Source organism: Babylonia areolata, chromosome 1 (genome assembly GCF_041734735.1).
Source record: "Babylonia areolata isolate BAREFJ2019XMU chromosome 1, ASM4173473v1, whole genome shotgun sequence".
NCBI lineage: Eukaryota > Metazoa > Mollusca > Gastropoda > Neogastropoda > Buccinidae > Babylonia > Babylonia areolata.
In genome coordinates this window covers 58,946,753-59,018,841 of record NC_134876.1, presented here as the reverse complement: position 1 = coordinate 59,018,841, position 72,089 = coordinate 58,946,753, and the positions used below count along the sequence as shown (strand labels likewise).

Genomic DNA, 72,089 nt, shown 5'->3' with positions numbered 1-72,089 from the left:
TGATATGCCAGTGACTCGGTGAATTGTTGCTGCCACGTTATGTATGATATGCCATTGACTCGGTGAAATGTTGCTGCCACGTTATGTATGATATGCCAGTGACTCGGTGAAATGTTGCTGCCACGTTATGTATGATATGCCAGTGACTCGGTGAAATGTTGCCGCCACGTTATGTATGATATTCCAGTGACTCGGTGAAATGTTGCGCCACGTTATGTATGATATGCCAGTGACTCGGTGAAATGTTGCCGCCACGTTATGTATGATATGCCAGTGACTCGGTGAAATGTTGCCGCCACGTTATGTATGATATGCCAGTGACTCGGTGAAATGTTGCCGCCATGCTATGTATGATATGCCAGTGACTCGGTGAAATGTTGCCGCCATGCTATGTATGATATGCCAGTGACTCGGTGAATTGTTGCCGCCATGCCATGTTTTGCCAGTGACTCGGTGAACTGTGACTTACCAATGACTTTTCCTCCGTACAACCATGCTCGTAGACGCCACATGTACAGTACATCAAGGAAAAATTAGACATTTCGTCACAATCGTCAGCATCAAAACGTGCATTATTATGTACCACAACAAAGCTCTCATGCAGACATTGTAATGTAAAATGTAATTATATTTTCTGAATTACTTTTTTTTTATGTGTTGCTGCCACGCAGCAAATTCAACCTGAACGAACCTTTGGTAATTTCATAGTCGGACAAAGAATGATACAACATTGCTAAAGCTAGCAAAATCAAGATTGAAAGATGACTTCTCTGCACGGCTAAATTCCCATGCATATTGCTTCAGTTAATGTGTATGTAGGGTGCGCCGTTTTGAAATTGCTTCTACGTTCAGATAATAACATATAAATGTGCATAATTTCATTTACACCTAAGTTAATTATATACTGCGTGCGCCTGCCATTGTAACTGTTGCCATGTTCTGTTTTGTTCTCTTCATTTCGTTTTTGGGGCAAGAGTTCTACACATTGCTTTAGTTAATGTTAATGCAGTTTGTATCATTTGAAAATAGATGCTTTTCTGTTCTGTTAATAACTCAAACTCAGCATTATTTCATTTACTTATGTGCTCGTTATGTACTTTGTAACCTCACCACTGACATTGTCGCCTTGTGTTGTTTGCCATTTGTCCCTTTTTCAGAATATATTTCTTAAAAATGGGGTCTTTTTGGACATGACGTGTTTTCAATGTTCCCGCATGGGGTGTTTTCTTGAAACGATCCTGACCTTGACCTGGACAGGTGCGTGACCTGATGGCGCAGTGGGAAAAGAAGCAGAGCCCTGTGGCGGCCATCGTGTCGGAGCCCGTACAGTGTGAAGGGGGCGACAACTACGCCAGTCCTGCCTTCTTCCAGGGCCTGCAGGACATCGCCAGAGAGGTCAGTCAGTGTGTTGGAAGTAGGGAGAAGAACAGGACAGAATAGGGTAGAATAGAATAGCATATGTCTTTTTACCAAGTGTGCTGGGGCCACAAGGGATACTGTGGGGGCTGGGCAGGGATAGTACTTCAAGGTAAGGATCTCACGTTGGAGAGAAACATACTCGGTAGTGAAGGTCGTAAACCTAAATGTGCCCACCTTGCTTTCCGTGTTTCCTCAGACTTTTTTTTTTTTTCTTTTTTTTTTGCTGCAGTTTGTTGACTGGACGGTGTTTCTGGCGGACGATTTCAGATAAGAAGGAAAAGTGATTTGAAGTGAGATCTCAGCGCACTTGACTCACCTGGGTATTCCCACAGCGCGCCGCGGCAACGCATCTCAGTCATACTGCAGGATTGCGTCTGTTTCCCAAACATGTCATGACATGCCAGTGACGCGGTGAACACAACGTTAAACACAATAATAATAATAATACTTCATAGTTTTCTATGGCGCGATATCCAGCACCAGTGCTGCTCAAAGTGCCTTACATCATCCAGTTGACTATAAACATGCCTTAAAAACACATCAACCGCTATCTGACAATGGAAAACATCCAGTGTGTTCAAGAGATGAATCAGATGATAAAAGCTATGAAGTAAATAAGGCTTAGATTAAAACAAAATACATTTCATAGAACACACACACACACACACACACACACACACACACACACACACACACACACACTGAGTGTACAAAGTGAACAAGATAGGCCCTAAGACTGATCCCTGAGGGACACCAAACACAAGAGGAATGACTTCAGAGGTGCTATGTTTTACTTTAACCTTGAGTTGACGATTTGAAAGATATGAAGAAAACCATTTTAAAGCAGTAGATTTAATGTAAAACGTAGTGCTAAGACGATTGATAAGAATTTGGTGGTCAATTGTATCAAATGCCGCTGACAGATCTAAAAATGCCACTACAGATGTAAGTCATTTGTCTGTGTTTGAGAGGAGACTATCTGTGACCGAAAGAAGGGCTGTTTCTGTGCTATGGTTTTTCCGATTAGCTGACTAACATGTTTCAAGCAGGCCGTTTTCATCAAGATGTTCCTGGAGCTGACGTAACACAACTTTTTCAATGATTTTAGGAATTAAAGAAAGATTAGAGGCAGGTCTATAGTTCTTGAGCTGATTTGTGTCCAAATTGTGCTTTTTCAAAAGAGTGGTGACAATGGCCAGTTTAAGACAATCATCAACAATGCCTGACTCTAGAGAATGATTCAGAGAGAGAATGATATCCAGGACAGCTATTCCCCGTGTCGCCATAGTGAATCAGCAGATAAATTGATTCTGTCTACAAACAAGTCAGTTTTTTTTTTCCAGCACTGGAGGAATTTGGAGAAAAGGTTAAGTGTGAAGTCTGCATCGTTGACATGATGCACACTGATGCTGTTGTTGCTGTTCACTACAGAAAGCAGCATACTGATGCTGTTGTTGCTGTTTACTACAGAAAGCAGCACATTGATACTGTGGTTGCTGTTCACTACAGAAAGCAGCACACTGATGCTGTTGTTGCTGTTTACTACATGAAGCAGCACATTGATACTGTGGTTACTGTTTACTACATAAAGCAGCACATTGATACTGTTGTTGCTGTTCACTACAGAAAGCAGCACATTGATGCTGTTGTTGCTGTTTACTACAGAAAGCAGCACATTGATACTGTGGTTGCTGTTCACTACAGAAAGCAGCACACTGATGCTGTTGTTGCTGTTTACTACAGAAAGCAGCACATTGATACTGTTGTTGCTGTTTACTACAGAAAGCAGCACATTGATGCTGTTGTTGCTGTTTACTACAGAAAGCAGCACACTGATGCTGTTGTTGCTGTTTACTACAGAAAGCAGCATACTGATGCTGTTGTTGCTGTTCACTACAGAAAGCAGCATACTGACGCTGTTGTTGCTGTTCGCTACAGAAAGCAGCACATTGATACTGTGGTTGCTGTTCACTACAGAAAGCAGCACATTGATGCCGTTGTTGCTGTTCACTACAGAAAGCAGCACACTGATGCTGTTGTTGCTGTTCACTACAGAAAGCAGCACATTGATGCTGTTGTTGCTGTTTACTACAGAAAGCAGCATACTGATGCTGTTGTTGCTGTTTACTACAGAAAGCAGCATACTGATGCTGTTGTTGCTGTTCACTACAGAAAGCAGCATACTGACGCTGTTGTTGCTGTTTACTACAGAAAGCAGCACATTGATACTGTGGTTGCTGTTCACACAGAAAGCAGCACACTGATACTGTTGTTGCTGTTCACTACAGAAAGCAGCACATTGATGCTGTTGTTGCTGTTCACTACAGAAAGCAGCACACTGATGCTGTTGTTGCTGTTTACTACAGAAAGCAGCACATTGATACTGTGGTTGCTGTTCACTACAGAAAGCAGCACATTGATGCTGTTGTTGCTGTTTCTTGCAGGAAACTGCATTTTTATTTTGGGAGGGACAGTTTGCAGGCCCGTTTTCGTGGTGGACCTTTCGTCGCTTGCAAAGCGAGAAGTAGGTCATATGACGTCATGGGCAACCCACCACCGTAACAAGCTTTTCCCTTTGTTTGGACAACTTTTCGGCAGAGTTTATAAATTGATCAATTCGAATACGAAATGGCAGAGATATGACCAGACCCACACTCAAAGTGAACATAGAAGACTAAAGCAAATAATGGGTGTAATCATAAAACCAAATATATCTTGTAAACTTGCAAGTATAGTCACAGAAAATGTTCAAAATTCTTTCGTCGGAACAGAGATTTCCACGACGAAATGTTAACCTTTCGGTGACTAGGGAAAAAACAACAGGAAATGGAGACGCGCATGCGCACGCGGTTCTCGCTAAAAAAAACAACAAAACCCTGCCGGGTAACCTCCACGAAAATCAGACAAAAGTGGGTCTGCAATCCCTACCCTGTTGACGCTGTGGTTGCTGTTTCCTGCAGCACGGAGCCTCCCTGATGCTGGACGAGGTGCAGACAGGCTGTGGCATCACGGGAAAGTTCTGGGCGCACGAGCACTTCGACCTCCGTGAGCCCCCCGACGTGGTGCCGTTCGCCAAGAAGATGCTCACCGGGGGCTTCTACCACAAGGACGAGCAGAGACCCACGGAGGTATGTAGCATTAACATAGGCCCAGCGGAGGTATGTAGCATTAACTTTCGTCCCACAGATGTATGTAGCATTAACATAGGCCCAGCGGAGGTATGTAGCATTAACATAGGCCCACGGAGGTATGTAGCATTAACATGCGCCCATAGAGGTATGTAGTATTAACATTGGCTCCACAGATGTATGTAGCATTAACATGGCCCACGGATGTTTGTAGCATTAACATAGGTCCCAAAGAAGTATGTAGCTTTAACAAAGGCCCACAGAAGTATGAAGCATTAATATAGGCCCAGCAGAGGTATGTAGCATTAACATAGGCCCAGCGGAGGTATGTAGCATTAACATAGGCCCACGGATGTTTGTAGCATTAGCATAGGTCCCAAAGAGGTATGTAGCTTTAACAAAGGCCCACAGAGGTATGAAGCATTAATATAGGCCCTCAGAGGTATGTAGCATTAAGATAGGCCCACAGAGGTATGTAGCATTAAGATAGGTCCCAAAGAGGTATGTAGCATTAACATAGGCCTATGGGGGTATGTAGCATTAAGATAGAGGTACTCAGCATTAACATAGGCCCACAGAGGTACTCAGCATTAACATAGATCCACGGAGGCATGTAGCATTAACATATGTCCCAAAGAGGTATGTAGCATTAACATAGGCCCACGGAGGTATGTAACATTAACAAAGGCCCACGGAGGTATGTAGCATTAACATAGGCCCATAGAGGTATGTAGCACACACACACACACACACACACACACACACACTGGCACCTGTTTCAGCCGTATCGTATCTTCAACACCTGGGTTGGAGACCCGTCCAGACTGGCCCTGCTGGAGGCTGTACTTGATGTGATACGGACTGAACGTCTGACGGACAGTGTGAGGGACGTTGGCGATTACCTCATGGAGGGACTGTTGGACATACAGGTATGTGTGTGTGTGTGTGTGTGTGTGTGTGTGTGTTTCGTTTTATTCAGTGTTAACACTCAGTGTTAGATGCAAAAATAGACGAATAAATCGATGAATAAATAAACAAATCACACACACACACACACACACACACACACACACACACACACACACACACACACACACACACTAACAAAGAATCTGTAAAAAAAAACAACAACCCACGCACACATAAAATTCGCGATGGTTGTTACGCTATTAACGTATACAAGGCACACAAACACACACTCTCTCTCTCTCTCTCTCTCTCTCTCTCTCTCTCACACACACACACACACACACACCACACACACACACATACACACACACACACACACACGTATATTCACACACACACACTATTCCACCAGTGCTCCCATTCTCTCATCATCATCTTTATCATCATCATCATAATCGTTCCTGACGTGCAGGGCACGTTCCCGGGACTGCTGTCCCGTGCCCGAGGTCTGGGCATCATGGTGGCAGTGGACTGTCCCGACCCCGCCACCAGAGAGACCATCGCCGCCAGGGTCAGGGACAAAGGTCAGGGGGTGAGGGACAAAGGTCAGGGGTTTGGAACGAAGGTCAGAGGGGCCATAAACAAAGGTCAGGGGGTCATGGACAAAGGTCAGAGGTTTGGAACAAAGGTCAGAAGGGCCTGGAACAAAGGTCAGGGGTTCAGGTACAAAGGTCATGTTGTCAGGCGCAAAGTGAGAGGTGTCAGGAAAAAGATCAGGGCGTCAGGTGGAAAAGTCGGGGGTTAGATGACCACACACACACACACACACACACACACACACACACACACCTACACACACACACACACACACACACACACACACACACACACACACACACACACACACACACACACACACACACACACACACACACAACCCGTCATGCACGCTCTGCCCGCATTCTTCCTCCTCGGCCCCGCTACACCCGTCAATTCTCCCATCCAACACTCTCTTGTTACACACACATACAACACCGCTGTTTTCTTATCCCATCCTAACAAGAAGATAATCCATCCAACTACTCATCCTGACACATATATATTCCTTCGTTCCTTTGTGAAAAAAAAGAAAGAAAAAAAGGCAGTTGTTGCTTATTCAGTTTGCCATCATGAAATGAAACCTTGACTTGACTTTGTCACATTATCTCATTACCAGCTTTGAAGCGTTTCACTGTCACTGGGGGTTTAAGACAGCACATCATCTTCTCTTGCAAACCCACCTCTGCATATTAGAAATGTTTATCAAAAGAAAATCTGCCCCTTTCTATCTCTGTGACTGCCTTTACCTCTAAACCCCATTTCGTTCTCTCTGATCAGCTTCATGTCCACTTTGTTTTCGGCCGCGTTCCCAAATACTCCACAGTCGGCCGCCGCTTTTTCTCTGTCTCTAGACCATAGAGTTGGAATGATCTTCCTGTTTTCACTTCGTCAGATCTCTGAAACTTAGCTCCGTTTCAAGTCTGGCCATAAAACCTACCTCTTTCTAAACTAGCGCCCTCTCCTCTCTCTTCCATTTTCTCCAGCTTTCTGTTTACATGTATTAATACGTTTTATCGTTATGGCTGTGAATCACAGCTGTACATGGGTATGAATGACTGGTGTGTTAGAGCTTTGATTTCACTCACCAACAGCCCCCCACAACACCCCACCCCCACCCCCCGCCTCCACTCACGCACCAAGATTATTTCTGGAATAATGACAGTCCAGCCAACTTCCTTGAGACACATGCAGGGAAGTCTGCTACAGACACAACCATCCCCGTCTTGCCTTCTCCAGGGATTGAACCAAACTTCTGTGTGTGTGTGTGTGTGTGTGTGTGTGTGTGTGTGTGCGTGCGTGCGTGCGTGCGTGCGTGCGTGTGTGTGTGTGTGTGTGTGTGTGTGTGTTACACAGCATCAGAAGACACAGTGAGGTCTGCCACAGACAGATCAATCCCCATCTTGCCCCTCTCCGGGGACCCAGCCAAACCTTCGTGGATGTCCAGCCCTGCGACAGTACCTAAACATACACACATTAATTAAGACCAGACAAAATTATATTTTTTCGGAGATGATAGATAACAGACGTGTTTTGTTTCCATCCAGTCACCTCCCTTAATAGGGTCTGCATTACACAATACACTAGTATAAAGGCATTGACGTAATGGTAATAGCATGAAAGGAGAAAAAAAAGAGGAAAAAAAGTAATGCAGATAGGTACATTTGAATATTAGAAAAATATTGTTGGTTTGGGAAGGAACGAGAAAAGAAGGGGGTTTAAATAGTTGTGAGTGGGAGAGAGAGAGAGAGAGAGAGAGAGAGAAATAGATGGATGGGGCACGAATTCATTGGCTATTAACATGCATATCTGTAGCCTATATTGTATGAAGCGGGTATGGTGTATATATTGTTAAACAACAGGTTGCTGCGAATACAGATACACAAACATACTGATAGAGATGCACATAGCAGTAGTGGGAGACATTGTACATTACGGAGAGAGAGAGAGAGAGAGAGAGAGAGAGAGAGATGGATCAATATACAGAGAGAGAGAGAGAGATCAATATACCGCCCGTGCCCAAAGCGACTCTCGGTGTAGACACACGCACACACATACAGAGCAAATAAGGCACGACCCACACACTGAGTTGCTTGGGAAAATGGACTCGTCACTTGAAGCCCCCCCGGCCCCCCCCCCCCTCCGGACCCCCCTCCCTCCCGCCTACGGTCACTCATTTATATATCGATCCGTTGAAGTGGATCGTTTGTTGGTTTGGGAAGAAGAGGAGATAGATCGGTACAAGATCATTGCCTCACTGAGGAGGAGCAGTGTTGCACGGGTTTTAGCGCCGTTTCCTTTCTTGACAAATGTACGCCAACACTTTAACTGATGTGCACTTTTAGTATGTTACGTCTTTGATACCATACTGTGTATGTTGTCGTCTCCCATTTTGTGTTCATTCCTTTGTTTAATTTTGCTTCAAGATCCCTTGGGCTGGGGCATTGTTAACATCTTGTGAGTTATTGTTGATGCTACATGGTTTGACATAGTTTTGGGTGTCGTCTTTGTGGTGGTGGTTATTCAGTTGTTGAGGTCTTGTGTGAGTGTGAACATGCGTGTTCCTCAGTCATCCTCATCACCATCATCACCCCTGTTATTGTTATATCTCGTCGTCATCAACGTTGCCACATGAGTGTTTTCATTTATTTACTTTTTATTTATCAATTGATTGATAAATTGATTTATTTTTAACCGTACAAAATTACTATTGCACTTTGCGATACCTGCCTAGCTGTTTATAACCTACAAGAATAATCTATTATCTTACTCTGTTATCTCTAAGAGAGATATTGTTGGCGCGTGTACCGACGAAAAGGCGACATTAGAAATAATAGATGAATCCGCATAGCAACACGAAGTTTGACTGAACGCCCATGTTTCAGTGTGGACATTGATTTTAAAACGCTTAACTCGTTGCAAGCTTATATAACATGTTAAGTTGCGAAAATACCCATTTAAAAGTAAATGAACAGAAAAATCAATACACCTCCGAAAGCGGAGAATTGCTGCCTAAACGGTGGGGGTAAAAACGATCATACACGTTAAAGCCCTCTCGTACAAAAACGAGTGAACGTGGGAGTTGCAGCCCACGAACGCAGAAGAAGAAGACAAATCAATACACATATAATAGTGCAATAAAATAAATGAAGGAAAGTAAAGAAATTATATATAGAGAAGGTTAAATTATCACATATGCCTAAGGCATGAAACGAATTGACGGTCTTAGGACAAGCCCGGAGCTTCCTTTTAGGTGGAAGTGTCTGGGTTTGTTCCTAATGTACCTTTTATTTACCCATGTACTAAATGAATCGGTAGAATAATCAGCTTGACTTCAAGATGTGTACGTTGTAAATGAAGAAAGTTACCACTTATTCTTGTTCTCAAACTAGGAGGCAAAATTGCACTGGCTCTTAGTGCTGCAGCCTTGGGGGCCATTTGGCTTTTGGGAAACCATCCCAACGCCGACTGTCGTAAAACCCTCTTGGCCGAGAGAGTGGGGATGTAACTTGGGCAAGACACTCTGCACTATAATCAAATTCTAGCCCAGATAGTCGGACAGCAGCTGCCTCCTCTGCTGTTCTGACGGTCATAGTCGAACACGACTGACTATCGTACACATATTTATATACCTGACATGCATTTGTGTGCTATTATTAACATGTACGTACCAAGATGCAAACGGCGCGAGACGGTCAGTGTGATGATGTTGGTGTGTGACGGGTACAGGGGTGAACCTGGGCAGTTCCGGCACCAGCACCCTCCGCCTGAGGCCCACCCTCACCCTGCAGCGCCACCATGTCGACGTGTTTCTGGACATCTTAAGGGGCGTGCTCCGGGACGTCGCGCACTGACCATCTGACCTCGGATCTGGGGTCAGCCCTCGTGATCGTCGTCCCCCTCCTCACCAACACCACACTGTACCACGAAAAACCAATCCACACCACCCCACACCACCCTACACCACACGCCACCATACCACAATGCACCACACCACACCACACCACCCCACACCCCACAACACGCCACCATACTCCAGCGCACTACATCACATCTCACCACTCCACACCACACTACACGCTATCATACCGCAACGCGCATCACACCACTCCACACCACACCACTCCACTCCACACCACACCACACCACTCCACACCCCTCAACACGCCACCATACTCCAGCGCACTACATCACATCTCACCACTCCACACCACACTACACGCTATCATACCGCAACGCGCATCACACCACACCACACCGCTCCACTCCACACCACACCAAACCACACCAATCCTCACCTCACCCCACCCCACCCCACCTCCAGTCTGTTCCCTCTCTTTTGTGGACAGATAAAGAGACCAATTTGGGGGAAAACAGGACCTCATTTGATGGATTTCCCTCCGCCCCCTTTCTTATTTGAGGTATACACATTCCTTGCTTTTCTTTCCTGTGCCGTTTTTAAACAGTGTTGAATATATTAAACAGATTTTGACTGTTTTTCTTTGTTGTTGTTTTAGTTCAACGTATAAAATCTGTTGTCTTTTCTCTATCCCTCTTTTCTCTATTCTAAATCATCGCATGCCTTTTCTTTATATTCTATTTTGCCAAAGACACAAATTATCTCAAAATATTAGTGTATTCCCTGTTCTTTTGCGTTCTCTCTCCCCATTTTGTTTTCAACTATCTCTCGATCCCTCACTCTTTTCACCGCTCATTCTTATTTTTATTTCAGTCATACACGATTCATACCAAGTCTGTTTGCAGCTGTTATACTTTGGAGGTGCTCTTTCTTCATCAGTTATTTTGTTGTTGTTTGGAAAGGGCGAGGAGAGGATTGATGAGTGGTTTGACTGGATCAGTGCACTGTTGTTGTCACTGCCATTGTCGTCCGTGACTACAAGGATACATCCGCTCCTGTTCCCTTTTCACCGAAGTGTTTTGTGCAGAATATGTTTGAGTGGACGCCTAGGCAAAATTGGCTTGGCGTTGGACTTCTGTGATTCAGTGAACAGAGTTTGAAGCCACATGTCGGCATGGTGTTCTGTCCATAGGCAAGGCACTTTACTCTGATGTACCTAGAGGTAACGCGTCCGCCTAGGAAGCGAGAGAATCTGAGCGCGCTGGTTCCCATCACGGCTCAGTCGCCGATAATTTCTCCCCCTCCACTACTCCTTGAGTGGTGATCTGGACGCTAGTCATTCGGATGAAACGATAAACCGAGGTCCCGTGTGCAGCATGCACTTAGCGCACGTAAAAGAACCCACGGCAACAAAAGGGTTGTTCCTGGCAAAATTATGTAGAAAAATCCACTTCGATAGGAAAAACAAATAAAGAATTAATAAACACGCAGAAAAAAATACAAAGATATGGGTGGCGCTGTAGTGTGGCGACGCGCTCTCCCTGGAGAGAGCAGCCCGAATTTCACACAAAGAAATCTGTTGTGGTAAAAAAAGAAAAAAAAAAAAGAAATACAAATACAAATATTTCCCCATTCCACCCAGGTTGTGAACAGGCAGCCTGCCTGACTCTTGTTGGGAAAGTTTAAAAGAGCGGAGGAGGAAGAGGATTGGGTTCCGTTTTCCAATGCCAAGCCCTTGACACAAGTGGATATGACTTTGCAGTCCTGATGGCCATAAAAAGGCCATAAAAAGGCAATGGGACGTTTAAGCTACCAAAGTTTTATTCTTTACATAACCAGTGCCTGGGAAAACCAGGTCGTTTTGTACCGTGTACGTGTGTCTCCTTCTGTTAAAGAGATTGTATTGAATCTTGGCGTGTTCTATCATGTCTTTGGGCGTTTTTTTTTTTATTTGTTTGTTTTACGTTGTGATTAATTCTGACTATTGCAATTGTACTGCGTTCATCAGAACAGGTTTTCAGTGCGAAAGTGACGAGCCGCACGGTTTCAGTCAAAGTGTTAAGTCATTGTGCGTGCGTGCGTGCGTGTGTGTGTGTGTGTGTGTGTGTGTGTTATCTCCATGAAGTTTAACATCACATAAGCAGCTACAAACCAAAATAAAAAGCCTCAATGAAGTGGAAGGATTCAGTGAGAAATATGCTACAATACGCCACCTAGCATGTGTGAGTGCGTGCGTACATATATCTGTCTGTATCGTGCGAGTGTGTATGTGTGTGTGTGTGTGTGCAGTCACCTTCATAAACAGGCGATGTATGCTAAACAGATATATATTTTGATCTATAAACTTCAGTTGTCCCAGTTTCTCCCTCCTTGTGAGTGGCTCAAAGAATCACCTTCATCCCCTTCTTGTGTGTGTTTAATTCTGAGCAAGGCTTTGATGGCAAAGTTACAATAAAGCATACAATAAAATGTGCAGATCTGATCGTGTGTGTGCGAGTGCGCGCGCGCACGGGCATACACATTTGTACCTGTGCATGTGTGCGAACTTGTGTACAGGTGTGCATACGTGTGTGTGCGCGCGTGGGTGTATGTGTGTGAAATTCTCTTCAACCGTATGACTGACACAAATTTCAGCTGACACGCACAATTGTCTAAATAAAAAAAGGGTCATCTGCAGACACACGCGTGAACAATGTGACTGATTATCTTGACGTCATTTTCTAGTTCATCCTAAGCATTTTTATGGTCAACTGTGTAAATGACACAAATTACAGAAAGCATGCACGATGTTAGATGTTAATCTGCAGACGTGCGTGAACAAAGAAAAAAAAAAAAAAAAAAGGGCTGATTCGGTCTACCTTGACAGAATTTGAATCCAGTCGTGTAAGGTCTAGTGTAATGTCCCAAATCTCCCACACCCCCACTCCCCCTCCTTCCGTAGGTCCCCCAGGGTACAACTTCAGTTTCACAAGGAGGCGTCACTGCGTTCAGACATATCCATATGCAATACACCACATCTGCTGGGCAGATGCCTGACAGCAGCATAACCAAATGTGCTTGTCAGGCCTTGAGTGCATGCTAATATATTTGTGTACCTATCAGAGTGGATTTCTTTTTATATGATATGGCCATAGGACAACACTCTCGTTGCCATGTTGTTTTTTCAGTGCGCCAAGTGCGTGCTGCACACAGGACCTCGGTTTATCGTCTCATCCGAAAGACTCCATAGAACAACACTCTCGTTGCCATGTTGTTTTTTCAGTGCACCAAGTGCGTGCTGCACACAGGACCTCGGTTTATCGTCTCATCCGAAAGACTAAACGTCCAGTTTGATTTTCCAGCCAAACTTGGGAGAAAGGGTGAGAGCAGGATTCGAACCCACACCCTCACAAACTCTCTGTATTGGCAGCTGAATGTCTTAACCATTCTGCCACCTTTCACCTTTAAGGTTTCTGAAATGTCCCCTGGGGAAAGCTCTGGGACATCCCCCGCCCCACCCCATGCTGTTTTGGTACCGCCTGCCGTCCCCAAAAGTCCCCTGCCCCTCACTAAATTTTTTTTGCATTTGCTCACAGGCGTGCATGTGTGAGTGTGTGTGCACACATACGTGTATGTATGTGTCTTTGCGAACGTGTGTGAGGGTGTGCATGTCTGTGTGTGCATGTCAAGTGTGTGCGTGCGCAAGTGTGTGTGTGTATGGGTATGTGTGTGTGTTAATATATATATATATAGAGAGAGAGAGAGAGAGAGAAAGAGAGAGAGAGATACATGTATGTGTACTTGTACACATCACTTAATAGGTTTTCTAGTTGTCCTGTCAAATTCATGATACACTTTGTATTGTGATATTTTAAAGTAAATGCTGTTCAAACCAGAAGGATAAAATTCAAGGGCTGGAAGTGTCTCAAAGTCTTTATCAACAAGCTCAGAAGACACACAACTACAAACAACACCCAACAACTCAAATCAGGATAAAGCAATGTCTCATATATTTGTTCTTTTCATCTATAGATACTGAAACCCTGTGATTATGAAATTTTTGTTGTTGTTTGTCTTATGTGAAAAAAAAAGAATATAACGATGAAAAGTAACAACCAAAACCCACACACACAAAAAATCACACACAAAAGAAAAATATAAATTCTTCATGGTTCCCACTGATGTCACTGTACAAAAATCGAAACTCTTTCCAATCCTTATCTGGAAGAGATTAAAAAATTTCCAGGCATAAATAACACAATATGAAACTGGCTCAAAATTTTGACTGCAACATCGCTGATGAAACAGACTGCCTGATATCCCAGAGTCAATGTTAAATTTTCACTACTTTTTGTTATAAGCGATAGTTAAATTTAAAAAAAAAAAGAATTTTTTTTTGACTGCAAGCTCTTTGTTGAGTGGTACTGGTCAAGGGCTGTATTAAAATTCCAAGACTTTTCTTTTCCAGAACCAGAAGGGCAAAGCATTTTTACTAAGGCTTAAAGCCCTGAAATGGTTCTCTCATTTTCCCCAGCCTTTTCCAGACTCCCTTAACTCTGAGGGAACCCTCAAACATTAACATACTCCCACACCATCAGCATCTACCCCATAGGATCACCACACTACAAGCAGTCATTAAATGCTTTGTAAAACAAATGGTAACACTAATAACCTCTCCATTTTCTTTCGTTTCTCAACAGAATGCATGATTTGAAGTATACGCCTGACTAGACATGTAAAGTTAATTCTACTGATTTTCTCTCTTCTTTCCCAACATTTCAAATCGTTTTCAACACACACACACACACATGCACACACACAGATACACACCCACACTAGAAAACTGGTAATAACTGAAACAAAACTATGTATGGATGGAATTAAAAAGAAAGAAAATCACCTTTCTGATATAAAAAAGGACTATGTTTTCAGGATTCGTTTTCAATGTGGTGTCAAAGCGTGTGGACTGATCCATATCTGATACACCAAATCTGCTTTGGAGAAAAATGGAGTAGATGCCTGACCTTTGAACAAACTCAAAGCACTGGTCAGGCCTTGAGACCGGAAAGAAAAGATCCAAAACCCTAACTGCAAACTGATTGACTGACACCCACAGCAGAACTGAACTGAACCCTAACTACAAACTGACTGACTGCTGCCCAGACCTATCACATAAATCTAGAGTAGGTTTGAGTAAAAATCCCAGTCTGTATCTGGGACTTGAACCTGTGGACATTAGCTTCCCAGTCAGATGCATTAAAACTAGGCAATCACTCCTGTGTATCCCTATGCTCCAAATGGGGTGCACAGAGAAACATGTGTGAGACTGATCAATACAAGAATGGTTGCGAAAGAAAACAAAATTACTCTGGGAGGAAAAAAAGAAGAAGAGAAAAGTTTATTGCAATTTGTCATAACTCCCATTTATAAAATCCACCCCCCCCCCCCAAAAAAAAAAAGAAGAAGAAAAAAAAAGAAAAAAAAAGAAAAAAAAAAAAAGAGAAAAAGAAGAAAAGTTGACAGCAAATTATCATGATTAACTCCTAATCAAAATTTATTAAAGCATGTAATGACCATGGGTATTGGGGAATAGAAGGGCAGAGGACGGAAGAAGAGACAGAGCAGACTTCTCCCCTTGTATCAAAAAGTATGATTTGACCAAGTAACTGCAAGAAATGTTATCAACTACTAAACTGGTGAAGCAGCGTTCTGGTGAAAAGACAGCAGAAAAGGAAATGTTGGGACACCAGTTTAAATCCATGGATCAGGCTTTTTCTCACCCCATCATTCAGCCTTGATTAATAATAGTCTTGAGGTGCCAGTCTTTCAGATGAGAATATAAACTGAGATGCCATGAGCAGATAGCGCTTTGTGTACATAAAAGGACCCAGAGCAAAAATTGTCCATGACAAAAGTTTTCAGAATGATTCACTCTTAAAAAAACAAACACAACATAACAAAACATCTACACATAAAATACATACGAAAACACTCACTTATAGACATACATCCACAACACACACATACATTGGAGTTCTGAACACTATGAATTCACTAGCAGGACTTTAATCTTTGTTTTCTAAACATTCACAAATGTGAAAAATGACTGAAATGGGACATTATTCACATGGTGTACTGTTCCCATTGATTTTTAAAGTTTTACTAAATTTCGCTGATTTCTTTTGGAGTTAAGTCACCTCACAAATATCATTTTACTGAAATTTTTCTCATTAGTTGTCCCCATGTGTTTCTGAATATATATGTGAGTTAATATTTTTTGCAGGCAGAGATCCACTGCATAATTTTCCTAAGTACCACAGAGACCAGTTTTGATGGACAAAAAGAAAGCTGCATTTCTGGTAAGACTTCAGTTTCTAGTAGAAAACTTTCAAAGAAAATGAGTAGGAACTTACTGCTATGAAAACATAATGCCGCCACATTGTTTCTTTTGATGGTGATGCCACTGTCTAGCTGAACTCAAGTGTGTATAATTCTACAAGTGTGACTGGAAATTAAAACCTTACAAAAAACAACAAACAAACAAACAAAAAACCAAACAAAAAAAACAACAAAAAAACCCAAGCAAAAAATCAGTAAAGGAAGAGAGATAACAACTGCACATGATATCAAAATATTCTTTATTATTTCAAACATGGGGAGGAAAAAACCCAGGGAGGAACATGAAAAGGCAGACAGAAAAATAAGGAAAAACATACACAGGATCTTCAGATAGAAGCAGGGATTCTGAAGCAGAGACGATTTAACAACTTGACTGCTGAACCTCAATCGAACGAGTCAGTGTGGCATGAATTTGGAGCACAAGGACTACTTCTTGTAAGAGGTGTAATGGATTTTGCTGAAGAAAAATACAGCCATCGCGAGAGAAAAAACTCTAAGTAAGGAATGGTGGTTAACATTCTGACCTGTAATCTCAGTCGTATCTCATTCAGGCAAGGATGAAATATGGAAGATATGAACCAGAAACTTCCCTTTCGTGTAATAACACAGGTTTTTTTTAGGTTTTTTTTTTAAACAACACCTCCACATGATACAAAGAAATAACCAACTCTCCATTTCCCCCCCCCTTTCTTTGATTCTAGAATTCATTTTTTATTATAAAAATATCAAACTAACAACACTGAAGAAAAACACACCCTGCTGCCCTAGCAACGACTTGATTCAAAATTCCTACACCCCCATTCTATCAGCAGTGTTCAAACTGAAGAGGAGCAGCAAACAGCACACCTATGTTCTGAAGACAGGCATTCAAAGATGGATTTTTTATCTTAAACATAATGATACATATTCGGAAAAACACTGGAGCAAACATTTAAAACTGTGATATAAACAATGCAGTTTCAGAGGGCAAGCAGTGCACAACTGCTTGAATGATGAAACCTTTGTTTCAGAGTTATGCTCATGTGTGAAAGCTGTGTGAGAAAACACTGATTTGTATCCACACAAGATTTTGTGACAGATAAATAAGCTTACTATTTATCATTATTATCCTGATCTGTAAACAGGAATCATTTACCGCTGAAGCAAAAAACCAATAACTGGCAAACATTACACAGTGATGTTTCACTTTCAGAGTCTGAAACTTTTTTCAAATGAATCAAAGTTGGTAGTAACAGTGTTGATGGATTCACCACCAGATTTGTTAAAAATATCTGTCCATTAAGAATTTATAATAAATAAATATCTATTTATAATGTTAAGAACAGGTAAAGCCTATATATAGCAGATACACCACCAGTGTAACGATGCAGTCTCTTCCTCTGACTCTGGCAGATCCACACAGCAAGCTGCATCCTTACTGTAAACATCAAACAGTGATGATGAAGAAAAAAAATAAACCAACTTAAAGGTAGGATCCATAGACTTTTATGGCCACTGGCACAGTGGATTCATGTACACTGTGTCCAGGACTTGGCATAAGAGGGCAGAGCCCAAACTTCTCCTTCTGCTGTTTTAGCCTTCCCCATTCCCCAGGAACCCATTCATATCTGGATGGAGTGAGGAAAAACAGAGTAAAAAGCCTTTCCCATGGAAACAACACCATGCTGAAATGGGGCCTTGAACCCTGATCATTGCTGAACACTGAATCACAAGTCTGAAGCCTGACTGCAATTGCGCCTCTTTGGTTTCCAAGTGGGGAAATGATGACAGGAAAATGAAGTTAAAACCATGGTATATCTGTCAAAAATGCTGCCTCCTCTGCTGCCCAGGTGATGTCCGTTTCAAATACAGAGGAGTAAACAGCCAAGCTGCTTTTCTTTCCACCTGAGAATGGCAAATGTATTACTGTTCCAGGATAAAGATAGTAACTTTTTGAATGGCAAATATATCACTGTTCCAGTATAGAGATGATCCCCCTCCCCCACCCCATCAGCTAAGAAGCCATGTAAAAAAAAAGAATCCATTAATAAATCATGATTTAAAATCTCAATAAAATGTAGCACAACGGAATTATTCCAAGAATAATCTCATCTAAAAATGAATGAACACTCAGGGAAACAAAGGCGCAAAAAAAAAAAAAAGCAAAAAAAAAAAAAGCACTTAACGATATGTACTCCAGCAAGAGAATTTTCCGCATAAGTTTTTCAAAGAAATGAAACCTACTGGAAATAATTCTATTCATTACTGAAGCTTTGATTCAAAATTATCTCACTCTCTCGCTTTCACATACACACAGCATGTATGCACACATGGCTGCTTGCTATTGCCCCATGTTTTGATAAAGATAAAATAATATAAAGAAAAGAAACCGAAGAATTACAGATCTATGAATACATAATCCACAGATAAACTCCAAACTTTACAGGTATATAATACCACAACCCCAATGAAAATGACGAACCAAACAATTGATTAGCAGCATGTATTCTTGAAAGCCTTCTGGCTGTTCACAGCATTCAGTTAGCAATTGACAAGTCTCAAAGTGAATGCGATGACACAAATGTGCCCGCTGTATGTTCAAGGCTTTGACAAACAACACAATCTGAATGCCTACATAGGGGCTTGTGATGTTATCATCAACATTTAACGGCATCACTTAAAAAGGTGACTGACAGAGTGGTATAACTTACAAGGACGAAGAGATGTAACGACAGTTTCAGTTTCAAGGAAAAGTAAAAGTGTGCGGACTGATCCACATACACTACAACACATCTGCTTTGAAACAAAAAAAGAGTGAGACAGGTGTGTGAATGAAAGGAGGGTTGAAAGAAAACAGGGTGTGGGTAACTATGCACACTTTGTACAATGAACAGCTTTAAAGTCTGGTGGGGGAAAATGACAAAGCTCAAAGGCAGAACAATGTAAAATGGCCTTTACAGCAGGTGGCCAAGACACTGTTGTCATGCAGGTCCTAGTTTGGATGAAATAATTAAAATAACACACACAAAAATCCACAGAGCTGCAAACTGATGATGATGAAAGGCATATATAGCAATTGGAATTGATATCATTCACACTTTTTTCCCCACGTTTTTTTTTTTTTTTTTTCGATCAGAGGCTTTGTTGTTGGTAATGGTGCATGACTGTAAGAACATAAACAGATGTGTTCAGTACGATGTGTACACTGTTTCACAAAGCCCTATCCTTCACTCTTACGTCAGATTTATGATTTCAGTACTTTTGGTGGTGGTGTTGCTGTTGATGCTGTTGCTGCTGTTGTTGCTGCTGCTGATGCTGCTGCTGCTGCTACCAAGGGCGCTGCTAAACTGGCACCTTGAGACAAGCTGGGGTCAGGGGTGAGAGGGGGCGGTGCCATTCCATCCATCATGGGTGACCCAGCGAACGCGCTCTGCTTGTTGTAGTCGCCACCAGTGCGCCTGGATCGGCGGTTTCTCTTGCTGGGTTTCTGGGGCTCGTTCTGCGGGTTGACGTGGTGCTTGCTCTCCTGCTGCGCCTTCTTGGCAGCCCGCTGCTGCCGCATGTTCTGAGCGACAGCGCTGACATGGGGGAACAGGTTGCTGATGGTGCCCACTGCCTTGGTGCGCCCCTCACGGAACACCAGCCGCATGTTGGTCTTCAGGTACTCTGGGTTCTTGATGAAGCGGAAACGCACCAGCGCTTTGTCGCCTGTGCGCAAGTGTTGCTGCGTCATCTGGATGATGGTGGCCGTCTGTCGAACGCTGCCCACGTGCACTGCAACAACACCACAGAACAACACTGGTCACCACTCTGAAAGCATCATGAATGAATGAATAAATGAACTTGTTTTAAACAGGGTGTTATGAAATTTCTGCACTTTTTCATTGGGATAATATCTAACACACAAACTTCTTTTAACAAAGATTCAATTCATTCATTTATATAGGATGTTATCATTTTCTGCAGCATGTGAAAAAACATGGTCTAGTCACTGGCAGGCCTCCAAACTGGATTAAACAAAGTGAAATGTCCCATAATTTCTTCCTTTTACAGCCACTGGGGCAGTGAATTCAGGTCCACAATGTCAAAGGAAGATGGGCCCCAATCCTCTCCTTCAACCACTGTAACCTTCCCTTCCCTAATGAATGTCAGCTGGCCATTCACATTTAGGAAAGGGGAGTAAAAAGAGTAAAGTGCCTCCACCAAGGACATGGTGTTCACACTGACCCATGGCCTGTGTGCGTGTGCATGTGTGTGTGCGTGCGTGCATGCGTGCGTGTGTGTGTCTGTGTGTGTCTGTGTGTGCGTGTGAGTGTGTGAGCGTGTGTGCTTGCGTGCATGCATGAACTGACCCATGGCCTGGTATCGCACACTGATGGTGGTGGGGTGGTGCAGAACCAGGATTTCTCCCTCAAACTCCCAGCAAGCCTTGGGCTCCAGGCGTGGTGACACCATCACCATGCCCTTTCGTATTGAGGACCTTTTGATCTGAAATGCACACGCACACACAGAGCACACTTTTCATCATGTGTCACAAATCCTTCCTTGCAAAGAAACTAACTGAAAATTGTAAGCATGCGTTTCACTCATTAAATATTCTCAGTGTGCTTGTGTGTGTCGTGCATGCAAGACCGTCTGCTTACTGTAAAACCCCATACATACAAAGATTTATATGACATTTTCAAGGTTGTTCAAGAGAAGGCTGCTGTGTATCAAAATGAATGTTATTAAACTCTCAAAACATTCCAAGCACAAATGCAACATAACTACTTCATACACCATTACCATTATGAATACAGAGCTCACAGATACAAATGCCCCACCCCCCATCCTTCTTTTTTTGAAATTTCCCTTATGATAAATGATAAGATTCAAAAAGACACAAGTTTATTGCTGATAAATTCCCGTAGAAATTTGTCTTTTGGCTTGAGTACAGGTAACATTGAACATATACTCTGCAATCACTTTTAGAACATGAACATTCATTAGAGTATGTATCACAGTAACTTCACAATGTAGGTCTGACCTTTTTGAGAGCGAATGATGCTGTCTGACCCCCTCGGACCTCTCTGACAGGCATGCGTTTGCGGTGTATGGATTTGATGACGATGGGTTGGAACTGGCCCAGCGCGTCAGGCCCCAGCAGGAGTGTGTCGTTCAGCTTGATGTAGCCCTGTAGTAACGTGCCCGACACCACTGTGCCCACACCCTGCAACAACGCAAAGGGTAAAAGTCCCTTAGCCTTTTATCACGATCGGGGCAGTGAATTCATATTCATAGTGTCTAGGGCTCAGCAAACAGTCATACACGTAAAATAATACATGTCTGTATGAGTGATTATGTGTGCATGCCTGAAATCTGATTGAATGACACAGGAGCGCCCAGGGGCAGGCGTCAATCAGCTCTACCCGGGTAGGCAGCCTGTTGTGCAAATGACTCCGTATTTGTAAAGTGCTTAGAGCTTGGTCTCCTGACTCCAACCAAGGATAGGTGCTATATAAGTATCCATATCAATCAATCATTAAAAACCATAGGAAGGGGGATGGTGGATGGGCGGGGGGGAGGTCAGGGGGATGGGAGAGGGGTGGGGCAAATGCTCTCCTTCCGCCATTTTAATCTTTTCGAATCAAAGTCAGGTACTCAATCACACCTAGGTGGAGTGAGGAAAGGTGTTGACTGGTTCATGGGGACTGTAGTTGGAGGGATGTGGTAGCGGTTTCCTTTCAGAGAGGGGGTGGATGCTCACTGAGTCTGGCTCTGTGACAACATCATTATTGTTATCAGTGGGGGGCTTAGTAGGTAGTGTTAAATAAGATCAGGCACTACTGAACACCACCAAAGTGACTAATCAGCAGTGCAGGGTCTCCTCTTGTGTGTGACCTTTTGGCAATGTAACATTAATGGTTCCCTGTGGATTGCCAACGCTGGGACTGTGACAAACGAACCCTGCTGTGGCTGTGTATGAAGGACTCGGAATGAGTGGCGTGGGAGTACCACTCATAACAAGGTGTTTTCTTGCATGAGTGCTCTTAGCGTATTCAATGAGATGCCAGTGGTGCACCATACACGCCACTTTTTGTGAAGTCTATAAATGAACTGTCCACAAAAAGAAACCAGCATCGGAGGAAAAAGCAAAGAAAACCAGCAAAACAAGGAACACTTACAGGTACTGAGAAAGTGTCGTCGATCTGGAATTCTGGGGGCTTGGAGAGGTCGCACTTGACACGTGTGGACAGGAGATTGAGAAACATTTTCAGCAGCTCCAGGTTCTCCCCAGTCACGTTTGACACCTGGAAAACGGGGCACATTCTGCAACAATACACAGTCAGTCAGCGCTGGCAGCAAAACACAGGTACGTTCTATTCACAGGGTTCCCACACATATGACCCAACACCATTCCAGACCTTTTCCAGACCAGACTGAAAATTTTTTCCTATCAAATTCAAAGCCTAACTGAATCAGAAATTTGTCTCTTATACCGCTGATCTAAGAGGTCTGTGAATATCCTATCAGTTTTCATCACTTTCTGCTTTATTGATTATCTGTTTTCTCAAATGCATAAAACTCTTTGCTCAATAGTACTGGTCAAAGTTGTTCTTTTTTCTCCATTTTTTCCAAGAATTTTCTTGAGTTCTATGACTGTTCAAACCCAAAATTCAAAATCACAGCCAACACTAGAATGATCAACAACTATTATCAGTCACAAATACTTTGCGAACTGAAAAATGCAAGAACAATGCTGAAAGACTGCAGTCACATTTAACACACCAGTTTGATATACTTCAATTTTAAGCATCAAATTGATTCAAAACGAAAAATGAAAAAGCATACCATTATTCTCTGAAACCCAAGCAGGCATGAAACACAATGACAGACAGCTAAACAAAGACAGGCAGACAGAGATAAAAGACAATTGAAAACAACAATTAAAAAACTAAGCAGGGTTTTTTCTTGTGACTACATCAATTTCGAACAGTTACCTTTTTCAACTATATAAATTTCCAGCATTGTTATTTATTCAACAACATCGGTTTCCAGCTTCATTACCTTTTCAGCTACATCAATTTTCAGGATTGTTCTTTGTCAACAATATCAATTTCCAGCAATGTTACCATTCCAACTATATCAATTTCCAATATCGTTACCTTTTCAACAACATCAGTTTCAGTATCATTACCTTTTCAACTATATCAATTTCAAGCATTGTTACCTTTTCAACAATATCAATTTCCAACATCGTTACCATTTCATCAACATCGATTTCCAGTGAGGTTATCTTTCCAACAACATCAATTTCCAGCATCGTTACCTTTTCATCAACATCAATTTCCAACAATGTTACCTTTCTGAGGTGAAGTTGGTGGCTGAACAGACGACGTCGTCCTTGTTCTGGACAATAACGGGGATCTTCCGACAGCCGGGGGACTTGAGGATGCGGGTCAGCAGCTTGAGGGTTTCCTGCAGCACGTTAGGGGGACACATGTCCACCTTGGTCACCACCACAAACACAGGCACGTTCAGTGCCAACGCCAAACCGAGGTGCTCCTTCGTCATGCCAATCACACCAGCGTTGGCACCTATCTGAAAAAACAACAAAATGAAAAGCATGTGGAAGTGTGGCTTAGCGGTAAAGTGTCTGACCAGGAAGCGAGTGTCAATAGGTTCAAGTTCCATGATTTTTATTCCACCCCCTTCTACTAGCCTTGAGTGGTAGTCTGGGTGCCAGTGATGATAAATGTAAATCCTGTGCATAACATACACTCACCACACTAAAAGAGTACATGGCAACAAAATGGCTGTCCCTGCAAAAACAGTAGAAAAATCATTTCACTGTAAGACAAATGCACTTGCAGACAGACAAAACAGAAAAGATAAAGATGATACTGGACTGCAGTGATGCACTATCCTCTGGAAGAGTAGTCTGAATTTCTCACAGAGAAATCTGTTGTTTCCCAATATGTTGTTTAAAAAACACAATAAAATTTATTATAAAAAAATCTAATAATAAATAAAAACAACACTTTCAACTCTGTTATGAGTTTCTTTGGATGACTGGTTGCTTTTTTCATGTCTGTTTTCTAGTGGCTAGGTTGTTGAAACTGAATGCAACTAAAGGCTTGACTGTTACAGAAGCAGATGCTGTTTTGTCATACAAAAATAGCAATCATTGATGCCTGTTTCTTAAGTAATCCATGACAAAAATGCAGCAGATGAGGATATTGTTATTTCACATGACAATTATAAATAAGGAGGTTTGACTTTTTGATGTGTTCATTGCCTTTTGAACATAGCAGTGGCAGATGCTTTTATCACACACACACACACATACACATACACACACATGGACAGACAGATAGACAGACAGACACACACACTCTTCGACAAGCACCCCTGATCAGAGAGACAACTGTTTTCAAACAGTTCCCACAACTCACCATCAGCATGGCAAAATCTGGTGCATGTCCTGTCATTCCAAACACTGTCGTCTTCAGATACCGCTCGTGACCAGCTAAATCAATGAAGGTTATCACCTGAAAAACAAACCAAAATTTTGTGTCATTATATTATATCACGTTTTCAAAATTTAAAACCCCATTCTAAGACGCATTAACAGGAACATAATAGTAGTAAATGCATTCACTGCCAGGAAGACATAAATTTTTATGTTGAAAAGATTCAAAGGAAATAATGATTTAGTATTAAAAAAAACCCACAATAAAGCTGATAAGTGACCACATGCATGATAAATCAGATGAACGAGAATTGTTTGTTGCTGTACACCTCATTCTGTCTAATGAATAACAATAATTACATGCCCAGTTCTTCATTTGCATTCCAGCGTTTTGCTGTGACTGTTTTTTATCCAGTGTAGTTATGCTGTTAGAGGCTTCCAACAAACATGACCAAACAAAATTCCATACTTTTTGAGTTTTTTCCGACCTTTCCACACCAGACTGAACATTTTTCATATCAAACAAAGCCAAATGATAAAAAAAAAACCCCACATAAAAACAAGTGTCCGCTTCATCACTGATGAAAGAGATCAGCTGATATCCTGGTACTAAATGTTCAGTTTTCAACGCTTCTTTTTTTCTGTTTGTATTTTTTGTAATGCAGTAACTTCTTGATGAAAATTCAAAGACTCTTCAAGACCCAGAAGACCTACACGTATTTTTCCAGGACTTTTCCAGAAGTGGGAATGATTCTCTAATTTTTCCAAAACTTTTCTAGGCTTCCATGACAGTGTAAAAACCATGAGACAATATCTGAAAGCTGCCATTTCTAAACAACAGAACCTGCAACGAAAAGCAGCATTCACAAAATGACAAAACGATGGGCACCAGCTAGACAACTTGGTACCTTTGCTGCATCTTCACAGATCTTGATCCAGTCCAGGTGGCCGTGGTCAGGCTTGTTGACCACGTTCCCAGAGGCGTCAAAGCCGAGGATGTCGTTGCCCACACTGCTGGTTCTGCCCGACTCCATCTCATGCTTGTGACGGAACAGCTTCTGACGCGCAAACCCTCGGCCATTGTCAAGCTCTCCATGGGTAAGCACGCCTAGTAAAGTGCTCTTGCCTGCATCCACATTGCCCACCACTGCCACTCTGGGGGAAGGAAAGGAACGAGGGTTGAAGACAAACAGATACACTGCCACTCTGGGGGATGGAAGGTAATGAGGGATGAAGACAAACAGACACACTGCATAGCACTGCCACTCTCAGATGGAATGGAACGAGGGTTGAAGACATACAAGACTTACAACCAACCCCTTGTACCATCCATTCTCTGTGGGGTGGGTGTGGGGGGTGGGTGGGAGGGGGAAGCAAAAAACCAAAACAAAAACAAAAAAAAGCGCACATATTCTCAAGTTACCTGACTTCCATGAAATCCTCAACGTCCAGCTTCTGTCTGAGCAGGAACTCGGCCACTGTTCCTTCCTCGGCCGCCCTCTCCCTGAGCTGCACACACTCCAGACCCAGGCAGTCGGTGATGCTGTGCAGTGTGGCCACTGCTGCACTGTAGTCCTCCTCCTTCAAGCCAGGCTGCTCCCCCTCTGCACACACACAAACACACACCACAGGCACACACTGTCCTGGTCAATGAGGGCACTACACAAGGGCAGGGGGTGGTGGTCGGATAGAAATTATAGCTGCCAACCCTTCCGAATCTTAATTTGCCAACCCTTCTGAATCTTAATTTGACAGTATTCATGCCAGGCTGTTCCCTCTCTGCACACACACACACACACACACACCACAGACACACTGTCCTGGTCAATGAGGGCACTACATATGGGCTGGCGGGGTATAGAAAATGTACCTGCCAACCTTACTGAATCTTATTTTGTAATCTTGCTGGGGGTGAAAGGTTCAGGAGGGGGGCGGGGGGGGGGGGGGGGGGGGGGGGGGCCCTAAGATGTTATTTTGAGTGTTATTTGGTTACAACTTATATATATATATATATATATTGTATGCCAAATTTTTGGTTTACCGTTTTGCTTCTAATCTGTATGTATCACAGACTTTGCCAAACTTAATTTATCTACTAAGATATTAGATAATAAACTTGCTTTGATTCTGATAAGTGGAGTTCAATCAGCTGATGGGCAAAAAGCTCTATCGGTCAAGTTGTTATAGCAAGGGGTCAAGGGCTGAAGCATTTTAGATTCTACATGTCTTTACACACAATGCGAGTCTGTGTGATTACCCTGTGTTTCAGTTGTATGTGTGTTTTTTATGTATGTGTGTGTTTAACAAATTCAGTGACATGTCTGTTTTTTGTTTTGCCTTTATTTGATTAAAATATATATGGTACAATGACCCAGTTCACTAAATCCATGAGTTTCCAGCCAACCTTTACATGCAATTCAGATCAACTTATCTTGATTTTCTTTAATAGACAATTCTTTTTGTTCATCTGTTCTACAACTGTACAACTACAAGTATCAGTACTAGCAGTGTTCATCTATAGACTAATACAAAACAGGCAAAAGACACACACACACACACACACACACACACACACACACACACACACAGAGAGAGAGAGAGAGAGAGAGAGAGAGATGTACCTCCTGTGCCAATTTCATAAATGGTTTCCCCCTGAGCATCTTCCACTCTCTGCCTGATGGTTTCCTTCAGCAGGTCATACTGTTCACTGTTGGGGCTCACCAAGGCCAGCTGCACAAGGATAGGATGCACTTAAGTTTGGATAAACACAGGATGCACACATACACACACATGCAGGATGCACACATAAAGGATACACACACACAGATCGCATTGTTCACTGCTGGAGCTGACCAAGGCAAGCTGGCAGCTGCACATGAACAGGATGCACATATAATGCACACACACACACACACACATACATTTCTGCATACACATGTATACATACACACTTACAGGTCGTATTGTTCACAATTGGGGATGACCAAGGCTAACTACGCATAATGTGCGCGCACACACACACACACACAATTTATATAGTTTGTACTGTTCACTGTTAGGGCTCACCAAGACTTGCTGAACACACACACACACACACACGCAGAGGTCATACCGTTTGCTACTGGGGCTGAGCAAGATAAGCTGCAAATTCATGTGCAAGCTGCACACTGGACATAATCTGGCTTCACTGACAGAACAAATAGGGTATGCATTATGCGCCTTAGTCAAAATATATATTTTATCACATGTTGCATGTACTGAAATTGCAGTGTATACATATGTTTGCACACACATAAGCATGTATTTGGTCTGTCACACAGACACATACATGCACACACACACACGCACACACACACATGTATATACACACACCCAACAGCAGCAGCAGTAGCACCAAGTGTCGCGTGCGACAGTGTAGCGTTGGAAAAAAAAAAAAAGAAAGAAGGAATTTGGGTCAACTTGACCCCTCGAATACGTCATGATTTTCGCTGTTTGCTTTGTTTTTTCTTGTTCCCTTCTTTCTTTCTTTATTTCTATGCGTGCGTGCACATGTGCGTGTACGCGCGAATGAGCGTGTGCTCCTTCCCTCCCTCTAGTCCGCTCAGGTTGATGTTTTCCTTTTCTCGTGCATGCATATCTGCCGGTTGTTTAGCTCAACTACAAGTTTGATAAGGACAATTCATACGGAATCTACCTCGACGGGTCAGATCAACTGGGGAAGAACAGTGTGTTTTGCGGGCTTCGCGCCGACGGCCAAGAGTTTCACTTCGACTTGGCTCTAAACACGAACCTGTTGTCCGACGATTTTGTTGTGGGGTACTGGGGCGGAAATGGAAGCATGCAACGCAGCAAGGAATTGTGGGACCGGAAGAAGGGAGGGACCAACGGTCGTCAACGCCGCACTAGTCACTGTTCCTGCTCCATTCGTTTTGGAGTGAGGGGTTGTTTTTTACCGATTCAGTTCGGGTTTGGGGCCTCCAGTGCCACTACATTTCCTGGGTCCATGTCCGACCAGGAGGTCTGGAATTACGTCCTAGTTCCAGGGATTTAATCTCCCGTATTATTTTTTTTTCACGAGCTCTTGAGGTGAGTCAGGTTAGAATGGTGAAGAATGCTAGTTTTGTTTTTATTTTTCTATAGACAGGGAGCGACCGTTGACATATATTTCAGGTTTTTGGTGTTGTTGTTATTATTGCATTTTGAGATACATACTTTAATTTCAGTGCAGTGTGCCCCTGCTAATCCTTGTGGATTCCGATTTATGGATATCTGTGTGCACACATTCTGTTATTGTTTTGTTTTTGTTTTTTTGTGTGTGTTTTTTTTACGGTTGTATTAAGGCGTTCAGCTGTACATGTGAGTGTGTGCGAAACCCCTCTGTGTGTCTGCTTTAGCACATGTACTGTTTTTTGTTGTTGTTTTTTTATTTTTGCTTGACTCTTCACTCGAGTCTTTTTACAGCTCTGAAGAGTGGTCCGCCATTGTCCTGGACATCCACATCCTTCCCTGCACCCGTGATACCCTGAGACTGTCACAGGGGTGTCCCCGACGTATACAACTGCCACTTTACACCCCACCTGTCTACAGAAAGACTAGAACTCCCAGTGGTCGCCTGCATCGTGCGTTGTTTGTGACAAGGACCTGTGTGTTCGGAACTAATGCGAGTTGTACATGGACGGTAGAGGATGCGTGTGTATGTGTGAGAGCAGTGCATAAGAGGGGTGAGTGTACGTGTTCGAGCGAATGTGATTTACTCATTTATTTTTCCCTCATTCCCACTTATGATGTGGCGTTTTGAATTAGCGGGTTAGTAAGTTTGGGGAGTGGAGGGGGTATTAAGGGAAATAGTTAGGCCCCACTGCTGTTTTGGTTGTCAGTATATCCATGTGAGTGAGTGAATAAAGTGTGGTATTATGTACAAATTCTTGGTGTTGGCTGCATTTAATTGAGCGTGCGAGGATCCGGAGACCCATTTTTTCTTAAATTTTCTGTTATTAGATTGCGCGGGGCCTGTCGGGTTGTAGGTGGGTCCTCAACCTCGACCGGTCACGTGACAATTTTTGGGGGCTCGTCCGGGATCTTCCGCTTCCCGATCGCCGCTCGCAGCTTTCACTAAGTAGTTTGTATTATCCAGGTTATTTATTTATTTTGTAACTGGCAATGTTTTGTTTTTATTATATGTGGGAAGCTAGAGTGGGAAGTTAACAGTAAATATATATATATATATATTTTTTTTTTTCACTCACTGGGGTTTAGGGTGTCTATTCCACGGGGGGTACCCTGTATCTACACTGACTGCTCCTCATAAACAGTTTTTGAAGAACACAAGGGGTGATAGCTATTCGTAGTGGTAACTCAGCATTTCCGTGTTTAACTTCTTCATAATCCCCTGGTTTTGTTTGTGCATAGTGTCAGGGTCCGTTACGATGGCTTCCAAGTATGTCATGGGAAAAGATCCATCCCAAGGACCGGTTACAAGGTCAGCCACGGCCTCAGGCAAGAAAGAAGTGGTCGTTGTCGGGGAGGATTCTCCCTTTCTGAAAACTCTGGGCCCTGGCTCAGGAATTTCTCGGCAGTCCCCTAATTGGATCAAGGAGATGATGGAGGCACAGTATAACACCCCTCCAGTCACTTCCACAGTGGTTTGGACAAATGTCACCACTCCTGGGGGAGCTTTTACAGGCCCAAGGTTCCCCAGTCCTTCACAGGTACGTTCTCAGATAACTACCTCAGGCACTGGGTACGTCACTGGCACTCCTGGGGTTATGACCTCACGGGTTTCAGAGTCTAACACGCATGATAATACCTCCATGGTGGGGGGCGACGTTACATCCCTCATTCTGTATTTGGAGAGAAAGGAGGAGATGCGTCGACAAGATGAGGAGAGGAAAGAAGAGATACGTCGACAGGAGGAGGAGAGGAAGGAGGAGATGCGTCGACAGGAGGAGATGGAGCTCCGGCAGTTAGAGCGAGAGAGATTTGAGCTTTTGGCTCAAAGCCTTGCTCAGCGGCCTAGCCGAGAGGAGTCCCCGGCAGCGAGACTGCCCACTTTCGCCCCTCCAAGGCTGACTCTTCCTGAGTTACGCCCAGGCGACGATGTCGATGATTTTTTAGATCATTTCGAAGCAGTCGCTGACTCCTATAACATGGCAGAAGAGACTCGATCACTTTACTTGATTAGTTCCTTGACAGGAAAGGCCCGGGAGGCATTTAACAACTTACCTCCGGAGAGTTCTTATACTGATCTGAAAGCGGCGCTTCGCCGTCAGTTCAGGATATCTCCTGAAGCTTACCGTAAAAAGTTTAGGGAGATACGCAAAGCCGGAAGTGAGTCCTTCATCCAGTTTGGGATTCGTCTTAAGCGCACGCTCGAGCACTGGGAAACCATGTCCAGAATGGCACTGAGGGACTTGATTCTTATTGAGCAGCTTCTCAGCACTGTGACAGACGACCTGGCTGTGTGTATCAGGGATGAAGGCCTTAGAACGTTCCAGGAAGTCATAGAGAGGGCCGAACGCTTTGCGGAAGCCAGAAGGGGAATCAGGGTCTTCAAGACCAGTGCAGGTTCTCTAGGTGGGGGACTCAAGTCTTCGCCCATGCCGAAGCGTGGGAACCTAAGCTATTCTCAGCATCCGTTGGCTGAACAATCACCGTATTCAGTTGTTCCGCCTCGTGGCAGCATGGCGTCTGCCCCTAAGTCGGCCACTGCACCGGGTAAGGGGGGCAATCAGTGTTTTTATTGTGGCGATGGGGGACATTACAAACGCGACTGTCCAAAGTTAAAGAGAGACCGGAGGCAACAAGCGGCAGTCGGCCACACACACGAGAGTTGCGCTTTAGCAACTGTACCTGTGTTCAGCGCTGAACAACAAGGTGACCAAGGAGGAATGGGGCCTACCTGTTCTGTGTTTCTCAGCCTCGTAGAGGATCGGATAGTCGATTCTATTCGAGACTCTGGCGCTACATGCACTTTCGTTGACGAGAGTGTGGTACCTCCTGATGCCGAGAAAGGAGGAACGTGTCAGGTGACTGGAGTTGAAAAGTCCTTCAACGCTGTCCGTCCTTATGTTAAGGTACAGGTTGCTACACCGTACTTTAAAGGAGCTGTGTGGGCTGTGGCACTCCGGAATCCTGCATATACACTGCTCATTGGTAACAATGTGCTTTTCGCAGACGGTACACGACAGGGGGTGTCGACACAGCTACCCAGGGAGGTGCTGGCAGCAGTAACCACACGAGCGATGGCAAGGGATCAGGCGCCCGTCTTACAGCCTACTCAGGGACCGGTGACAGACACAGTAGCTCTCCACACAGATAGGGAGACCGTCCGTCGTCTTCAGGCCAGAGACCACACCCTGCAGCAACTGAGACAAGCGACAACTCCCAATATCAACACAGAACGGGAGGGTAAGGCATCTTACACAATGCACGATGGTCTCTTGTTCCGTGTGTTCCACAAGAACGGGGAGCACCTCAAGCAACTGGTGGTACCTCTGGGCCTCAGGCGCACTGTTCTCTCCCTAGGGCATGACATACCCATGGCGGGGCATTTGGGAGTTCGGCGGACACAAGAGCGAGTGTGGCAACACTTCTACTGGCCTGGCATGTGCAAGGATGTCCGCCAGTACTGTCGGTCGTGTGACGTCTGTCAGCGTACTTCTCCGCGTGGTAAGAACCAGCGTGTGCCGTTAGGTACTGTCCCTCTTGTGTCAGAACCCTTCCAGAAAGTGGGAGTGGACATCGTAGGTCCAATCACTCCAGCCTCTGCGCGGGGCAATCGTTACATTCTGGTGGTCGTTGATTACGCCACACGTTACCCAGAAGCCGTTGCGTTGAAGGGAATCGATTCTGTCACAGTTGCAGACGCACTGTGGCAAATGTGGACCCGAGTGGGAGTACCCTCGGAGGTACTCACAGACAGAGGTACCCAGTTCACAAGTGACGTGATGGCTCAGGTAAACCGGTTGTTGGGGATCCATGGCAGAACTACGACTCCGTACCATGCACAGGCAAACGGTCTTGTCGAGCGTTTCAACGCCACCCTGAAGAAAATGATCCAACGCCTCTGTATTGAGAAGCCCAAGGATTGGGATCTGTTCATTCCAGCCATCCTGTTTGCGTTCAGGGAAGTGCCACAGGAGTCCCTGCGGTTTTCTCCCTTTGAGCTTCTGTATGGCCGCACGGTCAGGGGGCCCATGGCTCTTTTGCGCCAGCTGTGGACCAAGGAAGCGTCATCGCCTCCAGAAACCCTCACGGAGGTAGAGTACGTGGTGGATCTGCGCAATCGGCTGGAAGAGACCTGCAGGCTGGCACGAGAGAACCTGCAGCAAGCAGCCACCAAGTACAAGCGACAGTATGATAAAAAAGCCCGTGAGCGATGGTTCGAGGTAGGAGACGAAGTCTTGCTGCTCTTACCAGAGAAAAAGAACAAGCTCCAAATTGCTTGGCAGGGCCCCTACAGGGTGATAGAGCGGGTGGGCGACTGGGATTACCGTATTGCGGTCAAAGGAACCCCACGACTCTATCATGCCAATCTACTGAAGCGGTACACCCGGAGAGAGGAGTGTTCCGCAGCTGTAGCCCCAGTGGTCATAGAAGAAACAGAAGATGACCACACAGGCTCTTTCAGCTCACAGGGGATTCCACTTCTACCCCTGCAAGCAGAAGAGACATGGAAAGATGTCTCTGTCCACACAAACCTCACTTCTTCACAGAAGCAGGAAATCATGGGTATCTGTCAGAGTGCTAGTGGCGTTCTCACCGACCTTCCCCTCAGGTGCACCGTGGGGGAGTGTGAGCTGGTTCTGGAGGACATTACACCAGTACGAGTCCGCCAGTACCCACTGCCCCACTCACAGTATGACGTAATCAGAGAGGAGGTCCAATCCATGCTGAAGATGGGAGTGATCGAGCCTGCCACGTCACCTTACTCTGCACCCATCGTACTAGTCAAAAAGAAAGACGGGAAGGTTCGCTTCTGTGTGGACTTTCGCCGTCTCAACCGGGTACTACGCTTTGATGCAGAACCGTTGCCCAATGTCAACCAGATTTTTGCAAAGCTGAGCCATGCCAAATACTTTTCTAAACTCGACTTAGCTAAAGGGTATTGGCAGATACCCATGAAAGAGAGTGACCGACCCAAGACCGCATTCACGACGCCACAGGGTCAGTTTCAGTGGCTGGTGATGCCGTTCGGGCTGAAAACGGCCGGTGCGATTTTTAGTCGCATCATGCGAAGAGTTCTGGGACCACTGCAGTTAGATGATGCCCATAACTTTATGGATGATCTGCTGCTGGCCACCGGTACTTGGGATCGTCACACCGAAGTTCTGCAGCAGATACTCTGCCGCCTACAGGAGGTACAGCTGTCGGCGAGACCTACTAAGTGCCAGCTTGGCTGTCCGGAAATCAGCTTTCTTGGACACCACCTCCAGGGTGGTCAGCTGCACCCAGAACAGGACAAGGTAGCAAAAATCCGGGAAGCACACCCTCCTGCCACAAAGAAGGAGCTGCGTGCCTTCCTTGGACTGGCTGGCTATTACAGGCGTTTCGTGTCTAAGTTCTCAGAAACAGCCCTACCTCTGACCAACAAGACCAAAGGCAGTGAGCCCAACAAAGTTCTGTGGTCGGATGAGTGCCAGAAAGCCTTTGACAAGTTAAAAGAAGCACTCATCAACCCCCCAGTGCTGGTCCTTCCCGACCCTAGCAAAACATTTGTGCTACGGACGGACGCCTCAGGGTTGGGCCTTGGGGCCGTGCTTCTTCAGGATCACGGTGAAGGACTACAACCCATAGCTTTCGCCAGCAAGAAGCTCAGTGGAGCTGAACAGCGGTACCACACCATAGAGCAGGAGGCACTGGCAGTGGTTTGGGGTATACGGAAGTTCTATCCCTACCTGTACGGAAGGCATTTTGTGCTTGAGAGTGACCATCATCCTCTCAAGTATCTGCACCGTATCCGTCCCGTCAGTCGACGTCTCATGGGATGGGCTGTGGAGCTCCAGTCTCACAGCTTCACCTTCAGACACATCAAGGGTGTCGACAACTTGGGGGCAGACTACCTGAGTAGGACTGGGCAGTAACTGGAGGTTTGACTCATGCTGAGTCACTACACCGGGGTTGACCGGTGTGTTAGCCTTGTCCCACTGTTTCTCCATGCGATGCAGATTTAGCCCTAGCGGATGGTTGGAACGCTTGATCCGTTGGTCTGTTGAGCGGGGACAGTGCACAGCGTTTACCATTTCTTGTGTTTTGTTTCACATAATTATTTTACAATTCAAGTAATTCACGAAGCATGTCAACCGTGCATGGCTGTAAGTGTGAATCTCAGATTTGAGATCGACACTTTTAAGGAGGGGGGAAACTGTCGCGTGCGACAGTGTAGCGTTGGAAAAAAAAAAAAAGAAAGAAGGAATTTGGGTCAACTTGACCCCTCGAATACGTCATGATTTTCGCTGTTTGCTTTGTTTTTTCTTGTTCCCTTCTTTCTTTCTTTATTTCTATGCGTGCGTGCACATGTGCGTGTACGCGCGAATGAGCGTGTGCTCCTTCCCTCCCTCTAGTCCGCTCAGGTTGATGTTTTCCTTTTCTCGTGCATGCATATCTGCCGGTTGTTTAGCTCAACTACAAGTTTGATAAGGACAATTCATACGGAATCTACCTCGACGGGTCAGATCAACTGGGGAAGAACAGTGTGTTTTGCGGGCTTCGCGCCGACGGCCAAGAGTTTCACTTCGACTTGGCTCTAAACACGAACCTGTTGTCCGACGATTTTGTTGTGGGGTACTGGGGCGGAAATGGAAGCATGCAACGCAGCAAGGAATTGTGGGACCGGAAGAAGGGAGGGACCAACGGTCGTCAACGCCGCACTAGTCACTGTTCCTGCTCCATTCGTTTTGGAGTGAGGGGTTGTTTTTTACCGATTCAGTTCGGGTTTGGGGCCTCCAGTGCCACTACATTTCCTGGGTCCATGTCCGACCAGGAGGTCTGGAATTACGTCCTAGTTCCAGGGATTTAATCTCCCGTATTATTTTTTTTTCACGAGCTCTTGAGGTGAGTCAGGTTAGAATGGTGAAGAATGCTAGTTTTGTTTTTATTTTTCTATAGACAGGGAGCGACCGTTGACATATATTTCAGGTTTTTGGTGTTGTTGTTATTATTGCATTTTGAGATACATACTTTAATTTCAGTGCAGTGTGCCCCTGCTAATCCTTGTGGATTCCGATTTATGGATATCTGTGTGCACACATTCTGTTATTGTTTTGTTTTTGTTTTTTTGTGTGTGTTTTTTTTACGGTTGTATTAAGGCGTTCAGCTGTACATGTGAGTGTGTGCGAAACCCCTCTGTGTGTCTGCTTTAGCACATGTACTGTTTTTTGTTGTTGTTTTTTTATTTTTGCTTGACTCTTCACTCGAGTCTTTTTACAGCTCTGAAGAGTGGTCCGCCATTGTCCTGGACATCCACATCCTTCCCTGCACCCGTGATACCCTGAGACTGTCACAGGGGTGTCCCCGACGTATACAACTGCCACTTTACACCCCACCTGTCTACAGAAAGACTAGAACTCCCAGTGGTCGCCTGCATCGTGCGTTGTTTGTGACAAGGACCTGTGTGTTCGGAACTAATGCGAGTTGTACATGGACGGTAGAGGATGCGTGTGTATGTGTGAGAGCAGTGCATAAGAGGGGTGAGTGTACGTGTTCGAGCGAATGTGATTTACTCATTTATTTTTCCCTCATTCCCACTTATGATGTGGCGTTTTGAATTAGCGGGTTAGTAAGTTTGGGGAGTGGAGGGGGTATTAAGGGAAATAGTTAGGCCCCACTGCTGTTTTGGTTGTCAGTATATCCATGTGAGTGAGTGAATAAAGTGTGGTATTATGTACAAATTCTTGGTGTTGGCTGCATTTAATTGAGCGTGCGAGGATCCGGAGACCCATTTTTTCTTAAATTTTCTTTTATTAGATTGCGCGGGGCCTGTCGGGTTGTAGGTGGGTCCTCAACCTCGACCGGTCACGTGACACCAAGTAAAAAACAAGGATGACAATTATCTTCCCAATCACATCCATTAAAACTGAAAATGTACTCACAAATGCCTACAACACATTGAAAACTCTGGAATCCTTAAGAAATTCAATAAAAATAAAAAAAATAAAAAGAAAAAAAAGAAGGAAAAAAAAGAGGAAACAACACAATATAAATATATCTACCCCCACCCCACCCCCCCCGCCCCCACACCTGTCATTGTATACTCACTCTAACACTAACATAATAGCAAAATATTCACCACTTAATAAAGAAAGAAGAAAAAAAAGATGATTGTAGTTTGGTAAATGAAAATAATTTTGAAAATAAACAAATACAGAAATATAAAAACAAATAGAAGACAAAAATCCAAACAAGCAAATTAACAAATACCTGAATAAAATAAATAAAACAGACAAAAACAAAACCAAACCAAACCAATCACCCTCAAAACAAAACAAAGAAAAAACAACAACAACACAGCACATACCTTGCCAAAGGAATGCATCATCTCCTCATCCTCATCATCAGGTCCAAACAGACCGCCGCCATTCTCCAGTTCTGGTGACTGGAGCTCGCTCACCTCCATCATGGCCGCCATTGTGCTGCTGCTCTTCCTAATTTGCTTTTGTCGCTGTGTCAACTATGTCTAACAGCTGTCTTCACTGTATGATATTTTCTCTTTGACGCTTGTCACTCAATTCCTTCTTGCTTTAGATATATATATATTTTTTTATATATGATATATATATATATATAAACAGTAAAATATTTTTTTTATAAATCAATCAAATGGTTTCAAATGAATAAGAAAACGTTGGTAGAAAATGCGATGTCACATGTGTGAGAAAATTATGGAATCTGCATGGTAAAATCAGTTTCAGATTTGAAATGTCAGTTTTCCAGCCCGTTTTCTTTACTGATGCTTGTTTATTCACTTCATTGTAATTTGACTCAATCAAATGATTTTAATTTTTATAGTAAAAAAATTGTTTTGCAATTTTTATTTGCCATGGGATATGGAATTTCGAGTACAGACAAGCTGTTATATTCGTAATGATAAGTGGTCAATCATCCTGACTTCTGTCTCCGGACAGGTATCTGTTTAAAAAAGAAAACATGATGACCTTTTATGTAGTAACATTTATTAATACTATTAATAATATGAAAATGATGATAAATTAGATGATTATAATGGAGTATGCAATGAAACTGTAACTTACATAGTCTTAGTAATTTACTAAAAAAGATATTTTGGAAAATATATGCTGTGCAGTATTAAAATATTCTATAACAACTGGAAATATAGAAAGCTGTCTTTGGCTTTGGTGGACATTTGTTCAGACTTCAGTGATGTTTGCTGTGTAGTATATTACTGACTCATTGAGATGTGTTTGCAGATGCCCGTGAAAGAACCAATACCCACACCCCCAAATTTGTCTTTGAGGCAGATTTTTAAGCAGGGAAACAATTTTCTCTTAGTCTTACTAGGCTAGTCACAGCAGAAGGTTGAAATTACTCAACCATGGATCACAGGCAACTCAAATCTGAATGAGTGTGTTTATATGCATGTGTGTTTGTGTGTGTGTGTGTGTGTGTGTGTGTGTGTGTGTATACTGCATATATACATATTTTAAGATTTTGTATCAGACCTATTGTCAAGTCTATAAAAATATGTCGGGAGCAAAATTTCAAAATGTCAGTTAGTTAATAATCATAAAGTGACTAAGCCTTAAAAAGTTTAAACTGTTTAACTGCATAATTCCTCAAAATTCATCTATAGTTACATGTATGAACAGCAAAATTTTATTGTAATCTATAACTATAAGCAGTCAAGTTCAGTCAGTGTGGGTGCTGAAATTAAAATCCTACAGAAAGGACAAACTGAAAATGTATGCCAATAATAGGCTTACACACACACACACACACAGAGAAAGAAAAACAACAACATATGAAACACACACACACACACGCGTGCGCGCGCGCGCGCACACACACACACACACATTGCAAATTTGCAAACACAAGAGCTTGAAAAAGAAAGCCCTGTTTCTGATCCATCACACACACACACACACACACACATATAACACCTTTAAACTCAATGTAAAACTTGCAAAAGAAATATCTGTTTCTGAATCATCTACAGCATAATTTTCAAATTCAATTATGATCACAGACACAGACACACACACACTAACTGTCACACATAGAAGTAACACACACACACACACACACACACAAACAAAACAAAAAAAACACAAAAAAAACAAACACACACACACACACACAAACACACCAGACAGATAATTGTCGTGTGTGTTAGCACATAAATTTGCAGAAGCGAAGTCCTCCATGAAACATTTATTATTCACATAAGTAATCACTCTGCACAGAATGTGTAATATGACACTGGATTAAACTCAATATTAATCTCTGGAAAAAACAGTACACGTGTCAGAGATCGGACAATCTGGTGAACAAAAACATACGCAAACACACGTATGGTTTTTAAAGTCCGAAGTTGATTGCCGTTTTACAAGTATTGAAAACATGACATACTTACAACTTGCTGCCTTTATGGCATCACATAGTTTTCACTTTTCAAGAATTATTCATGGTCACGTTATTCCAACTTGCGAGTCCTTGGTGATCAATTTCCTCTTATGATTTGCATAACCACTTTCCTTAGCAGACCAAACAGAATGATGGAGTTGCCACATGACATAAACCGGTTGCCCAAACTGAACCAGAATTTAGCAATGCACTCTTTTATATATCTGCACTTCTATTACCTGATGCAACCCCGAGAAACAGGTCTGGAAGAGTGAAGGCCGAACAGCAACACTAGTTTAGATTGTTGTTATTCGTTGCACCACCACGGTATCAGAGACAAAACGGAAGTTGAATTCTGATTTAGGACAGAAGCAAAAAATGTAAAAGTTATGTAACAATTTTTTTTATAAGGCTATGAAGTTACGTAATCATAAACATGTCATACGATTGTTGTACATATAGTGTATGAATTTATTTTAACATAAATCTGAAAGTCATTCTATGCGGACAGAACTGTAAGAAATCGTCTGCAGTGACTTCCGGAAGAGTTTCTGGTTTACAGTGGAGCTGGGTGTGTTTGGACAACTGGTAAAGACAAGAAGTGGACAAAAAGTATAAACTACATTGCTATAGCATGTTTACGTTTCCGTCGTATGATTTTCTTCTGTTGCTTGGCTTTCGTATTATATGCTGCGATTCGGTGCAATCACCTGACCTGACCTGACCTCATCTGATTTGATCAAATTACCACTGGAGTTGGGATGGGCCTTTATTCCTTTGCTGTTTGTGTTGTACTGTCTCCAGCTTTAACAGACGACAGCCAGATTCTGTGAATTATTCCATTTGGCTAACATGGCAATCAAATATCTATGTTCATGTATTTCAAAAGCTAACTTAAAAAAAGCACCTGTGGACATTTTTCACATACATGTATACATGTGTGTATATTTTTGTGTAGATGTCAGAAGAAAAACCCCCATTAACAGTTAAAAGTAAAACATTGACATCACATTACAGATTACGACTTGCCATTATGTTAAGATAATATGTGGACTTCCACCGATACATTGGTTAGCTGATGGTGTCCAAAGTGTTTGTGAAATTGTCAGTACTTTTCAAACAAAAGAAAATTATGTATAATCACTGAAGAGAAAGCTCTTACACTGTCTCCATTATGGCAGGTATTCAAACAGAAAGTTGGAGGCTGTACATATACCTATGGCAAAAGTATACAATCAGGAACCCTTAACACAAATAAATGGGTATTATGCAGAAATGACAAAAATGCTTGCTTTTACTTCATGGTCCAGTGGTCTGGCAAATCAGCCGGTCCAGAGGTCTAGCATTAAAACCTGGCAGATCACCAGATGTGTGTACATTATCATTCCATTAATCCAATCCGTGACATACTTTTGTGTTTAAGGAGATTTAAAAAAAGTATACTTAGTGAACTTAAACTAGAGAATACAGTATTAATAAATCAATTAAATAAAATAAGAATATTAAAAAAAGTAATCTGGCGTTATTGATGAACCAAAGGATGACATTTGTATAAGTTTATTAACCACTTTTTGATAGTATATATCCATATATGAATAGTACCATGGAAAATATGATTTGGATAAACTAACTGATATTGAAGTTCATCTTGGTACATGTTAAATTTACGTTGTTTGACCATAATGCATTATTGCTTTCTTTGCATGTCTGTAGGGAATTTTGTGATAATGAAAGACATTACGATGGTGAAAACTGATAGAGTTCTAAACAAATGATACTATTAAAGGAATGCACTATAGAAATGTTTCATCATTATTAATCCCTTTATTGTTGAATCTCAGTGAAACGAGATCAGTATGGCATGAGTTTGAATTGCAATTACTACTTTTTGTGTACTTTCAGTGACGTAATTGATTTTGATGAAAAAAGTAATGTTAGTCCAAATGGAATAAATCCAAATGCAGAATGGTGACTGACATCTTGACCTGTGAGCTCTGCCTCAAAGTGTCAAATCGAGGGGAGGCCCTTTGATAACAAGTGTACTCATCCACAATAGTCAAAGGGTTAATGTAATATTAAATGACATCAACATTTTTCAGTGTTTTTCTGTGTACAGGTGTTGGCAGGCATGGAATGGGAGTTCACCTGATGTGCTGTGGATTATCATTATCATTTTATTTTGCCATTTGATTTTGTGCAGGTGAGAGTATGGTGTGGTACCTCACCTGACAAGCTGTACATTATTATTTTTTTTATTACTGTTGTTATTGTTATTATGATGATGATGATTATGATAATTATCATTATTATTGTTGTTATTATTTTATTTACCTGTGTGCAGGTGAGGATTGGCATGGTATGGGAGCTCATCTGATGCGCTGTGGCATGGATCAGCAGGAGGCGAGCCCTTCGGAAGATGATGTTTACCATGAACGCCAGATGAAGGAGTTGTGTGCCCTTCATGCCCTCAACAACCTCTTCCAGTCCAGCTATGCTTTCACTAAAAAGGATCTGGATGAAATTTGTCTGAAGTAGGTTTTGGGCAGCACAGAAAGAGAGAGAGAGAGAGAGAGAGAGAGAGAGAGAGAGAGAGAGTGTTGTGTGATTGATTTGTGTTGTGGTTTTTGTGTGTTGAGTGTTTTGTGTGTATGTATTATAATTTTCATACTGTCTTGAACTGTTATCTTTTTTTTTTTCAATTATTTATATATTTGTCTGTTTTTGCATGTATATAAATTGAACAATAGATATCTATACCTGAGTATTGACAATAAAGTGGTCTTGATGCTTACAGAGATTGAGGGGCAGGAAAATGAAAGTATGTGGAGTGGTTTCTTTATTTCTTGCACATTCTTTCTGAAACGTGTCTACATAATTGGGATGTGTGGGTTTTTTTGGTTTTTTTTTTCCAGATTCTACAGGATCAATATGTATAACCTTGATATGGCATTGTGTGATTGGCTGTGCTTTAAGTATTCATGTTGATAGTTTAATTTTTCTCCTTCAGGTTGTCTCCATCTTCATTCATCAACCCTCACCGCAGTATGTTTGGGTTGGGAAACTATGACGTGAATGTCATCATGGCTGCGCTGCAGAAGAAAGGATTTGAGACTGTCTGGTTTGACAAAAGAAAGTAAGACTCAATAACTGACATATAATAATGTCAAATGTTTTTATATTATAGTAATAGTAGTACTTAGAAAACGAAGTGGCTGAAGCCTAAGCCTTGTGGTTTATTAACATCCCATCTGTCAAAATGCTTTAGTTTACTGAGTTTCTAGATTCTAGATTCTATCAGATTGCAAATCAATAATCAAGATATGTCAAGAAGTATTTTGCTAAAAATTGTGTCCTGGAGATATATATATAAGAGTTTGTAGATGGTGTTTAATTGAATTCTGGTGGCTGTGAGTTCCAGAGGTTAGCATCTATTATTAAAGCAGTGTTTATGTTTTATGTTTGCTTTAAAAAGCATTTCAAGGTATTGCGTGGAAAGGTGTGATCTTGTGTTTCAGCTGATTGGTCGATTGAGTTGCTGTTTTTTTTCACACAGTCACTCAATTTCTTTATATATATATATATATATATATATATATTTCATATTGTACTTACAAAGTTCCTGCCCATTTTATTTTTTGATGGTGGAATACAAAATTTTGATAGCTTCTGTTTTTCATAATCATAATTTATTATATACGACACACTTTTTTCTGTTTTCCAGGGATGTAGGGGTGCTGGTAGTGGAAAATATTATGGGCTTCATCCTCAACACACCCACAGACTACCGCTTCGGCTTTGTGCGTCTTCCCTTCCAGCGCAAGCACTGGATCGCCATCCGCAGGGTGGGCAAGTACTTCCTCAACCTGGACTCCAAGCTGGAGGGTCCGGAGATCATCGGTGACACCCACGAACTGTTGGTGTTTCTGCGGCGAGAGTTGCAGGACGGTGACAAAGAACTGCTGTTGGTGGTGGCGCCAGCGGTGTGCGAGGCAGGTTCATGGCGGCGGGACAGTCTGACCACCTCACAGCAGTCCAACACCACCCCCACACAGCACACCAACCACATCCCCAGCGCCACAAACAATGGGGAGATGTCAAAGCCTGTATGAAAACAGTCACTACCTTAGTCTGGGGGGACCATGGTGTGGCTCACGCAGCTCTTCGATACTCAGATCCTGCTTTTATGATGTGCATTGGGTGACTTTGGGTTTCGTGATGTGTATATGGTGACTTTGGGTTTTGTAATGTGCATGGTGACTTGGGGTTTCGTGATGTGTATGGTGACTATGGATTTCATGATGCGCATTTGTTTGACTATGAGTTTCATTATGTGCATTTGTTGACTGGAGGAAACCTGCAGTGTGCTGTGTGTGATGAAGGCCAGGAATGCATTTGCTGTGAAGTCAGGCTTCTGGTGTGAACACTTTTCAGGAAATATTTTGAGACTCACACTGGTTTGTGAAAAGTCTATGATAAAGTCTTGTGTGAACTTTCTTGGTGCATGATTTCTGGCTTTGCATGTGTACAGGATATTCCTGTGCAAGGGTTTTGTAATTTTCTGTATGTTTTGACAAATGAGTTTGTGTGAAAATGAAGCTCAGCATAACCCTGTCACTGATTAGACTTGTGCTTTAAATTGGCTGTTGTGGATGAATTATTTGTTTGTTTAAGATGTGTGTATATATGAATATATTACTATATTGTTGGATGATTGTTTTTTTTTCATTGTATGGATTATAAATAAACGGACCCACATGCAGTTACTGTGATGCACACAAGATGTTAGTCCCTCTTTGTCAGGGTAAGTTTCTTACTGCATTCAGTCACTCTTTCATAATTTTTTCACACTTTCATGACATTTGTAATCAGGATTTCATATGATGTGTCAGATCACAATAGATGTGTATTGTATACACTGTACGTAGTCATCATGTTTTGTGTGAGTCATCTTGTGCATGATGTGGGAAATGTGTCACATCGCCCTGGTTAGGTCTGCATTGATGTGGAACAGTGTGTCAGCGTTTGAACAGCAGGAGATTGGCAATGAGATTTCGCATTGTTCTCATGCAGTTTTAGGTCAAGGTGTCTGTGAGACTACAGATTGTTCTTGAGTGTTATGAATGTGTTTGTGTGTGTGTGTGTGTGTGTCTGTGCGTGTGTGCATTGAGGCTTGTGTAGGTAAGCATGCTTGGGTGGGTGCACTTAAGTCCTTTGAATGTGGCCCAGTTTTATTCTTATTTCTTCTGCATATTTTTCAAGTTTATATTTCAATGTATTTACTTACTTGCTTATTTTCTTTATTCATTTTATTTATTTCATGGGCTCTCAAGGCCTGACCATTGTGTTGGCTTTATGCAAAGGAATGATATGGATCAGTTTGCATGTTTTGACACGTCCTTAAAACTGAAACTGTGTGTTTGCAGCCATGCTGGGCCTGATGTTATACAGATGTCTGACAGTAAACACACTGTCAGTGTTTAATCTACTTCACTAGATGTGTCTTTGAATGGTGTAATGTGTGACACAGTACATGCTGTGCTGCTTATTTGGTACGCATTTGCTGAAAAGTGTGTTGGGTCATGTGTGGTGTGCTTATAAATGTGCCAAGCCAGCTGTGGTGTGCTTATAAGTGTGTTTGATAATCTGTGATGTGCTTATTATAAATGTTGGGTCAGCCATGTTGTTTTAAAAGAAAGTGCTTTTCAAGACAGCGTTGACAACCATGGTGTTTAAAAAAAAAAGAAAAAAAAAAGCTTTTCAAGACTGTTGATGACCATCAGTGAAAATGGAAGAAGTCTTGTCCAGCCATTGTCCTGACAAAGACATCAGTCTGGGCACCTCTGTTGTCTTCACTGAATAACATGGCATCCCTTCACATTGTCCATTGATTGCAGAGCAAATACATTGATGACCTAATTTTCACCCAGCTGTGTCTGTGAATATTTGGTGGAGTTCCTCTGTGAGGGATGTGCTGTTACGATCATGGCAGATGCCTAAGATGTAGTAAGTGAATTTTTGTTTGAAAATGGCCCGCGCCATTGTGTCTTACCAATATGAGTTTGTTGACCTTATGATGGCAGACATCTTCTCCCATGTCAGTATTGACTGCAGGCTGTATAAGTGTGTAGTGTTGGTGTGTGTGTGTGTGTGTGTGTGTGTGTTCATATGTGTGTGTTTTTTGTGCGCGTGTGTGAGCTCTCATTTTTGGTTTTGATGTCATTGCCTAAGTCTTCAAAGCTACATGTGCATGCAGGCTAACTTTTTTTTTTTACCTGAAGGATGGGTGGCATATTACTACTTGGCACTGTGATTCTTCTGGAATTGTTGCTGTTAGCATAAACATTGTGACTATGTGCATGGTTGGTGTGTCGCAGGTTCAGGTGCACTGCAGCATTGGTTGATTGAAAATTTTATCCATGTATTGTGATATGTTTTGCCACAGCAGAATACTGTGTGAACTTTCAGGCTGCTCTTTCTGGGGAGAACATGTTGCCACAGTGCAGCTCCACCCCCTTTTTTTCTGTCTGCAAGTGTGTTTGTGTAACTGTAACTATCAGAGTGGATTTTTCTACAGAATTTTGACAGGGAGAACTCTTTTAGAGGAGAACTCTTTTGTTGCTTTGGACTTATGCTAAGTGCATGCCACACATGAAACATTGGTTTGTTGTCTCATCCAAATGACAAGCATCCAGACCACCACTCAAGGTCCAGTAAGAGGGCTGGGGAGGGTGTGAGGGCTGGAATAGTAATCCTAGTCCTTGGACTTAGACCCGTACGCACTCACTTCCTAAATCACGCAGTAATGTCATTTTGTGTGCAGTTTTCTTTTCTCCAATTTTTTGTTGTTTGTTTGTTTTACACTGGATAAATGGCAGTCTCTCATTTGATTACTATGAAAATCAGCAGGTGTTCCATTCTGTGTGAACCACATGACTGTAGCTTGTTTTATCATGCTGTGTTGATTACCAGATACTTGCTCAGTAAGACCACATAAGCTTGTGATTGATTGTTATATAGTAATAATAATGATGAGGGTTTATAATACACTCTACCTCCTTTGCATAGAGGTTCAGAATATTAACAATTAACAACAGGCTTGGGGGAGGGGGACTGGTTACAAAAATTAACAAAAGTAGGTATATAATCAAGACTCGAAGCAAGACAAATGGAATGTGTCAACGACAAACACACACACACACACACCTCAGCACTCCACACCTCAGTGCTCGATACCACAGCACATGCCAACACCTAGACATCCACAGAAGCAGATTTATACAGATATGTGTTGAGGCCACTCAGTCAGCTTAATGAAGTTGTGAGCTTCTGCTGTTGCTCACAGTTATGGTTAGTTATCTTTCTGTGATGTGTTGGGAACTACTTGTGATGACGATTGTTGTGTTGGAGGAAATGATTTGTTGTGGCATCATTGTAGTCACACAGGGTTCCCACACAGTCCTGGAAATGTGGAAAAGGTTTGGAAAAATAGGAAGACCATTTCCAGGGCTGGGAAAGTCATGGAAATAAATGATTTACCCTGAAGGGTCTGGAAATGTCTTGGAATTTTCATACGTTTCGCAGTATTGAAAGTATTGATGATGCAAAACAGAAAGAAAAAAAGGCAGTTGAACTTGAAGTGATGAAGATTAGATAAATGTCAAGATCTCCGTGATATATCTTTTTTTCTGGTATAGTGTTCAAACACCTTATACTCTCCCACACTTTCTAACAACCTCTCACTCTGTGTAGTGATTGTGCTTGTGCATTCTTGTATGTTTGTATATATATGTCCTTGTTTCGGGATATTGATGTGTGTGTTTATGCATACTTCTATGCTTGTATGTGGCTTCTTTTTATTTTTTTTTGGTCTTGGAAAATGTAAGGCAGTATGGAAAGTATGGAAATTTGTTCATTTAGACTGTTGGGAACCCTGTGTGTGTGTGTGTGTGTGTGTGTGTGTGTGTGTGTGTGTGTGTGTGTGTACAGCAGATGGCTGGAAAGGTGACTGGTGTGTACTTTGTCAGTGTGTGTATATACAGCAGTTGGTTGGAAAGGTGACTGGTGTGTACCATATGTGTCAGTGTGTGTGTGTATACAGCAGTTGGTTGGAAAGGTGACTGGTGTGTACCATATGTGTCAGTGTGTGTGTGTATACAGCAGTTGGTTGGAAAGGTGACTGGTGTGTACCATATGTGTCAGTGTGTGTGTGTATACAGCAGTTGGTTGGAAAGGTGACTGGTGTGTACCATATGTGTCAGTGTGTGTGTGTATACAGCAGTTGGTTGGAAAGGTGACTGGTGTGTACCATATGTGTCAGTGCGTGTGTGTATACAACAGTTGGTTGGAAAGGTGACTGGTGTGTACCATATGTGTCAGTGTGTGTGTGTATACAGCAGTTGGTTGGAAAGGTGACTGGTGTGTACCATATGTGTCAGTGCGTGTGTGTATACAACAGTTGGTTGGAAAGGTGACTGGGGTGTACCATGTCAGTGTGATGACCATGTGTATGCCCAGCATCCCTCAGTGGGACTGCACTGAAAATCAGTATTCCTTTTTTTCATTTCTTGCTTCATTTTTTACTATTAAAAAGACAACAACAGAACTACAGTGTTTTGGGAATTATTGATGTCTGGGTTTGGTCCTTGAAATGCATATATATATGTATGCTGTAAGACAGTGAGGCATTTGGAGTGAAGTCAACAATTATTCTGTGTTGTCTGTGAACCGTATGTGTTTCTGGGTGTTGTTTTGAAACCATCTGATTCAGTGACTGTGTGATACTTTGTGGATGCTGTCATTTAGATCTACATGTGAAGATAAATATGTTTACATGTGAGATATATATATATGTATATTATTGTGTGAGGTGCTGAAATGTTGTTTGCTGCTTTAAGATTTGTGGTTGATCAGTCAGCATGTGTGTGATGACCTTGGTCAAACAGTGTGTGGACTCTCACTTTCTTGTGGTCAGTCTCTACTGTGACCATGTGGAGTTATAAAGGCTTTGGATAATACAAAAATTTGTGTTCCTGACTCATAAAATGGAAAGGATGCACTGGCTGTTCATAGAGCGGGTCCCTGGAAAATTTTACAGGTAACTAAAACTCATAAAAGAAGAAGAATCATCTGAGGAAGCTTCAGTCTGAAGATAAAGGGTCATCTGCTGCAAGGAAGTGTTGTTTTTTCCTTCACCGCTACTCGGCCAAGAAACGTAGATGATTATGACTACAGAGTCTAGAAATTATGCTTGCCTTTGTTTGTGTTTTGCTGTATACCAATGCAGGAAGGTGAAAGAGTAGCAGAAAGAGACCCCACGTTGGGATGCCGGGGGTCTTTCAGTATAAATAGCATCCCTGCCTTCTGGAAATTCTGTGCTAGAAATTTCCTCTTTTCTGTCACTCTCTTTGTTTCTGCCTTTTTTTTTCTATCTTCACTGTTGTCTCCTTTTTCAGCCTCCCCAGTCCATTCCCCTTTCTTTTTTCAAGCAAGTCTCAACACTTTTTTCTCTATTCCGCAGTCTATGGTGTACTGTCTGTGCTGTTTTGCTCTGACAATTAGGTTGTGAGATGTAAACACTGAGATGGACACAAGCTGCCCATTCTGTAGTTATTTGCCTTTTTGGCCTTTTTTATGTATTTTTTGTTTGACTTTGAAGTATTGTTTTTTTCCTTTTTTATGATTTTTTGTAATCTGGGGATAATAAATTAAGCAGAATGGCTGGTGTCATCAGCGTGGCCTAGTCTTATTTGCCATAAGGAGCTAAATGGTTGGGATACTGTGTCATGAACTATTATGTGGGTTTGTCTTTGTGTTTTTTTGTAGATGTGACAGTTTTGTGTTGACGCGGTTTAGCATTTGTATGGTTTGACAGTCCTGATATGGCCCTGTGTGGTCGGCTGGACTATAAGCAACAAGAATATGAATAAGCAGAAAGAGAGGAAGGTTGCAGACTGGTCAAGATACTAATCTGCCAGTTCAGTGTCTTTGAGCGTCTTGGTTTGAATCTCAGTCTCACTCTTTCTCCCAAGTTTGACTGGAAAATCAAACTGGCATCTTGTCATTCAGATGAGACGATGAACTGGGGTCCCATGTAAAACACATGCTTTGCACACTAAAATGACTTTGACTATGTTTTGTGATGGGATATTGACCATAGTATATAAAAGGAGGACATTTGAATGGATAATTTAGGTAGCGTTTAAATGACAGATACATTGATATGTTGTGATTGATTTGATGATGTTGTAAAGTTTGTATGGGTAATCAGTACTTGGTGTTTTGATGATATACAGTTAGGTCTATAATAGATAATAGTTACTTAAATATGTCTTAAGTTTTGTTAGACTATTCGATGGCAAAAGAAATGGTGACCTATTTGAAACATTGAATTGTGTAGTAGCTAAGCAGCTACGTTTGGTATTTCCTGATGGGATGAATGGGAATGATTTTAAAGTAATCGTATTTGACATTACTTAGGGTGGTGAATGAACATCGTTTTTCAAGCGAAAATTTTTGATATTAGCCTCAGTGATAATTGGAAATTATGTTGATGGTATCGGATGAAGATTTCCTCTTTAGTGTTTATGTAAAGGTATGGTGGCTATGTTTTGTTTGTCCACTTAAGTTTCTAAGAACAATATTCAAAACATGGTCTAGTGGGACTGGAAATAAGGAGGAAGGTTTGCATCTAGAAAGTCAAGGAACTGACTAAAAATGTGCAGGCATCTAGTGGCCAGGGACAGGCCACAGGTATTTTTGTTTTTTTTGTGCCGAGGTGCCAGGAACTGGGCATGGACTTCTGTAGAACTGGATGGTGGTACCATCAGGACAAACCATGGGCAGACCACATAAGGTGAACGTGATGGTGGGACCATCAAGACATGTTGAGTGAGGAGCCAGGAGCTGGCGAGACTTCTGAAGAACATTCACGGCGGTGATGTTAAAATTGTTACCCCACATATATTCTAGTCCAGGCCATAAGCAGCGGCAAAATATATAGATATCTTTCTTAATAATAAATAAAAGGGTGTGGTTTAATAAGTGTTGATTTTTATATTTTGTGGAGAACACGTTCTGATTTGGAGTGACTAGTGAACAGATTGCTAGCAGGCATACACTTACAAGCAAACACATTCATTCTTATTTAGTCATCTCTGTCTATCTGGCACTTTCTTTACAGCCTGTGGCCAGTTGTTTGTGGTTTACATCCATATCATTTGTCATAGAAAATTTGAAAAGCTGGACTCTGGGATGCTGGAATAGGTCAAATAAAAACACAAAAAAGTTCCTTCTAAGGAGTCAAATCAATTTTGTTTGATTCTGCCAAATAGTGAATTCCTTGTAAATAATCTTTATCATGTTTTCGCTTGTTTATTGGGCATAAATTCTCTCTCTTCCTTTTTTTTTTTCTCCCCAGATGTGGAGGAGGGAGGGACTTATTTGGACTTGTGTATTGGAAATTCTGATAGGGCCCTCAATACTTCCCTTTTTTTATGATTTCCTGAAAACAAACTAACAAACACAAAAGGGGTTTTAAAACTGACATGTTTGATGCATTTTCACCTCCTGCTCAGCTGTTTTTTTGTTTTTTCCAGGTCCTCTGCATACCTTATTGCTAAGTGGAGAGTTAAACCAACAATAGCTAACAAAATAATGATTTTAAGTCATGTGTTCCAATTTCCAAGCCAAGTCATGAAAAATTAAATTTCCCTGGCTTCAAGAAATTTTGTTTTGTTTTGAAATGTAATAAAGTAACTAGATAAAAGCACACCCACACACATAATATTGTGTGTGTGTGTGTGTGTGTGTGTGTTTCAATCTATCTGTTTTTCTGTCTGTCTCTCTTTCGTTTCACGCAAAAGTTTACTGTAAAAATGGTTGTGACATTGACTGGCAGGCCAGTACAGTTTGTTGGTGTGTCATTTAGAGTTGTGATGTTTAAATGCTTTCTGTTCCAGTGTTGTTGGCTATTTTGTAAATTTTGTTTTGTTACACAGGGTTCACAGAAAGTTGAGGACTACTTGGGAATTTGCAGTTTTCTTCTGAGGGGCATAGTGAACTGATGCTGAATTCCCAGCAAATAGCAGTGTTTGCAGCCAGTGTGATGAGCACCACTCACAACCAGAGTGCTTTCTTGCATTGGACTTCCCATTTTTTTTTTTTTTTTCCCACTGAAAAACCACAGCTGTCATATTTAAATCACTGACTGTCAGTTTTGGGCTGAGACATCAATTTTTCAAGCTGTTCATTGTGCTTGTTTGCCTGAGATATGTGTTTATATATTCAATGAGAGGGCAGTGGTTGATCATATGCTTCCTGCATAATTTAAATCATCTGTCTTAAAAAAAAAAAAAAAAAAAAAATCTGGCAACATACCTGCTTAAACTCTTTCACTGCCATAGGTGACTTTAGTTGATCAGACAGTGCACCGCCACAGGTGGCTTTTGTTGACATCAATTAAGGGTCATGTTAATAAGACCATTTTTCACATTGTAACAAAGCTTGACAGCTGCAGCCAGTTTCCCCACCAACAGAACAATGACTAACCTTTGCCCCCTGACCCAGCTTGAAGTGAACAAGTCCATTGTGTTGCTTTGGCATAAACTGAAGCCTGTGACTGAGAGCATCGTTTCTTAAGTATTTGGTGACAGAAATCTGGTGGTGAAAGAGTTGAGTAAGTGGTCGTTAACTTTTTGTGAAGTCTGTTTGCTCATTATTGTGATGCTGATGTAACAGCTGTGTGGTTTGGTGACTGTTTCTGGTCAGATCAGTGAAGGGACCTCAGTCTGTGCTTTTGGGGATGATCTCTTCCTCCTTCCTGTTTCTCTGGTATTCACTCAATGGCAGCATGTGTTTTGAAGCTCACCTCTGAACAGCACTTGTCTGCAATCCTTTGTGTTGTTGTCATTGATTTGTTGTTTTATTGATGGCAGTTCTTTTATTTACACTGACTTCGCTATGACCTTTGACCAGTGTTAAGGAGCTGTTGATGGTCACATTCTGTCTTGGTTTCCACTGAATGAATGAATGAATGAGCTTCTGCATTATATTGTTAATCATCATTGTCACATTCTTTCCCTTGGACTGAATGAAAGGAGCTTCATATGACTTAAATGTTTTTCATGAATGGCTGTATGCGGTGCTGTGAGCATCATCTGTTTGTCTGAAGACAGGGAAGAATGAAGGGTTGTTTTTAAGTTCCATATTATTTCATGGGAGGCACCGTGGCAGAATTGGTTAGACATTGGTCTTCCGACCCAGTGTTCACCAGTAACCAGGGCTCAAGGCCCCATTCTGCCTGGGAAAGGCACTTTACCCCAATTTTCTTCACTCCACCCAGGTGTGAATGGGCACCTGACTGGTTAGTTAAGTTTGTGACGGAAGGAGCAGACTGGGCCTCGCTTTCCCATGCAGAACCCTAGAGATGAATTTACTGCTTCGATGGTTGTAAAAGACCACGGGACCTTCAAAAACTTTAATTATTTCAGGTATTTATTGGTACAGATGTATTCATGTTGGTACTCCATTGTACAGTCATAGTGTGTGCAGTGTGTGCAGAAAGAGACCAAGAAAGCTCAGTTACAGTTTTTAATAATCTGTAAATTGATCAGCGTTGATGAAAGTAAAGAATTTGTGAACTTTTAATTCATGAAGTAATATGTTTTCTTTTGTTTTGTTTTTTGCTGTTGTTGTTTTTTTTCCAGGGGTATGGGGGGTGGGGGTTGATAATGCTACTTCACTGACAACACAAACACATTTCATTTATCAAACACGTCACACGTCAGGGAAAATTGAAATCAAGTTCTTGTTCCATATTCTAAACATGATACATTCCACATTCCAAACAGTTTTATGTTCAAGGTTTATTCCAGATCTTCTTTTCTAACTAACATAGAGTCCTGATATGGCCCTGTGCAGTCGGCTGGACTTTTAGCAACAAGAATTAGAACTTCAAACTAATAAGTAGAATAGAATACACTGGGTTGTTTTTTCTTTCCCCCACAGCCTTCCCCACTCAAATAATGCTTGCAAAGCTGTTGTTTTTTTTTTCTCTGTTTTTTTTTTTTCCAGGGAGGAAGATACAAGGGGGTGGGAAAGGTTGGGTCAGTGGTGGGGAAGGAGTGGTCAAAAGATGCAACATTTATTTACCTATACATGTTCACCCATTCAACCCTGCAGTGTTTGCAGCCTTGGAAGGCTTCCGTGCCGTATAGATGCGGGGGAAAAACCACAGAAAACATGTTTTTTCCCCCAAAAATTTCTCGTGGATACATCTGGAAATACTGTGGGAGTTAGCTCCCTTCCCTTGTGGGGACCATGAACACTGTTTTGATGAGATAAATTTTGACGCTAGTGCCATGCTCAGGCAAGGGGTTCAATGAGTTAACTGAGATACCATTGTTGTAGGCTTGTTCATGGTCATATTTTATCAATTCATGTGTGTACTGCAGTGTAAGGCAACAGTGTGTGCAGGTTTGTTTTTCTCTTATCAGAATTTTTTTATGGACCGATGATGGTTTTGTTGCACTGGTGGTGTTATTTTCATGCATTGGCCTGTAGTTCTGTTGTTTTTTGTTCATTCTTTTTATTCTGCTATTCATTTTGCCTCCCTATCTTACTTCCTTTTATTTCTTTAATTTCGTTTTTAAATCAGAAGTGTTCAAGAGCCAGTGATTTTTTACCTGTTTGTGTTTGGAACAATCAGAAGAAAAATAAATCTGGCTGTTATTTTTAAAGCAGATCTACTGTTTTTCACAGACCATTTTATCCTAATAGCATACTTCCTAATGATATTACTTTTGTTCAACAGAATGAATTACATCACCGTAAAGTCCACCAAAAAAAGTAACTGCACTCCAAACTCATACTTCACTGATCTTATTTCAACAGTCTTATTAGTTTTATTTCTATTTTCAGGAGTTTTGACAGTGTTTCACAGCTAAATCCAGCACTTGCAACAACAACAACAGCATTCACAAAAACTACATTTTGATTGTTATTATATTGATGTGTTTCCATTCCTTAATTTTATTGTTTTGTTCTGCTTGTTTGGGGTGATAGTTGCAATGGGATATCTTCACTGATCTGAATCATCTTATGTTCTGTTCTGCTTGTTTTTGGATGATAATAACTGAGTCTCTGAATCAGTCACTCTCAAACGTAACTAACAAAGTATACTGATTTTTTTAAGTCTATGCTGAGAATAGAATTCAGTAATGACAATCAAAGATAAATGTGCCATTACTGGCAGTACTTGTCAGCCTGAGAACTAATGGACAGTGATCTGCAGCAGAAAACCATATTTCATACCACTTCTTGTTGTAATCAAGTACAGAGTTTTAGAGTTTAATGTTCTTCTGGCTGTTGCCCTTAAAGGCAAGTTGCTCAGGGCTTGGGTCTAGGGAAATCGGTGAACGTTTGAAATGTTTTCATCATCAATAAAAAGAAATTAGCTACAGGAGGCACTATGGTAGAATCAGTAAGGCGTTTGACTTCTGATCCAGTGGTCAGGGTTTGATCCCCCGTTTCGGTCTGGTGTTCTGTCCTTGGGAGGGGCACTTTACTCTGATTTTCCTCTCTCCACCCAGGTGTATTCGAATGGGAACCTGACTTGGTTGGGGGAGGTTAAAATGGCAAAGGAGAGGATTGGGTCCTGCCTTCCTGCGCTATGCCCTAGACACAGTGAATATGATTTCACTGCCCTGATGGCCGTAAAGGGCGATGGGATATTAAACATTTCCTGAAGTGAAATCATTCATCAACTGCATTTTCACAGCTCTTGCATCTTTTGTCAGCTGTTTTGTTGAGCTTATGTAGGGCGACGGTGTGAAGAACAGATATGAAGTGTATGTATTATTTTTTTGATGCAGTTGGTGAACGTGAGGACCACACGATGCTATTCTCCATGTGGTGTGTACAAGCACAGATAATTCCTTCGTGTCAAACCTTGTATTGTGTTGTCATCTTTTTTGTATACGATTACAGACAATTCCTTGGTGTCAAATTTACAGTCATCCTTTTTGTATACAATCACAGACAATTCATTGGTGTCAAACCTTGTGTTTTCATCCTTCCTGTGTACAATTACAGACAATTCCTTGGTGTCAAACCCTGTATTGTGTTGTCATCCTTTTTGTGTACAATCACAGACGATTCCTTGATTTCAAACCTTGTACTGTATTGTAATCCTTTTGTCACAAAAGATTGCTCAGTTTGAAATTTGGGCTGCTCTTCCTGGAAATGGGCATCACTACAGTGAATCGCCACACTTTTTTTTTTTTTTTAAATCTCCCTTTTCTTGTCCGCATTAGGGACTCGAATGCATGCACATTACTTCCTAGTCAGGTGTGTTACCACTAGGCCACCTCGTCTTCAGGAAAGTATGGTTATCTTTCTGCTGTATGTGTTCGTGTGTGTGTGTGTGTGTGTGTGTGTGTGTGTGTGTGTGGATATTTGTGCGGGTGTGTGTATAGGTTTTCGGCGTGTATGGCATGTGCATGTATGTGCCTGCATGGTTTCTAGCCCCGTGTGAACGGGAACAAAGAAAGAAAGAAGAAAGAAAACGCATGTATGTTTTGCTAGTGGTTAGTTGTCTATATTTCAGTCTTGTGAAACGAAAGAACCTTTTCTAGGGCTGAAAAAGTCTTGGGGGGAAAATGTTTTGCCCTTCATGGTCTGGAAAAGTCTGAATTTTAAAGAAACCCTTGGCCAGTACCATTCAGCCAAGAGCTTAATGCGGATATCTGCCGACCTCCTCCATCAGTAGTGTAGCAGACAATTTTTTTTTTCCAATTCAATTTGGCATTGTGATTGGTATTAAAAAAATTTTTCAGGCTGGTCCGGAAAAGGTCTGGGAAAAGTATGGAATTTGTTTGGTTTCATGTCTGGGAACCTTGTGGGAACTACTTTCCATTTCATGAGCACCAACATGTTCTGCCTTGTGACACTTGTGTTCTTTGTCCACAACATCTTGGATGCAATGCTTCAAGTAGTGTCTTTATTGGATGCAATGCTTCCAGTAGTGTCTTTAAAGGTCTTTTTTTTTTCAACAGCTTGCTGACAAACAAACAATGTAATGTGTTCAGAAAATCACAGTGTTATTTAATCTCATTTCTAAGTTGCATATAATTGCAAAACTCACTAAGACTGATCGAAAAAGCAGCAAAACTAAGAAATTGGTTTATGATTTTGAAAGTATTGACGTATGCTTTTGCAGGTTAATAATTTGGAATTTTAGGTATTCCTTGCTGAAAGCCATAATTATTATATGAATAAATAAAAGATAATATATATTTTTTAAAAGCAAAAACAAATTTGTAATATTTTGTCTGTGAATATGTACCTTATAACCTTTTGAAAAGAAAGAAAGAAATTGGTGCATGCATCATTTTCAATATTTTTCTTCTTTCTGTTCCAGATTTTGGAATATTTTGTATGTGTATATTTCTATGTTGATGAATAATGCGGGGGGGGCGGGGGGGGGGGGGGGCATTTAGGTTTGGAACAACTGGTGAAGCCTGTACTCTTAGAATTAATACTGGCGTCAGCCAAGCTGAGATACAGATACCTGCAGTGTTGATCACTTAATTTGAGCAATAGTCCCAAAAACGCATTCGTGAAGTGGACGACCCTCGACTGTGTGATCCCAGACTTCCTGTTTGCACCCATTGTACACTCAGCTCTGGGTAAGAGTTGGCCACAGGCTGAAAAACCCACATCTTCGGTGTTCTCTCAGACGACAGTCCGCGATGCTAACCACTTCGCCCTGGCGGCTGGTTATTTAAAACAGTTTATGCTCTGTAATTTAGAATCTTTTTGTTCTGAAACACAGCTATGTGAATATTGTTTGAATGTAGGTTAATGACTGTCCGTTGTATCATGTAGCATAATACTTTGAGAAAAACAAACCATAAAAAGTGTTTGGTACATTACGATATATTGTAAGATTCCAGCATGCTCAGACAAGCTCATATTCTTACCACTGAAGTCATAGTCTGAAAGCTTAAGCATTCCCTTCTCTAACCCAATGTCCAATCTTGGTGTGTTATAAAATCAATGTGTGAAAAGCTGACCTGTGTGTATACTTGGTGGTTCAAGTTTCTGTGTGAGCACATATAATTTGTTGGTGTTTTTTTTCTCCTTCTCATTAAACAGCCTTTTTCCTCTTTGCCTTACACATGCCATTGCGTTTTTGGGGGTGCAAAATACCATTGATAGTGTGTGTGTGTGTGTGTGTGTGTGTGTGTGTGTGTGCTGCCAGTTGTGTGTGCATGAGTGTGTCTTGTGTGCATTGTTTTACTTTTTGGAGGTAATATTTGTGTAACATCGATGTAGAACACACGCACACACACACACAAGCACATATACCCTCTAACATACAAGAACAAAAATGCACATATTCAAAGCCCCATGCACAATTTTTGAATTATTTTTTTTTATAAACATTTTGTGGTTGGGCTCGGCTGTTACAGTTCAATCGGAGGACATCATTTTTCAAGCTGGATCGGAAGTTGTGTTGAGTAAGAGTGTTTATAATAGTTTCAGGATGTACATTTTTATGGAGAAAGAGCGTGATAAAAACTGTTTTATTTACTGATCAGTGGTGGGATTAAACAGTTTAGCAAAGTGTAAGTGGTTGAATGAAGGTAATAATCACAATAATGGTAATAATAATAATACTTATATGGCGCAAACTCCCATTGTAGTGGGTTCTCTGAGTGCCTCACATGTAACAAAACATATACAATGTATGACAGTCAGTCGTGTCAGACTATAACCATCAGAACAGAAGTGGGAGCAACTGCTGCCCCATCTATCTGGGCTAGAATTTGATTATAGTGGAGAGTATCGTGCCCAAGTTACATCCCCACACTTTCGGCCAAGAGGGTTTTTAGGACAGTCAGTATTGGGATGGTTCCCAAAGTTCAAACTAGGCCCCAAGGCTGCAGCACTAAGAGCCAGTACAATCATGCATCCTGGTTCGAGAGTCATAATCCTTCACAAAAGACTATAAGCTGTAATGACTTCCCATTGCAATGGAGAAACCATTTATCACACAGCTCTCACTTTGCTGTTGGCCCAACTCTAAGCCTATGTCAATCTGTGATAAAATATAGTGCATAGTAACACAACAGAGCATGAAGCCATAAAAATGCATAAAACCGATTTAGCATGGAGAGGTGGCATAGAATTACTGACCCACAAGGTTAAAGAAACAGCATTGTCTTTAAAGTCGAAGTCATCATTTTCAATTATTAATTGATCCGATAGAAAGGAATGGTAATAGAACAAACTATTTCTCCATGCAGTAAGCTCCTTTTCAAAAGAAAATCTTTTCTGGAGACTGCCCAAAATGGTTTGCAGTTTCTTACCAGTCATCACAGGACTGATTTCAATAGTCAGTGCACACAATTATACCTGGACAGAGCTCAGCCTGTACTTTATGTGTGTTTATTCAGACATGAAACGCACTGGGTTTTTATTTCTAATGGTACACAGACTCCTATTCTAAGGGCGATTTTCATGAAATGGTGTCCAATAGTAGTTGTTGTAACCAAATTTCAGTTATTTTCGGCTCTAATTTGGGGGTCATTTTATTATATTTTCAATTTTTTAAAATACAGATTCACTCGCTAAGCCTAATGTATAACCATCTTGCCAGTGTCCGTGAAGGTTTGGGGTCTGGGGATGAATCCCAATCTCGCTCTTTCGCCTAAAATTCACACACACACACACGCACACACACACATGCTTGCACTGGCGCACGGCGTTGGCATCCACATTCATTCTATTGCTTTTTTTTTCTCTCCCCATTAGCAATTTTAATCAAGAAAGGAATGTGGCAGAATAGTTACGACGCTTATATGCAAATACAGTATACGCGAGGGTCTGGGTTACAATTCCGGTCTCGTCCTTTCTCCCAAGTTCGATTGGAAAATCAAGCTGAGAGTCTGGTTATTCGGACGAGATTATAAACCTAGGTCCCGTGCGCTGAACACACTTTGCGCTCTGAAAAAGAACCCACGGCAACGAAAGGGTTGTCCCCCGACAACATTCTGCAGAAGAAATCCAATGATAGGAACAAAAATAGGCTATGTATGCAGTCAAACCTAACCAGAGTATTGAGTTGTGTTGCTAGTCAGGCATCTGCCTCAGTTACAGATGTGGTGTAGCGTATAATATATATATATATCTCCGTGTGTGTGTGTGTGTGTATTTGCCCAAGCAGGCAAAGTCCTATTTTAGCATCCTAAATTCAGGATCCTATTTTACCGGCAATTTTTGTGCATTTATGAAACGATGTTACCATTAGTAGATGTTGTAACCCATTTTCAGTTGATTTCGATTATTATTTTGTTCGTAAAATAAATCAATTTTGATGCGGATTCAGTCACTAAACTAACGTGCCACCATCTTGTCTTTTCCTTTTTGGGCCCCACAAACCACGAAAATGTAACCAAAAGGTGCAATAATTTAGGACGCTAAAATAGGAAGTTGCCCTCAACATGTTGTGTATCATATGCTTGCATTGCGAAACACATGAAACCTTTCGTTCGAGAAATGGGATATAATGCCATCAAAGCAAGGTGACAATTATTCATGACGTCAATACACTTCCGCTCTGGTGAACGTCGTTCAAGACACAGTACGTGCAACACGCCACGAGCATGTGCGTGTGGCTGCTGTGAATTTGGTGAGCAGAGTTCGTGTTGAGAATCTGCTGAGAATTAGTAACTTAAAAAAAGAAAGAAAAAAAAGTAAAATGCACCAAACCTTGATTCCTGAAGTGCAACATGAGTCACTTCAGCAGTCACACAACTGCAACAAAACCCTCTTCAGAAGTTCTGAAAAATCCTTGCACTCTCAGCCATTAAAAACCAATTTTAGAGAGAAACTGGAACACGTCCTTTCATTCCTCCTTTCCAACCTTCCATGTTTTCTTCTTTTTTTTCTTCTTTTCTTTCTTTCACTCATCATTCTTTTCTTTCCTTCATCCCTTTGTACAATCAGTTACATGTGTTTTTTGGTGTGACCATCTGTTCCTGGGTAATACGAGAGTTTCCTTTACTCAGAATCGAAAGTTTCAACTCACTAATGCATTTCAGTCGTGTCTCACACCTTCCTCAACAAAACCGATACAGGGATGTCTTGGGTTGGACAGTGTGAGTGAACTGATACCCATTCACAGCACCATATAAGTTTCACAACCACAGGCGCCCAAACTTGGTGGTGTTAGAAAGAAAGAAAGAAAGAAAAATTGGCGGGAGTTCCAGGCCAGTGTCCCAGTCGAGACCAAACTCTCTCGTACGGTTTGTCCAGGAACTGACTGTATGGTAATACCGGCCGTCCTTTTTCTGTGTCTGTACTGATAGAAGCTTGGTTTCCAGTGTGGAGTTCGGAGCGATGCACTGGCACGTGCGTGCTTTTGTGTGCATGGAAAAAAAATGTGTCTAGACGTCACACACGCACACACACACACACACACGCACGCACGCACGTACGCACACACACATACATAAAACGTTTTTTTAATTCACACACACAGGAGCTGACCATCACACAAAGTATTCCACTCATGTTGACAGCAAGGAGAAACTGAACAACTCAAAGACATATCAAGTGCTGACAATTTACCTGTTGATTGTAGGCTCCAGAAAAATAAAATGTAAATGAAATATTTTGTCAACCTTTGCTTGTTTGTCAGAAACTGCATTGATTCTCAAAAGCACCGACATTTTTTTTTAGCCTTGTCTTTCTTACAATAAATGACACACAGACACAGTCACAGACACAGACACACACACACACACACACACAAACACGCAGAGAGAGAAGCGCCACACCGGAAACCAGAAAACTCACCTTCACTCCACTGACGCCACCACTGGTCACGGACTCGTAAGTACTATATCTATCTATCCACACACACACACACACACACACACATATATATATATATATATATATATATATATATATTAAACAACTGTTATATATATATATACAGCACGTAATATAAAATATTTAATCAATGAATCCGTGACCATGGGCAGAGTCCTCATGACGTCATGTCTGACCACCTTCCTCTGAGATGACTGATCAGGTAGCCAGTGGTGTCTTGCTATTCTTGTCCGGAAGGGTGGAATGGGAGAGGGGTGGGTGGGGGTACAATGGACTGTCAGTGACAGACGTCGCCATCTGATTAGCACGTGCGTCACGCGCTGTCAGCCGGAGCTGCTCACTGGGTGCATAGTAAGACTTGGAAGTTAGACACACTTTGTCCTTCTCCTGCATTCACTGACAGATGTTCTCCCTTCCCGCAACCCCGTCATCCCTCTTTCATTTCCATCATCATGCGGCTTATAATCTGATTATCATTACTATCATTATTATTATTATCATCATTATCATTATAACTGCAAGAAGTACAAGAAGAATAGTATAACAAAGCATATTTTGACAGTTCCATTTTCTCAAGGAAGCGTCACTGCGTTCGGACAAATGCAAATAATTATGCCACACCACGTATGCTGGGCAGATATGCCTGACAGCATCTTAACCCAACGCGCTTGTCAGGCCTTGAGTGCATGCATATATATTTGTGTTGCTATACCTATCCGAGTGGATTTCTACAGACTTTTGCAGAGAGAGACAAAGCTTTTGTTGCCATGGGTTCTTTTTCAATGTGCTAAGTGTGTCCTGCACCCGGGACCTCGGTTTAGCATCTCATCGAAATTACTGGACGCTCAGTTTGATTTTCAAGTTAAACTTGAGAGACGTGGGAGCGATTCCAGACTCTTACGGACACCATACTGGCAGATAAGCGTCTTAACCATTCTGCCACCTTCTTCCTTTTCATAATTTGACGAATAACACGCTGTATAGTCCATTACACTGAGAGGATGTAGGATGTTGTTTTTTCCCATGGTGACGTGTAAAGCTTCTCGTGGCATTGATCAACGATTAAAACTCATGCGTGTGCTCATATTTCACTATTTTTTTTAAAATTTATTTTTTGTTATTTAATTTATTTATTTAATTTTATTATTATTATTTTTTAAAAATATATTTCGATTATCATTATTTTTAAGAAAATAAGTTAATTTAATTTTATTTATTATTTTTTTCTCGAGGCCTGACTAAGCGCGTTGGGTTACGCTGCTGGTCAGGCATCTGCTTGGCAGATGTGGTGTAGCGTATATGGATTTGACCGAACGCAGTGACGCCTCCTTGAGCTACTGATACTGATACTCATATTTCACTTTCTTATTCGCTGATTAAGGAACGTTTTAATGCATGTGCGTGCGCGCGCGCGCGTGTGTGTGTGTGTGTGTGTGAAAGTTCATATTACCTTTGTGACACGATGTTTGCCCAGCCAGCCCATTGAGTCATACGCTTGGACATAATTATCAGGAGTATAGGGGATTATAGTGGGAATAGTACACAGTAGGCCTTCGTAAATAATCAACAGTTTCTGAGAGAAAAAAAAAAATCATATACAGCAGAAGTACAGTGTGCGATAAGGGAATTATTTTATGACCAATGGCTTCGGGCTGCGGCTTACTATTATTGTATTAATGTAACACGTTCTTAAAACCACTTTATGCGACCCTACTCGTGACAGGAAGAGAGCGTGATCGAGAGTCCTGCGCATATACACCTGATCCTACCTATCACCTCTTCTATTCTTCTCCTCCATTTCTCAGCTCATTCTTCCCCACAGCTACATGCCTGCAACAACTCCTCTGAACCACCACTACATGAGACCACTGCAGAAAAACAACAGGGTGGTTCACAAAAACGGCGAAAATCGATGGAAAATTGTTGATTTCATCAGTCGAACAGCTTCATTTTCATGTTTCCAGAATCTGTAAACGTTTCAGTTTAGAACGCCAACTGTACCGAGCAAGAATGAACGAAATTAGAACAGTGTGTTGGTATGAGAATACTCGTACCTGGTCCACAGGGGAAGTAATCATGGTATGAGTTAACTCGTAAATGAAGTAGAATGAGTTAACTGAGTTATCTCGAATGTTTGATGATTTAAAAAAAATTTTTTTTTATACATTTTTTAAAAAGATGGTATATCTATTAGAAAAAGAAGAACAAGAGAGGCGAGGGCTTCAAGACTCTTGTGATTCACACTTAATCCAACAAAGAAACTTTGGAAAAAAAACCCCCCAACCCAAACTACGAAAAGACGCACTGATTTGACCTTGACCTTTGACTTCTAAATTTGCGTATTACTGATGTTCTGACCAAAACATATCACTACATAGTATACCATGTTGGATGAAAATTGGATGAAAAAGTAAAGTTCTACAATGCTTTTTACATTTTCGCAAAAGGCCGTGATGCGACATTGGCCTTTGACCTCTGACCTTAATTCCTTTCACAGGTTTTATTTCCACTGTGACCAATTATTGTACCAAGTTTGCTGAAGGTTATTTAGAAGACCACGCAGAAATGTTTCCTATCAATATCATATGCCAGGCTGTGACCTTGACCTTTCTCCTCTGATTTTGAATTTCTTTAACCACCTAATGCTGTACCCACAACCTATCACAAGACCATGTTTGATAAAACTTAGATTTACGATACGGTTTCTATCAAACTTTCTATATTTGACCTTGACCTTTGACTGTTCAACCTGCTAACCATAATTATCATCATAAAGGAGATGATTTTCAGTTCCTACAACCCTGCCAAATTTCGTTCCTCTGACACTTGTTGTTGTCGAGAAAATGTCTGCGTTAAAGTTTCACACACATACACACGCACACACACACACGCACACACACACGCGCGCGCGCGCGCGCACGCGCACACACACACACAGAGAAAAATAACAGCACAAAGTTCCTGAACAGTGTATGTTTTATTGTGGCTGTTCAGTCGACAGCAACTTTTTTGTACGAAAAAAAACCACAAACTTCTTTAAGATTGTGGGAGACATCACGATGTGCGTGCGTGTGTGTGTGTGTGTGTGTGTGTGTGTGTGTACAGCTGTTCATGAATTCGCTCTTTTTTTCCCCATGGTGTCACATCAGCTGATCAACGGGATGACACACCAAAATGACGAAACATCACACCACATAATCAGACGCCAAATGTCCTGGACGTTATGTTGTTGTTGTTGTTTTATACAGATGTAGTCAGTTTGAGTATTAACTAAGCATTCGTATTTCTGTGACATTCTGCGCGTCACAAAGTGTTCGATAGCTCTCTCTCTCTCTCCCTCAAACACACACACACACACACACACACACACACACACACACACACAAACACACGCACGAACACACAAGCGCGCTTATGCACACACGAACGCATACGCGCGCTGACACACGCACGTATTTCCGTACACATACTAACTCACGCACGCACACACATGCACATACACACAGACAGACAGACAGACAGATAGACAGACAGACACACAAACACACACACACACACGCTTCGAACATTTAAACAATATGGCGTTATACAAAATACGATATATTGAGGAGAGGCATGCTATTTACATTAATTTTATGGAAAACATAATATACAACATATTCGCGGATGCAGTAATAAACATTAATCGATGGCTGTCAATCAATTTGGCGAACAGAAGGCTGGCAAAGGCAAAGAGGGAGGGTGGGGATGGGGTTGAAGTGTGTGTGTGTGTGTGTGTGTGTGTGTGTGTGTGTGTGTGTGTGTGTGTGTGTGTGTTGGGATGGGTGGGTGGAGGAAATATGAATCATCATAGGGTCCTGTTTTCTTGAGGACAGGGGGTGGGGAAGTGAGTGGTAATGTTCATATAAATACATCATTCATCCATCACAATCATAAGATATTAAATGCAAATCAAAAACAAATAAATACTATTTGTTTGCACCTACTTTCCTCACTTGTTTGGGGTGGGTGGGGTGGCTGTCTGTTTTTCTGCCCTTCACCCTGACCGCACACCCTTCCCAGTCTGTCTCGTTCTGTCCATTTGTGAGTACTAGCCCCAGTCTGTTGGTCTCTCTCATTTCCTTTGGACACAGTTCCACTCCCAACCTCATGGATTCCAGGCAACAGGACGGGAAAGGGCGGTTGGCACCCACACCCTGCAAACCCTAAATAACTTTGTTTTAAGCATGGTAAGAAACGCTTTTCTTCCCCGAATCTTTCCCACCCTCTCGTGCCAACTACTGACACTACCGTTGATCAAGCAAGGTAAGAAACACCTTTCATTTCTGAATCTTTCCCACTCTCTCGTGCCAACTACTGACACTACCGTTGTTCAGGTAAGGTAAGAAACACCTTTCATTTCTGAATCTTTCCCACTCTCACGTGCCAACTACTGACACTACCGTTGTTCAAGTAAGGTAAGAAACACCTTTCATTTCTGAATCTTTCCCACTCTCACGTGCCAACTACTGACACTACCGTTGTTCAAGTAAGGTAAGAAACACCTTTCATTTCTGAATCTTTCCCACTCTCACGTGCCAACTACTGACACTACCGTTGTTCAAGTAAGGTAAGAAACACCTTTCATTTCTGAATCGTTCCCACTCTCACGTGCCAGCTACTGACACTACTATCCCAACAGTAGCTCTCCACGGAACCTTACAGCGTGACACAGCCTGACACAATGGTTCTATGTCTTGTCTCCTCCATTATGAGCAAGTCTGCCAGCCGCTATCAGTATCGACATTTGTTATCACATAGCGCAGTTCGGGTTTCCACAAAGACAAAACCCACCAGCATACTGTCAGTCTCTTAATTAATTGACCGGTACTTTGGTCTGAGTGATGGAAAGTGCGTACAATGCTACCCTCTCACAGTCTCCCTCCTGCTGATGACAATTATTGCTTTGTCGTAGGCCCACCACCCACAGTGAGGACTGGCCACTTGCAATGGTTAAGACTACCTTGGAAAAAGTTATATATTTCAAACTGTTCTTTATTAAAGTTAGCTAGTTATGTGTTAAATAGTCCAGTTGGTTGTTTATTGTAGGTCCCCACATGAACCTCTTTTTAAAAAAATGATCTACAGAAGTAGTGCATTTGATTTTATTTTTTGTTTTTGTTTTTTTGTTTTGTTTTTTGTCCTAATCCCGCTTCCCCCGTCCCGCCTCTCACACACACCCTTCCAATATTATGTTTTTTCTTTCTCCAATCACTGACCTCTCCATTTTAGATTTTGTACTCTATCTTTTCCACATTCTGTTCTCTCTGTCTGTCTGTCTCTCTTCCTTTCTTAGTCCCCTCCCCCTTGCCCCCCCCGCCCCCTCCTCCCCACCTCAACCACCCCCCTTTTCATTCGAATATATAGAAATGTCGATAATGTCATCATTATGATAGGAATGATAATAATCCAAATAATAATAATAATATCATTTATTTTCAGTCTAATATCATCATCTTAGATGAACAGACTATATATAAATAAACGAACGAAAGACTACCTTGACATTCTGTTCCAATCACGCTGGAACCCCCCCCCCCCAACCCATCAACAACAATAACAACAATAAACGCCGGCACAGCAGAAAGTGGGGTGGTGATTCCTTACTACACGGAAAGAATAAAGTTTCACCCTATACCAGACCATGACACGCTTCCCTTTGGCTCTCTGATCATGGGCCGTGGGCCTAGTGGTAATGCGCCCAACAAGGAAGCGAGGATCCGCGGGTTTCATTCCCTTATTACAGACCGGGACTCTTACTCCCTCCTCGACAAGGCTTTGAGTGATGGTCTGGGTGCTAGCCTTTCGGATGAGATGATAAACTCGAGGTCCCGTGTGCAGCATGCACTTAGCACACTTAAAAGAATCCACGGCAACAAAAGAGTTGTCGGGGGCAAAATTTTGTAGTAAAATCCGATTTGATGGTAACACTCGCATAAAGAAAAAAATAAAGAAAAAAATATGGGTGGCGCTGCACTGTGGCGACGCGCTCTCTCCGTGAGAGCAGCTCAAATTGTGATAAATACGACACAGTATAGTACAGTACAGTGCAGCACAGTACAGTACAGTTCAGTACAGTACAGTGCAATATAATACAGTCAGTCGTTACTGAGACAGAGAGAGAGAGAGAGAGAGAGAGAGAGAGAGAGAGAGAGTTATCATGCTACATCAATGTCTTGAATGCCGTCAGACTGAAGCCTATGCCCAAGGCGGATTTCCGTCTCCTTTCCCTAACTGCGCCTTCCATAAAACCCACGACGTGGCTGGAAATAAACGCACAAGAAAATGATACTCCCCTACCTTTTTCTGCCTTTGCAGTTTTTCTCCCGGCTTACAAATCTGCAAGATGTGACGTCAGCAACCAAAAAGGGAAAAAATCCTCTCTTCACACATATACGTAAAATCACATAAACCGCCAGCCGGATGGGAGTAATTGAACAAAACGGCTTTAAGAGGACTGTTATCAATGATAATTTGTCTGTTGAGTTTGCTGAAATCAGTACACTTTTAGTTTCAGTTTCACGGATGTGTCAAAGCGCGCGAGCTGATCCTTATATTTAACACCACATCTACATACAAAATAGTTACCAGCGAATACGCAAAACACTCGCTGCTGACAAGACCACCACCAGCATCCATGGAGCCCTGTCCGGTCCAGCAACAAGAGGCAAGACATCTTTAATCAATCAACAACATGATTGCTGTTGGTAAGTATGGTCGTCAATGAAGTGCTATCACCTCACTGAGATAAGATGGAGATCTGAGGTCAGGATGTGAGTCACCATTTCTTCGGTTGGATTTCTTTCTCTTGGGATTAAATCACCTTTCTTTCTCTTGGGGTTAAATCACCTTTCTTTCTCTTGGGATTAAATCAAATCACATTTCTTTCTCTTGGGGTTAACATTAATTCGACCTTTGTTTAACAACACCAGTTTTGTCAACGAACTGTACACAAAAAGTAAGAACAACTGACAATTGTCATGCCTCACTGATCGCATTTCACTTAGGTTCAGCAGTCAAGGGGTTAAGATTGGTGTCACGCCGATTCTGTACAATAATCTTGAGTTGACCTGTTTTCTGTTGGCGTCCGTGCTGTCGTCTACAAAAATATTTATCACGCCGTTCTATTTCTGTCACAAAAAAAGAGAGAGAGAGAGAGAGAGAAAAAAAAGGTGAAACACTTGACTGAGGAGGGGCTTCTTTTCTGAAGACCTTGTACTGTCCAGCTCTCCCTAGAGTTTTTTATCACACTGGTGAGCATATTCTTCACGGGGGAAGGCAAGAGTCATGGCGGAGATCGGAGAGGGGGGGAGGCGTCTGCAGATGATGGCGATTGAGCGTTTTACAACACAAGATCCATGACAGCACACAACTCCTTCAACATTCATCTCACAGGGGTAAAAACAAAAACAAAAATTTTTTTAAAAAGAAGTCTTCGTTGGCCAGACCCCCTTCTTCCGCCAACCCTACCAAGCCTGGCGTCTCATCCTCTTTAACTCTCTCCATACGAACGGCGACAGAGACGACGTTAACAGCGTTTCTCCCCAATTACCACCATCAAAATATTACAAGCGGAAGGCTCTTACACTGAAGAGGTGAATGTTGACAAAGAATACCACAATTCTGACGACGGAAGCTAAAGGTTGGATCATTGAGACACCCACTGGACATCCGAGGGGTCTGTGTAGAGGAGAAGAGAGGACTGGCCGTACTGAGTGAGTTAACACGAATTTCAGTGTCACTGTCACTTTCAAGGTGGTGGGAAAGCTTGCGGGCTGGTCTATATACGCTACACCACATCTGCTGTATTAACCCTTTCACCGTCAAGCTCGCATTTATGCACAGGCGTGGTAGAGGACCCATGTCACAGAAAGGTGACCATTCATTGGTCTGTTATCCATGAACCTACTGCTCTTAATGTTCGGTGGTAGGATAGGCCATATTTTCTATACATCGCAGGGGGAATCCCCGGCTATTCTTAGCCACTGTCTTTTCTGTGTTTATATCACAAGGGAATTTTGTATTCTAAATTGACTGGCGGTGAAAGGGTTAAACAGAAAAATAATAGAATAAACAAAAGCAGATGGCTGACCTTCGCATAAACCCAGCGCGCTGGCCAGGTCTTTATTAACCTTAAGGGCGTCACGCCGATAGGTCGTTAAACTCAACTCTACCCAGGTCTTGAGGACACGAATCACGTGAATAAGGGGCAACAACTCCCTTCACCTTCGGCGCTGGTTGTTAACTCTCGGGTTTTCCCGAAGAGTGTGAAGCTTGTGGCCACGGCAGCAGGTGTCGCCAGCTTCCTTGAATGCAGAAGGACGACGGCATTGTAGGACTGCTGGTTGCACAATTCCCCGCCGCCCTCCACGACGCGTTCTGTTTCATTTACCACCAATGTATTTGGTGCCGAAAGCATATGTAGTAATTTTTTGCGATGTTTAATTCATGACATCTGGAAAAAAAAAAAAAAAAAACAACCTCAAAACTTTTTCGCCGCTAGACGCCGAGGAGAAGATTTACTGCAGACCTACTTGGCCTTGACCCTCAAGTTGCTAAAAAAAAACCCCAAGAAGTACAAAGCCTATTAGCTGACGCCCTTCGGGTCATGTTGTTCACGGCTAGGTGTCTCAGTTCGGTGAAGGTTCCGATGTTCGAGGGATTGGGAACACCAAGAACCCGAAACTGTCGTTTATCAATAACCATAGTCACCAGCACCGTGTATCACACATCCACCCGTCACACGTTGTCCCACGTCAAGGTAGTCCTGAGCACAAAAAAAATTATGTTATTATTTTTTTGTAACTCTGCTCTTTGTGTGCGCATGCTTCTTCTACTTCTTAGTTATCATCATCATCATCTTCTTCTTCTTCTTAACCCTGTGAAGAGTCATTGGGGCATCACACAGAAACACCTGTCCACCAGATTCCTTCAGATCTGTCGGTTGTTTGTCAAAGCCTGGGTCTCTGCAAATGACTGGAAAAAAACCCGAAAAGAAAAGAAGAAAGGATTGCAGAGAATACATGTAAAATGTGTTTTGTGATGAACGAATTTGATGAAATCAACGGATTCATTCAGCCGCCCATTAGCGCGACAGGTCGTCGTGTGTGACCTGTTTGATCATGTCCTTGAGAAGCCGGTAGCGCTGAGGCAGCAGGTATCGCTTGGAGTGGTCGTAGTTGGCCTCCAACTGCTGGATCAGGTCCCGGATGATGGAGCACTTCCGCTTCACCTCGCGCAGCTGTTCCGTCTTCCGCGCGTTGTCCTCGTGCACGTCCTGTCGCGACATTTCTGCCGCCACAAAAATAATTTCATATCTATATCCATCTATATCTATGTATATGTAGTGATTATGTGTTTATCTAATAGATAATCATTATCGACACTCCTATCAATCTGTGTTATGAGGAAACGGTGAGAAAGAGAGAGAGAGAGAGAGAGAGAGAGAGAGAGAGAGAGAGAGAGAGTATGCAGTGAGCGGAATTTCTCTTTCGCTCTCTCTCTCTGTGTCTCTCTCCACATCGCCATGGTTGACTGGTGGCCTCTTCACTGATAACACAAAGCTTATTGGTACCTCTGTCTGCATCCTGTTTGATGTCCTACCCTATGCTAAGTGTCTGCATCCTGTGGATGTCCTGCTCTGTGCTAAGTGTCTGCATCCTGTTTGATGTCCTACCCTATGCTAAGTGTCTGCATCCTGTGGATGTCCTGCTCTGTGCTAAGTGTCTGCATCCTGTTTGATGTCCTACTCTGTGCTAAGTGTCTGCATCCTGTTTGATGTCCTACTATGTGCTAAGTGTCTGCATCATGTGGATGTCCCGCTCCGTGTTAAGTGTCTACATCCTGTTTGATGTCCAACTGAGTGCTAAGTGTCTGCATCCTGTTTGATGTCCAACTGTGTGCTAAGTGTCTGCTTCCTGTTTGATGTCCAACTGAGTGCTAAGTGTCTGCATCCTGTGGATGTCCTACTCTGTGCTAAGTGTCTGCATCCTGTTTGATGTCCAACTCAGTGCTAAGTGTCTGCATCCTGTGGATGTCCTACTCTGTGCTGTCTGCATCCTGTGGATGTCCTACTCTGTGCTAAGTGTCTGCATCCTGTTTGATGTCCTACTCTGTGCTAAGTGTCTGCATCCTGTTTGATGTCCTACTCTGTGCTAAGTGTCTGCATCCTGTGGATGTCCTATTCTGTGCTAAGTGTCTGCATCCTGTTTGATGTCCAACTCTGTGCTAAGTGTCTGCATACTGTGGATGTCCAATTCTGTGCGAAGTGTCTACATCCTTTTTGATGTCCTACTCTGTGCTAAGTGTCTGCATCCTGTGGATGTCCTACTCTGTGCTGTCTGCATTCTGTGTGATGTCCTACTCTGTGCTGTCTGCATCCTGTTTGATGTCCAACTGTGTGCTAATGTCTGCATGCTGTGGATGTCCAATTCTGTGCTAAGTGTCTACATCCTTTTTGATGTCCTACTCTGTGCTACGTGTTTGCATCCTGTTTGATGTCCTACTCTGTGCTAAGTGTCTGCATCCTGTTTGATGTCCTACTCTGTGCTAAGTGTCTGCATCCTGTTTGATGTCCTACTCTGTGCTAAGTGTCTGCATCCTGTTTGATGTCCTACTCTGTGCTAAGTGTCTGCATCCTGTTTGATGTCCTACTCTGTGCTAAGTGTCTGCATCCTGTTTGATGTCCTACTCTGTGCTAAGTGTCTGCATCTTGGTGGAAGAGAAGAAAAGAAAAAAAGTAGAAGAAGGTAAATGAGAAATGAGCAAACAAGAGCTATTTTCAAAGGTAAACGCATAAAAGATGAAAAGAAGAAAAATAGTGTGTGTGTGTGTGTGTGTGTGTGTGTGT

At 42.2% G+C, this 72,089-nt stretch overlaps 4 protein-coding genes across 11 annotated transcripts in view; 2 read left to right on the top strand and 2 right to left on the bottom strand.

Annotated features, from left to right (window-relative positions):
- Positions 1-12,381, top strand: part of LOC143284680 (4-aminobutyrate aminotransferase, mitochondrial-like) — a 26,387-nt gene extending 14,006 nt beyond the window's left edge. Inside the window, exons 9-13 of one of the 2 annotated variants that reach the window (XM_076591612.1) lie at positions 1,258-1,395; positions 4,380-4,547; positions 5,330-5,476; positions 5,929-6,040; positions 9,783-12,381. In XM_076591612.1, the coding sequence (XP_076447727.1) occupies positions 1,258-1,395; positions 4,380-4,547; positions 5,330-5,476; positions 5,929-6,040; positions 9,783-9,907 (690 nt within the window). In that variant the 3' untranslated portion in view covers positions 9,908-12,381. Of the gene's footprint in view, positions 1-1,257; positions 1,396-4,379; positions 4,578-4,637; positions 4,897-5,329; positions 5,477-5,928; positions 6,041-9,782 lie in introns of those variants that run through there. The other variant, XM_076591619.1, reaches the window with a different exon arrangement.
- Positions 12,382-13,855: 1,474 nt separating this feature from the next.
- On the bottom strand, positions 13,856-39,639 carry LOC143284670 (GTP-binding protein 1-like). 2 transcript variants are annotated; one of them, XM_076591588.1, is made up of 11 exons: positions 39,541-39,639; positions 37,236-37,846; positions 27,343-27,451; positions 26,145-26,325; positions 25,630-25,876; positions 24,705-24,800; positions 23,612-23,850; positions 22,434-22,578; positions 21,296-21,478; positions 20,622-20,757; positions 13,856-20,043 (listed from the first exon to the last, which is right to left on the bottom strand). In XM_076591588.1, the coding sequence occupies exons 2-11, from the start codon at positions 37,344-37,346 to the stop codon at positions 19,514-19,516; spliced, it is 1,977 nt and encodes a 658-aa protein (XP_076447703.1). In that variant the 5' UTR covers positions 37,347-37,846; positions 39,541-39,639; the 3' UTR covers positions 13,856-19,513. The 2 variants fall into 2 exon arrangements, with proteins under 2 accessions (XP_076447703.1, XP_076447712.1); XM_076591597.1 differs by lacking the exon at positions 39,541-39,639 and adding an exon at positions 39,312-39,474.
- A 181-nt stretch (positions 39,640-39,820) lies between these two features.
- Positions 39,821-50,341, top strand: LOC143284659 (josephin-2-like). Of its 2 annotated transcripts, none has more exons than XM_076591568.1 (4): positions 39,821-39,913; positions 41,643-41,832; positions 42,309-42,434; positions 43,023-50,341. In XM_076591568.1, exons 2-4 carry the CDS (start codon positions 41,660-41,662, stop codon positions 43,408-43,410), a joined length of 687 nt encoding a protein of 228 aa, XP_076447683.1. In that variant the 5' UTR covers positions 39,821-39,913; positions 41,643-41,659; the 3' UTR covers positions 43,411-50,341. The 2 variants fall into 2 exon arrangements, with proteins under 2 accessions (XP_076447683.1, XP_076447692.1); XM_076591577.1 differs by having other exon boundaries at positions 39,857-39,889.
- A 16,507-nt stretch (positions 50,342-66,848) lies between these two features.
- Positions 66,849-72,089, bottom strand: part of LOC143284639 (uncharacterized) — an 86,758-nt gene continuing 81,517 nt past the window's right edge. For all 5 annotated transcript variants that reach the window (XM_076591526.1, XM_076591534.1, XM_076591544.1 and 2 more), the window contains one exon: positions 66,849-70,531. In XM_076591526.1, coding sequence (XP_076447641.1) covers positions 70,326-70,531 — 206 coding nt within the window. In that variant the 3' untranslated portion in view covers positions 66,849-70,325. The remainder of the gene's footprint in view (positions 70,532-72,089) is intronic.

Coding starts and splice junctions, on each gene's coding strand:
- LOC143284670 (XM_076591588.1), bottom strand. CDS start 37,346: ATGGCGGCCATGATGGAGGTGAGCGAGCTCCAGTCACCAGAACTGGAG. Junction 24,801..25,629: donor TCTGTGAAGATGCAGCAAAG/GTACCAAGTTGT, acceptor TTTGTTTTTCAG/GTGATAACCTTCATTGATTT. Junction 20,044..20,621: donor TGTGCGATACCAGGCCATGG/GTCAGTTCATGC, acceptor GTGTTGTTGCAG/TGCACGTGGGCAGCGTTCGA.
- LOC143284659 (XM_076591568.1), top strand. CDS start 41,660: ATGGGAGCTCATCTGATGCGCTGTGGCATGGATCAGCAGGAGGCGAGC. Junction 41,833..42,308: donor CTGGATGAAATTTGTCTGAA/GTAGGTTTTGGG, acceptor TTTCTCCTTCAG/GTTGTCTCCATCTTCATTCA. Junction 42,435..43,022: donor GTCTGGTTTGACAAAAGAAA/GTAAGACTCAAT, acceptor TCTGTTTTCCAG/GGATGTAGGGGTGCTGGTAG.